The following is a 72,089-nucleotide window of genomic DNA, read 5'->3' as shown; positions in this document are numbered from 1 at the left end:
TTTTAAGCTCTTTTTTTAATTTGCGTTTAAAAATGTTTTCATAAAAACTTATAAAATAAATATAGCCAACTTGAATTTTATATTAAAATGCTGCTCGTTTTCCAACAACAAGATAGTAATTTACGTTATGCAAATTTTTCTTCTTTATAAAATATTTGCCTATTTATAATAATGCGTAAATTAAAATCAATCGTTTATCGTGTCAGCTATTCATTTTTAAATCGTAATAAAAGAAATATGTTGTGTCCTTCCCGCCAATTTGAATAAAAGACAACATTTGAAATTTTATTTTTTTTTTAATATATATTGAGAACGAATACAATATTTGTCGATACAACTTGCTTTTTCAATATTGTCGACAAATATTCGCAAGAACAAAAAAAATCAACATCGTCTCCAATGAGGCTTAAAACAGAATGTAATAGAAATTTTATGGTCTGTTGTCGCTCGCTACTAAATGGAGGGAAAGACTTGATATTGTGTTTATAAACTTAGGCTTTGTTTGCTTATTGTCATTGCATCTGGTAAAACCATAAGACTGTCCACAAAAGCATTCCAAATTGTTTAAAGTTTGCATGTCAGCTCTTTTGTTTTAAGTTTAACCGAATTCTCACACTTCTCACCCAGACATCAAAAGTGAAGCACATAATTTAATTTTAAAGTGCATTTATGTCATTTTCGATTGAACATTCAGAAGTTTCCATCTTCTCAAATCAAAAGCGTGTGAGATATATGAAAAAATTACATTTTGCTCTCACCTTGCGAGACAAACCCGGACTTTATTTTTTTTTTGCCCTGAACTCTGCATATTACAGCTCAATGTATCTACAATTCAACCATTTAAAATTAAAAAAAAAGATGTTGTTTCCATGAATAACTTGAACCCAGCATATCAAATCGATCCATGTGTGTAGATGCAGATATTTCAAAAAAAAAATGTGTAACAACAAGACAAAAAAAAAAAAACAGACATCTTACAAAACAGGTCAAAATTTTTGCTCGCTATAGCTTAAGTTCCTTATACAAAAGACCGACAAACCAAAGGCAACCATTTTTTTTTTTCTACAATATCTTAAATGATGGTAGAGCTAACCTAGATGAAACAAAAACAAAAAATTCGGGTGAGAACGTCTTGAAAACCTGTCAGCATTTTGATGAAGGTTACTCTAAAGCCGACACCTACCCACCAACCCTCGCTGTGTTATCGAGTATGTGGATGTAAATGCTAGGGTATTTTAAATACCTTAAAGCAGACATTGGGATTATTATTATTTTTTTTTTTTTTTTGTTTTTTTGCTTCAATTCAAACAAATCTAAAGAAAATGGCTGCTCTGTTGCAATGAAAACCCAAAAACTAATACCAACCATATAGCTAGAAGATATTTTGAAAGTTTTTTCTTCCATGATGATGAATGTTAGTTTTTAGGGGGAACAAAGGAATGTGTTGCTCTCTGCCTGTTAGGGGAGAAATAGAATTCAAATAATTCATGATTCACCCCATATAGACGTAAAGACAGTCTGTTTCTATTTCATTCATCAAAATTCAGAAATCATGTGTGAAAGGTATAGTGGAAGGGGTTATTGTGTGTTATTAGCAATGCATTCCTGACTATATAGGATTGAATTCGTTTGCCTTTGTTATAATAAATGGACTTTGGTCAAGTTGAAAGGGGGCTGTATATATATTATGTGGATTAGCTGAGATCCTTTTAATTACTACCCCAGGCATCAGCACTTTGTCACAAGTTTGGAAAGACAGACACTTTGAGTGGGGTCTAAGGCTTTGGTGTCTTATAGAAAGATACCTGCCTATGTTCCCCCAAGGGAACAACTTTAAATGGAGTTGAAAGGGTCTTTTACGAGTGGATAGACCAAATCAATAGTCATTCATCGAAGTGTTAATGAATGTCCTTAGGAAAACGAATAATAAATTAATAAGACATGCTTTCGAAGAGAAAACGAAAGTTTAATTATACCAATATTAAAGCCGGGTAATGTGTAGGAATTAAAAAGGTTTTCTGTATCAAGAAGACCGTTATTTATTTTACTTAGTTATGAATGATGTATCCATATCATTTTACTTCTATAATAATTCGATATGATACTAACCAGTAACCATTGAACCTTTTTCTTTCCTTTTTCCTTTCTGAATTCAACTAAAAATAAATTTGTAAAACAAAGCATTTTAAAGATAAATTTATATTTTATTACTTAAAATTAAAAAAAAGGTAGGTACAAATTGTTGAATTTTTTTTTCACCAAATGTATATGGGTCAAAATCATGGAGGTGGAAAATTTGATGTCCAGGCATTTTTTTAAATCAAAATAACATTTATTTAAAGTTTTTTTCTCATTTACCAATTAAAATAGTAGGCACGCATCTACAAATATATTTGTTTCCGTTAGAAAAGTTTAAATTTCTTTTTTATTGCATCTTATATACCCAAAAACAGCGTTCCCGAACATGTCCATAACTCAAAAACTGATATTCAAATGACTTAAAAACACATTAAAGTCAATTATTTTTAAGTATTTCTTTTCTAAATACTACATATACACAATACTTTTTATAAATTGGTACATCTCTTACAAAAAAATTAAGTTTTGTTATTTTTTATACATTAATAAAAGTTGTCCCAAGAAAAATGGCGCATAAAACCAACATTTCTTAATGTATCAATATTTTAATCATCTAACGTACAAATTGTGCTGCTAGCAGTTTTTAAATTTGATTTTATATAGATTTATCATTCCACCCTTATTTTTATGGATAAATATATAAAATGTATGTAAGAAGCTAGTTTTAGTTTCATTTTTAAGTAGCGTACATCAATTAACCGTCATTTCGGGAACGCTTGTTTTGGGGTATAGTTAGATTGAAATTTTTGGTGATATTATTATCAAAAATCGAGGCCACTGCAATATAATCTCAAAAATATTTTGTTTAACTTGTGACATAAAAAATAAAAATAAATTAAAGTCAAAACGTCATTTCCGGGAACGTCATTTCCGGGAACGCTCTTAGAATCTGAATAAATAATGCAGTCTAACACTCATAATTTTGTATTTTTTGGGTATTTTTACTCAGTAATCTATCTAAGTATGGCTGTTATATAAACTTTTATCAAAAAAGTTACAAGAAAACAAAAGAAAAAATTGCTTATGGCCTAAGTGTTTCATGAACCGACAAATTATGGCTAAAGCGAACATTGGAGCATGAAATTTTTATCATAAAACAAAGTTGATTTTTTAAGAATTCGGTCATCGAAATTTCCCACCTCCATGCTTTTGACCCATATAGTTTTTCAAAAAAGTTTATTTAAAGATAGGAATAAACTTTTGGCTTGTTAAAATGTGTAGGTGTTGGCTTTCTGTTCAAATATTTTTTTTTTTTATGTTGGAAGTGAATTTTTTTAGAAAATTGTTTCTACCGCTAAAACGATGGAAAAAATCGTAATTTAAATTTTTAAAAGCAATAGATACTACAAAAGCTGCAATTTCGAACTCAAAGACAAAGAATGTTAAAATATTTTTGATGACCGACGACGTTTGTAAAAAAGATCATCAAAAAATTACTGAGTTAATTTTTTTTATTAAAATAAATGAAAAAAAAAATACAAGAAAATGGTAAAATAAAAATTTTTAACAGCCAACAGGTATGGAACTACCTATTGGCTCTCAAAGATTTCTATCTACCATCTACTATTTTACCATTTTCTTGTATTTTTTTTTTTTTTTTGCTTGCCAATTTCATTTAAGTATATAGGGGAAGTGGGGGCAAGACCGCCTATGAGGGCAAGACGGTTTTCGTACTATGTTTGTAAAAAAAGTCAAATTGGCAAAACTTGCAATATAAAATAGGTGCCCTTTTGTATGATCGATCACGTCTGTGAGTTTTAGCAATTTCGGTTAAGACCCCGAAGAGTTAAGGTAAATTTTGTGATTTTCATCAAATTGTTATCGTTCATGTGAAAAGTCAGTTGTATTTTTGACACTGAAATAATTAAAAATTTTAACTTTCCCTTTTTTTATAATAGAAAGTGAATATTAAAAAGTATTTTCCGCGAAAGAAGGAGTCATAAAGATAAATTAAAAAAAAAAATAATACAGAACATCAAATATGATATGACTGGGGCAAGACCGCCCATGGGCGAAATTGGAAGCTCTGGTAGCTTAAACAAAGTGAAAAAAGAAGTTCACCGTTTAATCTTCCAAAAATCTAAGCAACAGGCGCCAAACAATACTGTAATGGATGATTCTGATGAAGAGGACTTTGCAGATTGTATTTGTACCTTCTATCTGCAACTGTTTTCTAGATCCAATCCAAAGTACTGTTGGATTAAGTGCAAAATGTGTAAAAAATGGTACCAAAAAGCTTGTGCTGGAGTGAGAACTAATGAAAATATAGCATAATTGGTTATTATTACAAATAGGCTGCATTTAAAACAATAGAAACGGTCTTTCTACCAACATAATTTGATAGGGCGGTCTTACCCCCATGTGGGGGCAAGACGGTTTTTTGTTTGATGTTTTTTCAAAACGTATTATCTTTTGTTCAGTATTTTTTTTATTTTTTTTTTATAATAATGAGAGTTTCTGCAAAAAACATTAAACTTAATGAATAAAAACTTTATTCTACTTAAAAGATGTTTTTTATTGGTTTTTAAGTCAGTCAAACACTAAGTGGGCGGTCTTGCCCCCACTTTCCCTAGAAATATCGGGTGCGTTTTGTTTCGTTTTTTTTTAATTAATCGATTCCGGTTTTTTCGTTTTTTACACAATTAGTTATATTTGATGAGTTCGCAATTCTTTATTTGGTTTTTCGTTTACACTATTTCGATCACTTACCCCACTATAACTTCGACTAGTGTTCTCTTGTTTTAATTTGTGTCGCATTTGCATTAAAAGTTGTTGTTTTTAAGATAAGTTTAATTTTTTGTGTTTAATTTCACTGTCAAATATGTACATACAACGACTCACTACTTATTTAATCTTAACGGTCAGTTTTTAAGCACTGATTCAGTTCAAAATGTGAACGAAAGTGCTCCTTATCGTACTTTCTGCCACCTATCGGGATATAGAATAACTAAAAATTTAAAAAAGTAGTTTGGTTCTGGGATCCATTAGTGTATGGGAAAATAAAGCAAAGTTACAAACCATGCAGGTGTTTGACTAGGATATTTATGGTTTTGGGACAAAATTTTATATAAAGACGATTCACAATAATTGGGACAAGCTTTATGTTAAAAAAAATATAATCACAATATTAATGCACTTTATTTTTATTTATAAATAAATTTACTAAATTGAATAGAAAGTCATTTTATACTTAAGTTACAAATTGTTTAAACATAAACATTTTCAGAAAAAAAGATATTTATTTAGGGACATAAATAACGTCGGATGCTAACACGTTAGATCGATCAAAAAAATAACATACAAAAATGGTTGAAGTTTTTTTATTTAAATAAGAATTATCTATATAAATTTTATTAGGATTACATGAATTTATTAATCAACAAGTTATTCAGCGTAGATTTTGAGACAAGAAATAATAAAAACTTACATTTTGTTGTTTGTTTTTTTCGGGTGAAGTTTCATTTTTCTTACCATGCTGATTGCTTTTCGACTGAAAACCGAAAAAATCATTAAATCCACTGATTTCTGTTCCAGATAACACTGGTCAACAAAATTTAACTATTTTTTTGCCACAAGAACCAAAGTATACTTTTCTAGTAGTTTTTGGGAAGCTGAATCCGAATCTGAAGTCAGACAAATTTGATTGGCCTCCGTTTTTGAAATATTACTGTTATAAAATGATAAAATGAAAATAAAATGAAAATAAAATGAAATTTCATTTTAACTGTTTTCGAGGTTCTGTTTTTATGTGGGGTAATTCATTGAAAACAAATTTGTAACGGTTATTATAAGAACAGATATTCTTCTTTCAAAAACTTTTTAAATTTTCCCGATATATGTACATATCTTTTATTGCTCGAGATATCTTAAATTTCAGTTAATAAGCCAAAGAGAAACTAAACTTAATCAAAAGTTTAAGTCACTGGTCACAGAATTTTTGCCACAAGAGCGAAAATATACTTTTCGGAAGGTTTTTGGGTTGTTAAACTCGAATCCGCAGTCAGAAAAATTCTATTAGCCTCCGTTCTTGAAATATAACCCTTTTTAAGAAAAAACCTTTTTTCTGCATTTTATAACGGTAATATTTCAAGAACGAAGGCTTATAGAATTTTTCTGACTGCGGATTCGAATTCAGCAACCAAAAAACCTTCAGAAAACGAAAAGTATATTTTGGTTCTTGTGACGAAAAAAGTTTAATTTGGTTGGCCAGTGCTGTTTCTGAGTCAAATAAATATCTCGGGCAGCAAAAGAGATATCGGAAAGATTTAAACATTTTTTTGAAAGAATAAGACCAGTTCTTATAGGCACCGTAACAAATTTATTCATAATGAATTGCGCCACATACAAACATAACCTCGAAAACAGCCAAAATGAGGTTTTTTGGCATTTTTAACGGTAATATTTCAAAAACGGAGGTCAATCTGACCTCAGATTCGAGTTCAGCACATCCAAAACTACTAGAAAAGTATATTTTGGTTCTTCTGGCAAAAATCTTGTTGACCAGTGTAATTTCTGTTCTACCAAAAGAATTATATTTCTATCCAGCACCGTTTCTCAATAAAATCTTTGTGCCAAATATTATTTTTGGCATGCCAAAAGGGGCAACAGAGTGTCAAAATAAAAAAAAATTGCATTAACTACAACATGCCTAATCAAATAAATTGCACGACTGGGGTCGCACGTACTTGCTCTTATGCTTAAAGTAACTATAAAGTTAAAGCTTTTTATTCAAGAAATTTAAAATTTGATATTTTGAAGATATTTCATAAGTAGGTAGTATAAAAAACTTAAATCTGTTTTTATAATTAATAAAACTCCATTTTAAATTATCTTAAAAAAAAAAACAAATATGCCATTTTATTTCTTCTATAAAAAGGTATTTTTAGAAAAAAAATTTCGAAAATTGTAGGAGCCGTTTTTTAAAAAAATAATTTTTTATGTATAAAAATTTTTTAACATTTTTCAAAAAAAAAGTTGGTATGCCATTTTGAAGAAATAAATAATTTACACATAAAAACTAAATTTCAAAATTTTTCATTAATCCGTTTTCAAAAAATTGTTTTTTCAAAAAAAAATTTTGAAATATTTTTTAAAAATCCAAAAATGTGTCTTTACTTACACACGTTTGTATAAAAATTTTCATTTAAATCGGGTTAATGTTGTACGAGATATTCAGAAACGAAAAAAACCGTTCTATGACAGGTACCATTAATAACGGTACAAAAAATATTTTTTTTATTTTAAAAGTTGGCTCTTATGTGTAGTACTACACACAAAAATTTAAATCAAAATCGTTAGAGCCGTTTTTGAAAAAAATTAACTTTTCTATTTTCGTTATATGGCAAGTACCGTTAGTTTTGGTCATAAAAAAAAAATTTCAATTTCCCCTCTAGGGAATCACCAAAAACTGCTAACTACCAAGTTTGAAGAAAATCACTTCACTCGTTTAGGCTGCAGCTCCAGATAGAGACAGACACACAGACAGACAGACAGACAGACAGACAGACAGACAGACAGACAGAATTGCCGGACCCACTTTTTTGGCATTCTCCATCATCGTAATGTCATGTAAAATTGTTATCTCGAGTTCGATTTTTTTTACGAATCCTAAACTTGCCCTATAGTACCTATATCGCAAGTAAAAACCTGAAAAGGACATTTTGGTTAGGTACTGAGTAACTAAAATACATATACATGTTTGTATTCGTTTATTTTTTATTTTTGTTATATGTATTTTAACAATAAGTAGAATTTATCAGGCTGAAGAAATAATTTTAATTTTTGATTCTTCTTTGCAAAATTTTGTTTTTCTGTTTGTTTATTAACACTGACGACAAGTAGATTAGGATTTTGTTCAATTTTATTGATTATATGGTCGAAGTTGTAACTCATATTATTTGCACGTTGCCCACGTGCACTGTGGCGTGTACTTGTTCTTTTTTGTGTAGGTTTTTTTAGGTCAAGCTAGAAAATTAAGGCATAATGACACATTGTTTTGAAGTATTAGTATTCAATGATACCAGGAAACTTCAAAAATTTAAATGCATTAATAAACTTTCAAAAATAATTAAATATACAACAAAGTATTTTTTGTTTTTTTTTTTTTTTCAGGTAAATCTCGTTAACCGAAGAACAAATTTTATTTATAGTTTATTGACCGATATTACTTTTCATTTCACAGAATATTGTCCATTGAATTGAAAAACAAAAACATGTAACAATTTTTTTTTTGCATAACATTAAAAAAAAAAAATCATGTGTGCGATTCACACGTGGTAGAAGTGAAACCTTAAAAAATCATTTTTCTTGCAAAAAAAAATTGTCTTAGCTCAAAGTCAAAATATATATAGGTATCGATCAGGTGTATGAGACATCTACAAAAAGAGCTAGAATTTTTTAAACTCGATGAAATTTCACCCAAAAAGCAAAAAAAACATTTATTTTTATGTTCTCATGCTATTACATCATTTTTTTTGTTTGACAACCTATAAAAAATTTTATACCATGTGAAAGCTTATTGTTTCACCTTGTATAAAAGATGTCTACAAGAGAAGTTAGAATTTTTTAAAGTCAACCACGTCGAATTTCCAGACTGAGATTACGGTACTTTATACACTGGCAGCTGGTCATCGCCAACAGATCTCCACAGGTGTTTTGAGGTATTTTTAAATTTTTTTCAATTTAAGATTGTGTAACTTGTAGAGCACGTAACGTTATGTGTGATATATCAAATAAAAGGTTATGTTATTAACATGCGTATTAAAGTTAAACCAAACTTGTATGTGCATCACTAGATCAAAAGATATAACGTGTGTTGGAAAAGAACATCTTTTTACCGTTATCTCCGAATTTTGAATATGAAATTAATTGAGGTTTTGTACAATTATAATTTATTTTATTAACTATCTACAGTACAAATTTCATTAATCTATCTATTAAAACAAAAAAGTTATAACAAGTTGAAGTCGTGTCGCGTTTTCGTTTCATATTGTTTCAAATCACTACGATACTAAAGAAGTTTTCACTTCAAAAATCTGAACTAATAGCCCAAGTAACAATTTAGCTTTCATAAGGGTCAATGCAAGCTATTTTTTGGCTTTCATAACAAGAAGGACAGGTGCAAATCATTTTGGCGCATTTTACCGAAATTGCATAGGACTTTCCTCCACAGGTAATCCACAAGCTAATAGCTTGTGACAAACAGCTTAAAATGGCCTTACGGAGGTCTTCCTGCAGAGGGTTTATCTAATGCACAAACCGGATTACCTGCGCAGGATGTTATAATAAGGACTTATAGAAGTTGTTGTAGGTGTTGTAGAAAATGTTGAATTTATGCATAAAAAAAATGAATTAATTGAATTTTATTTCATTTGTTTTTATTTTCTTTTGATTTTTTCTGTTTTGCATTTTCTACATATTATTTTATTTATTTTAATTTTTTCCTATTTTGTTTCTTTTCCTTTTTTCGAAATTCCACTGCTTTTTCTGTTGTTCTGAAATGAGAATATTATTTTAATTGAAAAAGAACACATTTTTTTATTTTCATCACATGGCCCGGCCAGGAATCAATTCCACGTACCTCTGCATACCAAGCCAGCACCTTACCAGTAGACCATGCTCGAATATTAAAGATGAGTGGAAAATTGGGAGCTAATTGAAACCTCACATTGAAATGCAATGTTTTTTTCTAATGCGTTACAAACATTGCATACCTGCAGGATAAAAACTTTGCATACTTACAGGTGAAAACATTGCATACTTACAAGAACCTCTTGGAACAGGTCTTATAGAGGCCTTCTGTCACTTGAAAATACAAGGCTTCTTTAGAACGGTTCAAACAGGTCTTATAAAGGTCTTCTTTAACTGATATTTACAAGGCTTCTTCTTAACACTTCTAGATAGCCTTAAGGAGACCTCCTTTCTTTCCTAAATGGATGACTTGCGTAAATAAGCCTTAAACTAAGCGTTAACAAACTATAGCTTGTCGAATCGAACAAAATTTTTTAAACCTTTTAAATAATCAATGTGAATCAATAAAATTCACAAGTGAAAAAGAATTGGATCAAAAACTGGCCTTTTTAGACTTGGAACTGACGAGAAAGTTGGACAAAATTGATGTGGCAATATACCATAAGCCAACTAGTACAAAAAGAATAATAACTAGCGATTCTTATTGCCCTATTCAACATAAACACGCGTCGTTTCATTCCATGGCACATCGTATTGTCAATCTTCCACTATCTATAGTAAATTTAAAAAAAAGAATATGAGTACATACTTGATGTAGCTAGTTTAAATGGTTATTTCAAGACTCTTGTGGATTCCATTATAAAAAAGCATTCATTAAAAGTTTACCAAAATGAAAAATCAACTTTGTTTAAGCAAAATTGTTTGGATTGCTCGAATGAAATGAAAAGAGAAGTTTTTAATTATGTCCCAGAAATAATGTACAAATTTAAAAACCGTTTAAATCAACATAACATTTCACCAGTGTTCTCTAATAGCCAAAAATTAAAAACCATTTTTGCATCTACAAAAGATAAAGTTGACAAAGAACAAAAATCGGGAATTTACGCTATTGAATGTGGAGTTTGCAAACGACGTTACATTGGACAAACAAAAAGAAACTTGAATTTAAGATTTAAAGAACATTGCAATTGCATCAAAAAGAAACAACTAAAACAATCGGCTTTTGCCGATCATGTAATTGCGGAAGGTCATGGTTCTGATGAGAAAGAGCACATCATAACATTAATTAAAAATGAAAACAACTTTAATAGACTTGATGCTTATGAAAGCTATTTCATCGAAAAAGAAAACAACAATTTGAATGTGGATGGAGGAGACATTCAATCACCTTTGTTCTCTCTTGTATAGTTTTTACTTACAAAAAATCTAACTGTTTCTTCTTCGCTCTGGATTTACCAAAACCAATAATTCTTTTTGTCAATTGAGCTAGTGCTGATGATGAACGCCACCGAAGCGTTCGAAATGCATTCACGTGTAAGTCGTTTATAATTAATGTTTAAAATTTTTTTTTTTTGTTCGTTAATTTGACTTAATTGTTTGTGTGAAACAATAAGGTGTTTTTTTATAATTTTTGTTCGCAAAATGAAGTACAACTTTTGCCGATACCTTCGTCTTATTTATTTATAATAGTTCAAACTTGATACCATGGATGAATACATTATTTCCTCTATATCCATATTATCGAGTTAAATCATGACGTGTCTGCCTTTTAAAGGACTAGAAAACATTCTGTTCATCATTGACTGTTAAAGGTGTATTGTATTGGACCTGAGGTGTGACACGACAGGCGAAGATTAGTTTCCAAAGTAAGAGGTTTACATATAGTATGACAAAGAATCTGTAAAACAATTCTTATAATCATTCCCTTAATCTGAAAGAAATTCTTGAAGAATGTTAAATTATTCTAAATGTTTTCTTAAGTTTGTGTCTCGTTAAGTTCAATGAAACAGGAGTGAGTAATAAGAGATTGTATTTTTATTGTGACTTGCTGGTGTGGAATTAAATAAATATTCATGTACCTTCTTACTAAACTTGCATATTTTATTATGGTGACACTTATAAAAGTTTTATAGCTTAACAAATACATGTACATTATTATTGTCTTCTCCGTAAACAAGAGACTGAAAAACTGAAAAAAAAACTTGGTTCCATATTCTCCTGTGTTTCAAGACTGATATCTTCCATATAAATGTTAGTGTACCACAGGTCTGCATTTTTTCCTTCAATCTATTTCTAGCATTCTCAAAAAATCTCAAGAATAAAATCCAATAAATGATTTCACGGGCGTCAAGAACATCTACATCAGCTTCATTTCGTGCCCAGCATCAAGATTCTTTGTATGTGTAGCTTCATCGAAAATGTTTTTTTCTTTAATCGCATTAGTCGGTGTCAACATATCTTTTAAATAAAAAAACATAAAACAGTTATTACAAAGATTATTTAATATTATTATTTTCTAAATTTTCGACTCCTTCTATCTTTATCTTGTCAAACAACCCAAAAGAAATAATTAAATCTTATCCTTATACCCATCCATTTTCCTGCTACATCCGTTCACATATTAAAGCTCAAAATATAAACGTAATTTGTTTTTAAGGCTTGCCATCTATTCAATTTGAAACAAACGAAACATCATACTCACAGTAACAACTCACCTCATTTACACCATACCACCCATTATACTCATACATATACACTTTTTGTGTATTATCTGTATGCGTATAAGCATATCAGTCCTTCCTATATCCTTTTAGTCTGTGCCTTAGTGATGACATGGAAATCCTTTTTCTTCCTTATTTACATTTATCCTTTTTTAAAAATTTTCTCCTTGATGATGATGCTGCAATGCTGTTGTGTTGGTTTTGTTGTCCTCTGCAAGCAAGCATTATAAATAATTAATTTTTCTTATTATGAAAAGATTTTTTGTTTCCTTTTTCTACAGTAACATAGATAAGATATCCTTAGAACTTATTTTTTCGGTATTTTTCTTGTGTTTTTATTTTGATTTACTTTTTTTTTTTAATAAATATGAATAAGAAAAAAATATACATACATTCAATTAAGTTTAATTAAATAAAATTAATAAAGACAATGTTGATTACTTCTACCCTGTGAGATACCTGTAGAGACGAGCTTCTGATAAGCAAAAATTCATCTGCGAATGCAAAATAAACAAAAGCCCGGAACTACAGGGTAGGTCACGGGAGCGCTTTTACGATGTCACACACAATTTTTTACTCAATATAAGTTTATGATATATTTTTCATGCAATAAATTTTTTAAATATTTTTTATTCATTTAAAATTAGTAGTAAATTTAATAAAACTTAGCTTTAGTATGAATGTGACACCACGAACTTGCTTTTAGATTTTAGGTTGCTTACATTTTTTAAAATTTGGTAAAGTTGCAAAATTATATATAAACAAAAATTAAATAATTTAAAATTCGTTCTTCAAAGGATATAATAAAGATTGTTATAGCCCTTAAAAAACAAATTTTTAATGAATTTTTTTTTAATTTAATAAAGTTGGTATGCAATTTTGTTATAATTTTATTATTAATCAACATCTTAAACTACAATATTAATTTTTTTTAGTTTTTAATTTTAAGAAATAAATTTCAATTTTCTGTTTCTAATTCAAAATTTTATTTTTTTGAAAATCGTTTGTGTATATTATATAAATGTTATTTTTTTGTTTTATTAAAAAAAATTATTTTTTTTCTACTTTCAATTGTAGATTCTCAAAATTACACTGGTCTGCAAAATTTAACTTTTTTTTTCTCCTTCAAATAATTTTTTGATATTATGAAATATTAGACTTTCTTGAATCTAAATCTGTTTTCAGAAAAATTCTATCAGGTACCATTTTTGTAAAAATGATTTTTGAAAAATGTGGGTAAATTGCTAAAAAATCAACCTTTTAGATTTATTTGAACTAGTGCAAAATTAAAACTATTTGTAGCATTGAGCTCAAATTTGGAGGACTTATTCCTCGTAATATGGTCTATCGATTGACAAAAATATGTCCTTTTACATTAATGTTTACTAATATTTTAAAATACTGATTTATAAAAAAAGCAGAAATATCGAAATCCTTTACTTTTTAGTAAATCCAACATGAACAAAAACACCTTAATTAAGGACAATGTAAAATATCAACGCCCATTATATTTAAAAAGTCAAATATGTAAAGAAAACCATAATAAAATACATTAAACAAAATTTGTACGTGTTTTGTAATTTTATATACTATTTATCTATTTAGAAATATCTTACTTGTAATAAACCATTCGATAAACTGCCTTGTAAAGCTTCAGATTTGTTTCTCCTAGAAACAAAAGTATACTTTTCTTATAGTTTTTGATGTGCTGAGTTAGAATCCAAAGTCAAAAAAATTCTATCACGTGAGGATTTTAAGATATTCGCATTAAAGTATCACAAAATCAAGTTTTTTCTTAGAAAATCCCAATAAAAACTACTATATCTCACAAACCAGGGCTGACCGAAATTTTTTGAGTTCGGATTCAAAATCAGCATACTAAAGTCCATTAGAAAAGTATATTTTTGTTCTAGGGAGAAAGATATATTCATTTTTAGAGATCAGTTTTTTTATGATAAGATATGCCAAACCTACTAAACTTACTTAAATTAAGATATCTCGGAGAAGAAAAGAGATATTGAGTAGACTGAAACTGAATTTGAAAGAAAAAAACAAGTTCTTTCATAAACCGTAACAATTTTAATTGAAAAACATTACATTATGCCAAAATATTTCTTCGAAAACAGCAAAAAAATGGGTTTTTGAGATTTTCTAACGGGAATATCTAAAAAACGTGACGTGCTAGATTAATTCTGACTTCGGATTCGGAATCAGCATACAAAAATCCTTTAGAAAAGTATAGTTTTATTTAAAGGAGGATTTCCTTGCAGACCAGTGTTATTATACAAAAAATTCAAAATTTAAAAAATCGTAAAAAACCAAAATATAGTAAACTTTCCCGCACAATTTTTTGTGGTTAAGTTTACCATCTAAATCTGGTAAATTTGGAAAAGTTTTGATGTTTAATTTTAACAGTAAAAAACAGTAAAATGACTGCAAGAGGTGGGAATAAATGGCTATGTGAAGTTATGCTATGTTATGTGAAGAAATGCAAATTTTTTTCTCCAACCTACTTGGTTTGATTTCCCAAAGCTAGCCCAGGAAAGCCCTAAATTTGTTTTCGTTAGCCCACCCTTATAATGAAGTTCATTTTTTCACCTCAAAAACCACCACAAAAAAATAATTTTTTTGTTCAGTGTTCAATGTGGAAAAAATTATTTTTTTCCTGTGAAAATGTCGTTAGTTTAAAACCCTGGTTTGTTTGCTCAAGGTTAGCACAGGATAGCCAAACTTTTATTTTGTCTTAGTTTAAAAATTATAGAAGCTATATTTTTTCACCTTAAAAAGCCACAAAAAAAATATTTTTGTTTTTTGTGTAAAAATTGTTGATATATCACTGTTGTTCGTTTTCAAAAGGTTAGCCCATGCTAAACCACCCTTTGTTTTCGTCATCCCAACTTTTGTTGGTTACGCCAACTAGTTTCATTAATTTTCTTAGATTTACTTTTACTTTTTCCAAATTATAAATTAAAAAGGTCACTGTGGTGTATGCGTACTATTTTTTATTTTTTATTTTTTCCGAAAAATCAATGAAATTAGTTGGCCTTTGTCACCAACTAAAGTTGGTATGTCGAAAAAAAGAAAGCCTAGGCTAACCTTTGAACTGCTATGGCCCTTGGGCAGTGCCAATTTAGGTCCCCTTTTTCTCTTTAATTTTTTGTTTTTAACTTTTTTCAAAAGTATGCAATTTATCAGTTTAAGTTACTTCGTTCATAATATGTCTTTAAAACAAAATGATCGTAGAAAACCTTAAGACTTTTAAGAAAACCAGCGGCGGAAATTTGCTCTTAAACCAAGTTGAACATTTTAATAACAAACGGAATAACTTTCTGTGGAGAATGATTTTGAATTTCTATTAAATAAGTATAACCACAAGCTAAATAAATTGAAATAAGTCCAACTTTATTTATTTTTCTTTGGCAAGCTTTTATAAAAAAATTAATTTTAAGGAATAGTTACATAATCCTGATTTTTAAGAAATTTTATATCGAAAAAATATTAAAGAAGACAACGTTTCCCACTTGATTTCATATACAGGTTGATTCTTGATGATAGAGCATGTAAGTTTGGCCTTACAAAAAGATATAACATCCCATTGCAGGTGTAACCCTTGATTTTTAAGTTTTTTTTTTTTTTTAATTTTTAGAAAATTGCCCCTCTTGGCTAAACAGGGGCGAATATACCGCCGCAATTTTTTTCTTGTCTTGATACAACCTACATGGTCTACGTTTTAGGCACATTCTTCTAGAATTTTTAGAAAAAAAAAATTTTAATTCGTTATTTTGCATGTATACACATTTTCCAATATTCTTAAAACACTATTTTGATCTGATTTTGAAAAAAAAAGAAAACCTTATAAAAATAAAATTTTTCTGTACTTAACTGAAGAGTCATTCCATATGAAATCAACAAATTGGAGCCAAAATGTGTGCGGCATGATTTTTAATTTTAATAAAAAAAATTGAGGACAATCTTTGAGGTACAAGAAACAATAAACCACCACTATTTATTTTTTTGACTGTTTAGTTTCTGACCAATACCCATCCGAAGTCGAAAATTCGATCAATTTCACACTGGTGCATAACGGTTGTAGCTTTTTACTTATAATAGGCATTGAAATGGTTGATACTTTTTTTGATAGGGTAGTGTATGTGTATTTCATGTAAAAATATAAAACTAATCCAGAGCAATTTGAAACAAAATGGTTGCCATCTGAAATATTCAAAATTTGTCTTCAATTTTACGATTTTCACCTGCGCCCTGCGTTAATACGGTTACAAATTCAGGATTAATTTTTTTTTGAATTTAAGTATGAACCCTTGCAATACCACGAAATAATTATCAATGCCCTAGAATAATGTCTTCTAAGAAAAAACAAAATTTGAAAATGCATGTTTTTGAAAAATGCTCAACTTTGGACTCAAAAAAACCGATGTGGTTCCAAAAATTAAAATTTGATATTTTCAGTAAATATAGTATAAATCTTTGTGAATCGTGGTGACTAAGTGTCATTTTGTTATTTTCAGTTTTTTAGGTAATATGATTTTTTTAAAGTAGTACTTTACAAAATAAAATAAAATAGTTAATAGTCCAGTCAAAAAAGGGTTTAACCTTGAAATGAAATTTTGTTTACTCAATATCTTCGTTTTGCCATTCTATAACTTACCTCAAAAGTCTAGAAAAAACTCATGTCCCAAGCAGCGATTTTCAAGGGCAAATCGTGAAATGGAGATTTTCAAAACTAGCGATAATAGACAATGGTTTTATATACACATATGATACATGACTCCGAGGTATTTTTTAATGGTGATTCCAAAAAATCTAAAATCAAAGCAATCTGGCGTCTTTCAAAAAAGTTATACTTCTTTTTCATCAGTCAACCCATATTATTTTTTTTAATCTGCACCTATTTTAGTTTAATCTGGAAAAGTAGGACTTGCGGACATGAGATTTTTGACATAAGTTATAGAATATCCAAACAAAGATAGAAACCAAAAAAATACCCTATTAGCACTTTTTCAAAGATAGTACAGGATGTTTTTTAGTGCATGTCCTAAAATGTTCGACTTTCTAAAAAAATAGAATTTTTTCATAGATGTATATGTTTTTTCATTGTATTGTTTTGATTCTTAATGATAATGGATATGTAAACCTTCATTCAAAATTTGGTTACCCTGCCATAGCTTTTAAAGGTTTTTAGGTAGTAAGTTTGCACCTGTTATAATAATATGTGTTGACAGATGAAAAAGAGGTATAACTTTTTTGAAAGACGTCAGATTGCTTTGATTTTAGATTTTTTGGAATCACCATTAAAAATACCTCGGAGTCATGTATCATATGTGTATATAAAACCATTGTCTATTATCGCTAGTTTTGAAAATCTCCATTTCACGATTTGCCCTTGAAAATCGCTGCTTGGGACATGAGTTTTTTCTAGACTTTTGAGGTAAGTTATAGAATGGCAAAACGAAGATATTGAGTAAACAAAATTTCATTTCAAGGTTAAACCCTTTTTTGACTGGACTATTAACTATTTTATTTTATTTTGTAAAGTACTACTTTAAAAAAATCATATTACCTAAAAAACTGAAAATAACAAAATGACACTTAGTCACCACGATTCACAAAGATTTATACTATATTTACTGAAAATATCAAATTTTAATTTTTGGAACCACATCGGTTTTTTTGAGTCCAAAGTTGAGCATTTTTCAAAAACATGCATTTTCAAATTTTGTTTTTTCTTAGAAGACATTATTCTAGGGCATTGATAATTATTTCGTGGTATTGCAAGGGTTCATACTTAAATTCAAAAAAAAAATTAATCCTGAATTTGTAACCGTATTAACGCAGGGCGCAGGTGAAAATCGTAAAATTGAAGACAAATTTTGAATATTTCAGATGGCAACCATTTTGTTTCAAATTGCTCTGGATTAGTTTTATATTTTTACATGAAATACACATACACTACCCTATCAAAAAAAGTATCAACCATTTCAATGCCTATTATAAGTAAAAAGCTACAACCGTTATGCACCAGTGTGAAATTGATCGAATTTTCGACTTCGGATGGGTATTGGTCAGAAACTAAACAGTCAAAAAAATAAATAGTGGTGGTTTATTGTTTCTAGTACCTCAAAGATTGTCCTCAATTTTTTTTATTAAAATTAAAAATCATGCCGCACACCATATTTGTTGATTTCATATGGAATGACTCTGAAGTAAGTTCTCTTGCAAAAATTGATTGCTGGATAACTTTTTATATTAAAGTCTGAAAAGTTCTAAGCAAGTACGTGCGACCCATTTTATTTTTTTTTTAATTTTATTTGATATTCCAAGGAAATTAAAAAATAAAAACACTTTCAGTATTATATAGAGCTTATAAGATTTATGTTAAAACATAAAAAAACTTTTCAGTTTATATACAACTTGAATTTAACGTATTGCAGATAATCAAATTTTTGCACCCAAAGACCCGTATAGTTGTTTTGGTTCTCGCTCCTATACAAAAAAAAAAAAAAAATACCAAAACACTCATCCCGAATAGCACAGCAGATGTGTTCAAGTTCGCAGTAGTGCATTCTACCGTAGGCCATTAAAACGATTTATGAGCTCTACGAAGAAAATTTTCAGTAAAATTGAACTTAAATATATATATTTACATTTGTATTTATGTATATGTATCTATGTATATTTATATACAATTGTATGTTTGTAGGTTGAATAAGAAAACAACATTTTGTAGCAGTTGTTCTGGGTCTTGTTAATCCGCCTGGTTTCGACCACAAATTCACCACAATGCCAAATACATGGTATCGCGAATTTCCGCCAAGCGCAAATATAACTGTTTAGCTAAATTTATGTTTGTTTTCGCCAAGAGACACTCTGTGAATCTGTGTTTCCTTTTACTATACCTACTACTAACAGAACAGAGTTCCAAAAATGTTTGTGTCCTTCAAATAAAGCCGCATCCTCCTATCATTTCCCATCAGGACGATGCTAAAAATACTTGTTTACTTGGGTTACTATAGCTAGCTAGTAGGTATATATTGGTTTTGGTTGGTTTCAATTGAAACATCGTTTTTTGGTAAAATTTATGTGGTAAGTCCTGATGGTCTGTGTATTCGACCAAAACAACATGAAAAAGAGTTATTGATCGTAAACCTCATTATGCAGAGTATTTATGGAAACATTTCTCTTGTCAAATTTGAATAAAATTATAAACATTATTCACTTCAATTTGCGATTTTATAATGTTTTGATGTTTATTCTAACATTAATTTATGTATTATTCCAAAATAGGCCAAGGCCTTAAAGGCCTTCTGTAATCATAAGGACTAACAAATCACCGAAAATATTTTTTGTTCCTGAATTGGTTGTCACTTTACTTTTGATAGGCGATGATTTACTCTTGACAGGATTAAAAGGTGTTTCCTTGGGCGAAGTATTGTTGAAATGTTTGAAATGTAGATACAAGTTTTTAGGGATGAATTTTATTTCAATGTATGTGTGGGTTTTTTAAAGGGGAGATATCGTAGTCATAGAAAAAAAAAGGAGAAATTGAGGGGAATAGAAAAATACCTATACTTACCCTAAAAACACTGGAATAAAATGAAAAAAGAACACCAACACAATTTTGAATTGAAATGTTTATCTTTGTCAATTTTGTTCCTCCTTACCTACAAAAGAAATTACCTTCGTTTAAGATAGAACAGAATGGTTATTATATGTATATAAATATCCTTGGCAAGTTGTGTTATTAATGTAGGTATATCTGTTTATCTATAAATACGTTATCGGTTGTCACATGTGCATACCATCGTTGAAAACAATAAACACAAGAATTATTGATTAAGTGTGTGTCAAAATGTCAAACGAATATAAATTAATATCATTCAATAGGACAATTCACTTTGATTTCTATCAGCCAGCAGCGCAAAGAATTTTGAGGATCTGAATATTATTATTAGCTATTATTATACCTATTTAAGATTTGTTATTTATTTAGGTATTTCAATATCAAATTCCTTTTTATTATTATGTCGTTTTCGATTGGCCGTCCGGAAGCGTCCGGAATCATTCAGAAGCCTTCTGAAAGCGTTTTATTCAAAAAAACATGACAGCTAAAACGCTTCTCAGAAGTAAAATTCTCTTCTCGATTTCAAATCAGAATCGACTCAAAATTACTTATACATAGAAAATAAATGTCAAACAAAATTTTCTCGTACAAAATTAAAATTTTTTTATTTGATTATTCACTAACACCGATACAAACTTTCAGAATTGAGTGGAAACGATTCAAACTGTTTTATTGGATTTCAGAATGAGTGAATCCTTGAGTAAAACCAATGGAAAACGACATTAGACTTAAGCCGGATATTGCTCGTGAACAATAAGTGCTATCAAAAAACTCAAGGACATACAAATCGTTAAAAAATGTATTTGAAAATATAATTATTTAAATACAGGGTGTCCTAAAAGTTAACGTCGAAACGAAAACGGTAGATAGGGTAGGTGGTGACAGTTATCAGAAAAATAATTAAAAAAAATCTCAGCAATATATTTTGTGAGTTATGGGCATTTGAAAAAAAGTAGAAAAACTGGTCACCCTGTGACGGTTTTTCATGTGCCGTGACTACAAATCTTAATTTTTCTTATTTTTTTCTTTTGTTACGGAACCTTGAATAACTCTGCTACCAAATGCATTCAAAAATTTTAACTCAGCTGCATCAGTTTTAAGGTAAATATTACTTTTTTGCCCAACTAAGTACTAACAAATTTTACATGACTCAATTCAATTGAATGAACCGTAGTGTAAAAAAATGCACTACGACGTTTCGGCAAGTTACCTTAAAAGTTGGTGTGTTCAATTCTCTTTTCAAAATGGTATAACATTGTTGAGAATATTCCATAAATAACCGAGATAAAATTTATTTTCTTAAGAAATCCGACTTTTTTCTTCTTCTTCTTCCTTTTTCTCGGCGCTGTTATGATCTCGATGTCGAGGGGATCATAACTATCCCACGTAACTGCTTCACACTAGTGATCCGCCTGTGGGGTTCGCCGGGTTGACCTCAGAAATCGGGGCCAAGCCTCCCGGTTTTGTATTGTTCCATTTCTAAGGCCAACTGAATGCTGGTGGTTTTGCATTTGCTTGTACCAGGAGTTTTTAGGCCTACCTTTCTTTCTATTTCGTGTTGGAACGTTGTATGATATTGCTTTTTTGACGGGGTTCTCAGGATCTCTCCTTTGAACATGGCAATACCAACTGAGTCGGTCGTGTTCAATTTTTTGGGAGATGGTGTTTTTAACATGAAGGCTTCCTCGGATCTTCGTACTTCTAATTCTATCAAGCTTTGTTACTCCTGCTGTCATACGAAGCATCTTCATCTCAGCTGCCGTTAACTTACTCTCATACTTTTTGTACATTGTCCAACATTGTGAACCGTATGTGAGTGCTGGACGCACAACTGCGGTGTAGAGTCTTCCTTTCAGCTTAGGGGGCATTTTTCGATCACAGAAGATGGCAGAATTTCCCCGCCACTTCATCCACCCTACGCTTACGCGATGATTGATATCGTCATCACAAGTACCTAGACCCCAGATATTTAAACTTTTCACACTTGGGAAGCACTACACCATTCAAATAAATGTCAGGAATAGGCCTGTGTGGATCAGAAAATGGGCAGCATAGGTATTCTGTCTTTTTCGCGCTTATGCGGTACCCACTACCTTCTAGAACATCCACCCATACATCAAGTGCTCGTTGCAGGGATATCGGGTCTTCACTTATGATGGCTCCATCGTCAGCAAAGAATAACTGATGCACTTTTGGGTCCGTCACTTTGCCTTCAAGCAGGTAATCAAGAACGGTAATAAAGAGCAGAGGACTCAAGACGCTTCCCTGGTGTACACCTACTGTGATTTCGAATTCTTCGGTGACTCCAGCTGCACATCTTACTTTAGTTACTGCTCCATCATACATGTCCATAATTATCCGCACATAGGTTTCCGGAACTCCTCGTTGTCTGAGGGCCACCCATATCAGATCTCGTGGTTGTCGATCGAATGCTTTTTCAAAATCAACCAATACCACATGCAAATCCTCCAAGGAATCTCGATGTTTTTCCATAATGATTCTTATACTCTGGATTGCATCTGTGGTTGATTTACCCGCAACAAACCCGCACTGGTCATCAGATAGCCTTATTATTTTTCGCAGTCGGCTACCCAAGACTCGCTCAACGATCTTCATGGTGTGTGACATCAGCTTAATCGAACGGTAATTATCACAGCTTCAAGTATCACCCTTTCCTTTGTATATTGGAAGAAGGTAACTTTCCCTCCATTGATTAGGCATTCGATCACCTCGTATAAGCTTGGAAACAAGAACCATGAGCCATCTAGACCCGATGTCTCCCATCTTTTTCCAAAACTCTGAGGGTATTTCGTCTGGCCCAACAGCTTTTCCCTTTTTGGAGTATTTTACAGCCTCACTAACTTCTTCGACTGTGACATCGGATACTTCGCTTAAGTTAGGTGAAGCTATTGTAAAGTGTAGCCTTGGAAATTGTTCATTTAGAAGTTCGTCACAGTACTGTCGCCACCTGTGGAGGATTTCGTCGTTTTCCACAAGTAGTTGGCCTTGAGCATTGTTAATAAACTTCGGCGAACAGATCTCCTGAGCATTTCTTCTTCTTTGAGCGGCTATTTTGAAAATCCGACTTTTTTACTAGGTAATTTTTCCATATTATTTAAGTTTTTGTATTCTGAAAGGTTCTGTTATATTTAAATATAACATGTTCTTGTAGATGTGACTAGAATCTTTGTGAAACTGGAACAAATGGTGTAAAATCAGTGTTTTTGAAAATTTGAAGTCTATGAAGTTTACGTTCGTTACAAAAAGTTTTAAAAGTTTGAATGTCATTTTTTTAAAGGTAATACATATAGGTACATACATATGTAATAATAAAAATCTATTGAAAACTGATGATGTTGGAATTTTTGCAATTGCAAAATACGAAAAACCCGACGGCAGATTATTTTTACAAAATTATGATATATCGTCGGCATATAACCGACGAATCTGCAATTTTGGACATTTTCACTTTAAGGCGTCATTTAACTTGTTATAGGTCTCTCCTTTCACTGCGTCGACCCCAATCCTCCATCTGTTGCCTAACAGCCTTGACTATCAATGTCTATTGCACGAGTTTCCATAAGTTTTCAAAATTTAGGTGTCGTTTTTTCAAAACTCCAATTTTGCAGATTCGTGCTTTGTATGATATCTCCGCTTTGCCTACGATATCTCCGCTAATAGTTAGAATATTTCCCGAATTTGTTCACTATTAGTATTTTAACTTTTAGGACTTTGTATGATGTGGAAACAAAATATATTAAAACACCTCAAAAGTTACCGGAATTTACTGAAAATCGAACGGAAAAATGCACCTCTTCTGTTGTTTCCGTTCTTAACAATATTTTCCTACAAAAGCGGCTTAATTAGCCAATTTTTTCAAAAAAAAAACTTTTTAGATTGAAAAAATTAGCTAATTTTTTGCTTTAATAAAATTTCAGCATACTTCAAACATACAAAACGTACAATGGTCGGAATAAGTATTTTGACAAAAATGAGCATTTTTTCTAACTGATGACAATAATCTGTAACGGTTATTTAATAAGTAGGTATATTATGATGAATCTCATGATGGTCAATGTCAGTCATATAGTTGGTATTAAGCTCCGAGGCTGCATTTTTTGTACGAAAAGTGCTAATTTCTGAGGGAAAGAACTATTCGACAAACGTTCTTTTTCAATATTGGTAAGGTAAGGTAATGTATTTTACGTGTTTTAAGCACGTATAAAACTGACAGACTTGTGAAGGCTCCAATGTATAAAAAAAGTGGGCAAAACGGCGGAACTTAACATTGAAATTAGTGCATCTTCTGTTGCAAGTCATAATTTCGGTATGTCTGTTGAAAATCTGTGGAAATAAATATAATAATACTATGCAAAATTTACCACGAATGGACAAAAAATGAAAAAAATGCACTGAAAAACAGACGCATTTTGAGGAATTCACTTTAAATCTCGGATTGACTCCAAAAAGTCTGGATTTGGAAATGCCATTCTTTAATCAAAAAACTTTGTTAGCAAAAAACCCTTCGCATTGAGCTCGAAGAAGACAATTTTGCCATTTTGTCGTCTTAGTATTGAAGTGGCGTATACGCCATTTTTACATTTTTGGGAAATCGCTTTTAAATGTTCGGAAGATTATTGCGAAAGAACTAACCGCTGGCATTTTTTGATTTTTTCGTATGATATATGTACATATAGTTAAAATGTATCTTTTATATACATTTTATTGGGCATCTGATATTCGTTTAGTTTAGTTATCAAAATATTTAAATTTTTGTCCAAAATGAATTTGCCGTATACGCCATGAAAATCAGAAGTTTCTTTTATTCATACACGTACATACGTCAAAAAAAAATAAACGATGTAAGACGTAAGTCAAAACAATTCTCAAAATGTTCGTAAATTGCATGAAAAATTTGACGGAAATGTAAAAAAATGGGTTTTTGGAATATCTCTGGAACGAAAAAGATAGAAAAAAATGGATAACAGATTTGAAAAGAGCAACCACGCAATTTGGCATATATTTCAATACTAGGGCGACAATATATATGGGAAGATAATACAGTATTTACCTCATAAAACAAAAATTGAAAAAGAATTGAATTCCCAAAGTGACATGTTGCTGTGCTTTTCGCTTCTGGAACAAACTTGACCAAATGTTTACGGAGCTTTAACAGTTCCTTTGCGTTTCACGGATCATTGAGATAGAAATTTGTGGGAATGTGGTCCATAAAACTTTGTTTTTGAATGAAAGAAACATACCAATATGTTCCTTTGAGAATTTAGTTTTCTTCAACTGTATTTTCTTCCCATAATTATGGCAAAATTGTCTGCTTCGAGCTCAATGCGAAGGGACCTCAACTCCAAAAATTTTATAAAGCGTTTCGCCCAGGTACGACAGTGGGCTCATCAGTTAGATCTGTCGTACCCTTACTAAGACGCCTTATTTTGGTCGATGTTTACCGACACTATATAAAACTCACAGCATGAATATACTGTGAATTATAATATTCTAAGAGAATTTGTTTAAATTCAGACACTTAGAAAATGTATGCCCGTGGAGTTGAACTTATATTGAATTATATTCAATCACTCCACTTAAAATAAAAATAATTTTAATAATTTTTTATTATTTTTGTTATTTTTTTCTTCGTTATCAATGCGAAGGGTACTTTTGCTAACAAATTTTTTGATGAAAGAATGGCATTTCCAAATCCAGGCTTTTTGGAGTCAATCCGCGATTTAAGATTCCTCAAAATGCTAAGCGGGAGACTTGAGCCAAAAATCTGTTCAAACTCATTTGGTGTGTGGCAAAAATCCTTTGGGTGCTCACAAGGTTTATGAGACTAATTATATGAAGCAGATAAATGTATCTTTACGAAGATGTATCCAACATTTAGAAAGTTTTTATGAACAATTTAACAAAAAGTGGCTCAAGTCTCCCGCACACTCCCCCTAGAGCTTGACCACTCAACCGGGGGAGAGTGAAGGTATTTTGGTCCTGGTGGTAAATAGCTTTCTTTTTTCAAGTCCATTGAGAATGTTTGGACAGATCCCCTACATCTTTATAGGCTACGCAACTGCTTTCACCCCAAAAAGTTTCAGTCCTTCGTTCAAATGTACTATGTAGCTATGCATATATGAAAGATAAGATTGTGCCACTCTCTGGTGTTCCTTTTTTGGCTTATTTGGTTACTTGGCAAGTAAACCCTAAAAGGCTAAAAATTGTTGGTATTGCCTTTATTTAAGCTACCAACAAAAACTTTCTTACCATGTATTTCCAAAGTTTTAAAATCTTTATCTCAATTTAGTTACAAAAGTGCTTTTTTCACACTGAACTAAGACTTCTTTCACTGCATTCCAAATTGATTCTTAATTTTAAGAGGAACCCCGCCTTTTCTATTTTGGGTGTTTTTTTCCCCTGTTACTGCTAACTTCTTCAAAGTCCTCCAAATTTTAATGTCGTTAAAGTATTGAGTGGTAATACGACAAAATCTGCTGAACAAAGTATATTGTGATATACTTTGACTATCCAGTTTTTGGCTGATGAGTTTTGGGTACAATCTAAATCTTTAATCTTCAAATTGGTTTTGAAAATAGATAAAATTCCTTCCATGAATATTCACAACTAAATATTTGTTCATACGAGAATTTATTTTATCGCATATCTATCATTTATTTAAAATTGTCAAAGTCCCATCTATCTCACTAAATAACTTTTATCTTTTTATTGATTGTTACTAATTTTCATACTAAAACAGATATGCAACACACTAAAACATTTATGTTAACGAATTTTGCTGTCGAACACAATACCTTCTACAAAAACACAAACAATAAAAAAAAAAGGATGTCCAGCATTTCAACAATAAGCTATAAACTTCAACTTTATCAGGGGAAAATTTTAGAAAACACAAAGCAGTAAAACTGAAATGAAATTCGTCTATGATGATGGGTGTTGTCTCTATTCTATACCATGAATACGAAGATCCTGTTGTATCTACTCGTAGGTACAGATGTATATTATCATTTTTACTTTTTATCCTTGTCAGGAGCTAACAAAAAAATCTCTGGAGTTGATGCTAACATCGTTTCCAGAATTCAAACCAACCCGACAGGCCACCCATCCAGTTTCCAGTTTATGAAAGAGAAAATGCATACATCCGGTTCCGCCCGACCCGTCGGCCATGGCCACCATTGCATAATGAGGTAATGGAAATAGAAGAGAAGAAAAAAAAAAAAATAAAAACAACGAAAATTATATGCAAATTTTATATTTCCTTGGAGATTTCTTTCAAGGATAATGAAGAATGCAGGAAAATAGGAAAGCAACACAACGACAGCAATAGGGTGAAATAATTTTAACCACATCAGGGAGAGCAGGACGATGGCATGTAAAGAGATGAAGGACCATGACTCTTACAAGCGGAGAAAGGAAAACAGTTGAATCTCCCTTGGGCGGACAGTGATACAGTATAAAAATGTTTTTCCTCTTCAGGGAGTCGTCTGTCACAAAAAGAATTTTATTTTTAAATTGAAGATTTTTTTTACTCTCGATCAAATTTTGTGTGTGTTTAAAGATTTTTTTGATAGAAACTGATTAAAATAAATTTAGGTATATACTAAATTAATATTGTTTGCAAAATAGTATATGTAAGATATGAAAAAATCAATTTTTCGGTCGCAGTGTTCTTTAGGCCCCCAAAGTTTATCCTTATTTTTTCTAAAAATGGCCAAAGGCAATTAAAGGGTGGTGGAAAATGTTTATCTTGTAGGGAAAATTTAAAAAAAAAAATTAACACTTTTTGGGGCCAAGTTAACACAGATAACTTTTACTTGGCCACGCAGTCGCAAACAACTGGGCATACGGTATTATACACAGAATCGTACTTTCAGCTGCTGGTTACCCGAGGAAAAATTGGTTGGTACTTCTTCTTTAAATTCTTGTATATTTTTGTTAACCTTAGTCAACATTTTTTAGATCTCCCTTCGGTCAGTTTTTATTTCAATTTTTAGTTTGATAGGTGCTCATCGACTTCCTGTTCCATGTATCATTGAGGAAATGTTTGAAAATTACTTTTTTTGGTTTTTTTTTTGCCAGTGAATGTACCCTTGAGTTACTTTTTGAACAAAATCTTGTATTTAAAAAAGCGTTCGAGTTACAAAATAAGGGTTTGCGCCAAAAATTATGTTTTGAAAAGCTACATTCAGGTACTGACCAATAAAAATGTAAATTGTAAAATATAAAAAAAAAAACAGACACGTCAGTTCATGAGATGAGGGACGATACGTCATTTGATGTTTTTATAAAGAGGATTTTTTGAAATTCTGTATTGGGGTCGAAATTCTGTATGTGCCAAAATTCGGATTCCAAAATTCTGTATTCCAAAATTCTGTATTCCTAAATTCTTTAAATGATAAGAGAAAAATTGTTTTGATAATGAAAAAAAGCAGAATAGAACAATTTTTCTTTTATCATTTACAGAATTTTGGAGTACAGATTTTTGGTATTTTCTTTGCAGAAAATGTTGAAGTAAAGTGCCTCCCCAATTAATTTGCATAGGTATGACTTACAGCTATCGGATTGAATTTGAATGACATACCTTGAATACCAAAATACTAGTAATATTTAGCCAAGAATATTCATACATATTTCACCATTTTGATTTGTTGTTATTTTTTATTTGTTTTTGTCTTTTTTTGTAAGGTCTGAAACGAAACTTAAATATTTATGTATGTAGAACATAATCTCTTATTCCCTAATTTTTCCTCAGCGAAAACTGTCACATGAGGTTTTATGTAGAACATAAATCCTTAACTGGCGTTTTACCAAACGGCTCTTATACACTGTTATACTTAATTTATGATTTCCAGAATTTTGAAAACAGAATTTTGGATTTACAGAATTTTGAAATACAGAATAATAGAAAATCAGAATAATGGAATACAGAATTAAGTTTATACAAAATTTTTTTATTGAAATACAGAATTTAGGAATACAAAATAAGGACCCGTTCCCGTTTTTTCTCTTAAAAAATTTCTAAAATTTTTCAAAAGAAATGTTGGTAGGTATGCCAAAATATTTGTAAATACATAATCTGAAACAAAATTTAAAAAAAATTAATTCTCCTCTAACACACGTAGCTCGAGGTGCATACGGACAGACAAACAGACTTTATTGACATTCTTTATGCATTACGAATCCAAAACTTGTCCCATAGCACGGTGGTCTTGAAAACGCGGCAGGTTTTATAAAAATGGACCCCAAAAGTAATGATGCAGATTTGTTCGAAATGATCTCAGGCTTGCAAATTTGTTAATTTCAAAATCGTACCTGATCCCTTTTTTGAGTTACAGGCATTTTAAATATATACACGGAGGGCATTTGGGAAAAAAATTTAAAATAAAATTTTTGCATCTATTTTTAAGGATTTAACTAAGAACTAAATAGAACATTCAATTTTGAAAAAAACTTGTACCTTGTACCTATTTTTTTTTTTTAAATTTTGACTTTGAAATTAAATTTCTCAAAAACTATTTACTCAATCAACTTCAAATAATCATCAAATTCAAGGTGTATATTTTAGCTTTCCAAAAAGATATAGGACATTATAATGTGCTTTTGTTTAATTTTTTTTTCCCAAATGCCCCCCCACGTGTATATATGTTAAATGCCTGTAAATCAAAAAAGGGATCAGGTACGATTTTGAAATTTACAAATTTGCAGTCTTGAGATCATTTCGAACAAATCTGCATCATTACTTTTGGGGTCCATTTTTATAAAACCTGCCGCGTTTTCAAGACCACCGTGATAGAATCTATATCGCAGGTAAAATATATTTTATTTACCAAGGTTTTTCCTTGGACGTAGAAAATATACCATTACAACTTAGATTAAATGATTGATTGCCTTTTAGAAAAATGTTCATCCAAAATGAGAGTTAACACTGTGTTATGATTTTGATTCAGTTTTAAGGATAATTACAAACGAACATTGAATGCTCTACAAGACTACAAGCATCACCGAAGAGAACAAAAATGTTTCTAATAGGTTTCCCAGATAAAGTAAAAAAAATATATTCCTACATATTGTGTATCGAACTGTTACATGTTACCAGATGGACAAGAGTATTGATGAATTTCTATTAACATTGTATATTATGAATGTATGGCGTCCATCTCTAAAATATGTTAACATTACATTCTATCATTCATTGAAAGACAACTAATTAATTTAGTATTTAGTTGTAGGTTCAAAGTAAAACAAAACAAAACAAAAACATAGGTGAAGACATTCAATAGTTCTTTAAAAATCATAACATTAGATTTTAGAAATTTACTGAAATATTAACTTTTCGCCGGCCTAAAATTTTGAACCATTAAAAAGCAGTTTGTATGAACGTGACGTACTATTGAATAATTACAACTAGAAATAGAAACCCTGCAAAACGGCCGCAATGATTTCTGGTAGTGAAGTACTTAGGTTTGTGAATTAAATAAATTATTAAAAAAATCAAGGCTTAAAAAATGGTTAGTTAAGTCGCAAACCAATAATAAAAGACATCTTTCCGGTGTTAATGGCGCCTGAGTAATCTGCGGTTTCACTTACAATATCTTCAAAGCTAAGAATTTATGATAAAACCAACAAAAAATAAATCATAAAATGAGTTAATTTTTTAAATGTTGGCAACTCTACTATCTAACCAAGTAAAAACATTTATACAATTTGTGGAGCAAAAATTAAAAAAAAGTTTTTACGGACTTTTAAATTATCTATACCTACCTTAAGAGGAAACATTTCTATAAATGTTGTATCTATATGGATATCTGCATGTGAACCGGAGTGTGCATTATTTGAGGAAGAAAATTTTTAATTAAAACTTCTTGAACGTCGCAGTTTATAACAACGATTAAGTCAGTATGGGAGCCAAACTTATGACGGTATGATTCCAACTCAAATGGCGATAAAGACCAAAGTTTGAGTTTCGAATAAAATAATGACATCAAAAGCAAAACAGAACCAAAAAAAAAAAAAAAAAAAATGAAAATGAAAACGAACTTTTCCTAAATTAGTTAATATACAAAAAAGTTTTCTCCTTCTATAGCTCGAACTCAAACTCCAAGACGAGTTTATAGCAATTAATATTCTTAAAGTTATTTTAAAATCTCTCATTTCACTTTATGATCCTTAAATCAATTAGCCTTAAAGAGATAATCCTTAAAAGAAACATTGCATTTGCTTCGAAATTCGCATGTTTGAATTTATATATAGATATATTAACGAAAATTATATGAATCGTCCTCGTCGGGCGGCTGGTGTATGTTTGTGTGCATTTTCCGCACATCATGTCATTTTCTCTGTCTGTGTTCAAAATTTTTTGGTACAATGCCAACAAAATTTCCAACAGAATTACTACACAGTAAAATGTGATAAGGGATTTTGGGTCGAAGGCAATATTTTATGTGTTCAACATCTGGGTGGTTTGGTTTGGAAGTTTGAAGTGTTGCTATAGAAATGTCAGGAACAAATTTTTTTGAGATATGAATGGTGAATGGCTGTGGATTGGGAAGCTTTTATCTTAACCAACAATATGGACTGCTAATGGGCAAAAACGCAAAAAAAAAAACATAAAAATTGGCATCGAAATCGGTTCGATTCGGTTTATTGATTATTTTTTTGTTTGCTTCGTGGCCGATTGGTTTTTTTGGCTCATTTTGGTAAACGTGCAGAGAAGTTGTAGGAGTAACGTAGGCATGCTATGACCCTTGCAATGTGTTTTTGTTTTTAATTTGGCAAAAGAAAATTCATTCACTTACCTTTCTATAGATGCCTATACCACCTATATCTATGCAATTAAAATTTGGTGCAATGGTAGAAAGGTTAATCTGGGATGATTCCAGAAACGTGCTTTGAAATTGTTTGGCCTTTCAAGTGAAAATAAAATAAAAACAAAATGTGCTAATATTTATGAAAACAACGTGAGACAAGGGCAAAACACGACTGGGCAGAGTATAGTTTACCTACACTCTTGAGTCACCCTCACCAGTACTCGTATATAACCCTTGCTATATTAGGGGAAGTCGGGGCACAGAGGACCTTTTTTTATAAAAAGTTCAAGACTTCGGTAAAAAGTTAAAAGTGATATCAGGTGTAAAATTGAACGATATATTAAATAAAATGCACAACTGCAGGTCGCACGTACTTGCTCTTTTAGTTCACAGTATCTTTATCTTAAATATCTACATATTGGAAATTTAAGATTTTGTTTAGTGTCGAGAAAAAAAAAATCATAAAAAAAAAATCGAAAGTTTAAAAATTAAATTAGAAATTTTTTTTTTTCAAAAATGTTTTTAAAAATATTTTTTTTTTTACATTATATATGTACTTCAAAATGATGTCTGTAAATTTTTAATAAAATTGACTTATGCTTTGATGAAATATATGAACTTAAAAAATATGTCAATTTTTGAAAAAACGGCAACGCCATATTTCCGTTCTCGGCATTTTTTGCGAAAAACTAAAAACGCAGTTTTGTTAGAATCAATAAGTCTATTACGTATACCAAATTTAATCAAAATCTTTAGAGCCGTTTTCGAGAAAATTGCAATACCTCGAAAACGTTATATGGGAGATATGCGGTAAAAAGGAGATATTAAAAAAAAATTAAAAAACGGGTCTAGGGAATAACGTAAAAAGCATCTGTGCCCTAGCTCGATGTACGGATGGACGCACAGACGCACACAGGTACAGAGAATCAATAGCACTTTGTGTGCTTGTTTAAGTTTTACAAGAAAAATGTTAACCCCTTGTAGCCCCGTGTGACAAATATGTAACAAACCAACAAAGCTCCCACAAAAGTTGTACAAACTATATTCTTCTTCTTTTAAAACTTATGCCTAACATAATTTTTAAATATTGCTAGTCGAAAAAGTATACCATAATTTCCATAATTAACGGCACCAATAGTTTTTAATTGAAAGTTAATGTTGAAATTTCGACTTTTTTGAAAAAGAGCTTAAAGTAACGGTTTTTTTTTTTGATTTTACGAAAGTGCCTAAAAATAAATATTAGATAGTTTTTTGTTTGAATTTTTGCTACAAAAATAAATTATTTTAAGTTATTTTTTACTCCTTAAATTTCGAAATAACTACTAGGGGAAAGCTGGGCATAATGGGCCCCTTAAGGTAAAAACATACCAAAAACATGTTAATTATGTTCAAAACAATTTAATTTATTAAATGAACATTAATTACATAAATTAAGGAGATATAAAATAAATAAACTTAAAAATTCTTCAATTTGTACTAAATTTTAAAAAACGGTTTAATGGGCACAGGTTAGAAACGGTGGGTATTGGGTTAATTATGCTACTGAAACGTCTGCAAATGTTACTTGATTCATCATCTACATCCTCCTAGAAGGCACAAGAGCAATAGGCCCACTTTCCGTAGGCTTTGCATGGCACCCATCCTTCTGTTGATTCGGAAAACAAATGTCCACAATAAAGACATTTTTCATCTCTTTCGCTTTCCGAAAATTCTACTAACCTCTTCTTTTTTATTTTTGCGACGAGCTTTTTTCTTTCTTTGAGGCAGATTTGAAGTTTGGAGTTTCAGCCTCAAGTGGACCCATGCCCATTATGCCCCGGCCATTATGCCCCATGTCTTATTTTATTAAAAAGTTGTCTATATTTTTTTTGTCAAGTAACTTAATAAATGAAATAACTAGATAAGATAAAATAAATAAACTTACTATATGCTTAAATGAGAAAAATTAAACTTAAAATGCATTCATAGTCTAAAAAGATGCATTTTACTTTGACTCAGAAATACATCAACTCAGCTGAAAAGCTATTTTTATTCACTACGAACCACAGATATCATTTTCACTCAGTAAGGAGATTCCCCCGTATTTCCACAGATAATTTGAAAAGGACAGATGCAAAATTGGAGTTGGCACTCTATTCAAACAAGAAATACGAGGGTGGGGCATTATACCCCAGGGGCCCGATATGCTCCGCTTTCCCCTACGTAAATAATGAAGATATTGAATTTAAAAAAAATACGTGTTGTCTTACTATAGTTAAATGCAAGTCGATTGATATTATTAATTTTAAAATTTACGATTTTTCGTTACAAGGGGTTAATATGTTAATTGTTAAGAAAATTTACAGCAAGGATGTCTTCGAACACCAGACTTATTGCACTTTTGTGCAGTATGAGCAAGAAACTCGAGGATCTAATACCTAACGTTATACTTAGAGGACTGAAATCATTTTTCAGTGACAGCTCCTGCTCCTGCTCCATAATGCCAGAGAGGATACAGTGCGAATTAAAGGAAAAAACATTTCGTATCTGGTCCACGGTCAGAGGCGTACGTTCAGCTGCTGGGGCCCAGGGGCAAGACTTAATTTTGGGGCCTATTTTCTCATTATTTTTATTTTTAAGCTAGAACTACATCGAAACACAAAGTCAAAAAAAGTATAAAAAGTAAACAAAAGTACAAAATAACAAAAACCATTTTATTGATGTGACATTTAAAAATTAAAATTATTTGAAAAATTAGAAACTTTTTTGTACTTTTTTCACTTTGTGTTTCTATGTATGTAACGGGCTTTAAGAAAATGAAAGTTTCTTTTCATTTTTGTAAACCTGAATTTCGAAGCTCCTATCACCTATCGGTCGGTTTTTAGTTCAATTCGAAGTTTAATAAGTGTACTTTCGGTATAGGTACGTGTACCAATAGAGAAAAGTTCAAAAATAACTTTCTTAAATTTTTTTTGCCACTGATTTATAGCTTTGACCTACTTTTTTAAACAAAATGGTAAACTTAAAATTTTTGAAAAACCACACTATTTACATAAATAAAAATAATAGTTTTCATAAAAAAATCAATTTTGTGGGAGATACTCCCTTAAAAATATTGTCTTTTGATAAATGATAAATGTACGTACTAAAAGAGCAAAAGCTTCTTATCTGAAATAGTGAAATTAAAGCAACCCTAAAATTTTGACGTTTTCAGATTCCAATTTTATCAACCCTTACAAGAGATATCGTACTTACAAATTTCAACACACAACAAAATGACTCAAAAACTTGTTTTTAAATGCATTTCATGCCTAACAAGAAAATTTGATCTTTCATTTGCTTTCCACGTGCTTAAAGTGTTGTACAAAAATGTAGGTAAATACATACATTTGAAATAATAAGGAGAAAGCAACAAGCTGTTTTTTGATAAGGAAATGTTAGCTTACTCAAATAAGTTACTGTTAATTTATATTTATTTTATTTGTATTTATATTTTTTATATTTTAATTTGTAATTATTTTTATTTTTATTTGTTATTCATATATACATATTGTTTCGCTTGAATTAAGTCAGATAAATAAATTCACTTATGTGAGTGTACAAATTTTTCAACTAACAGTTTTCGAACAAAGATGGATCAAAAAAAAGGAATGTCGAGAAAAAATCAGGACAGGTTCGAAACGTATATACATCTGGCAGCCCTTGTATAGATGTTCAGAAACTACGACTTAGATTCACGAATTATAGGTACCAGAAACTGCGAGCGGTTTACCATGATTTGGTTCTATCAAGAAATAATTTTTTTTGAAGTAGAAAACATTTTTCATAGTTATAATGAGAAGATCAATTTTCCAAAAAAAGAGGTATTGATACACGAAAAACATGAAAAAGCTATTTGTTTACCATTTTTTCAGATGTAGGATTTATTCTCATTGAAACTTTTTGCATTGAATTTTTAATAACAAGTTGAAGGTCTAGAGAGAATGTCTATTTGACTGGTATACAAGATTATAACACAAAAGGTCAACCACATGCACGAAATAACCCGCTATGCCGAAATGGCATGATCCAATAGGGTTAATCGAATAGCCGAGCGGTAATTGGTAAACGATAGATGATTATGATCCAAAACCAGATGGTTTTATTGTAAAGTAATGCCATTACAGATCACGACAACTGATGGAATAAATGAAATAATTTTTTAACAGTAGGTAAAAGTGCGGTATAACTGAAAATCGGGTATTCAACGCCTTAAACCACATTATCTACTAAGAACATCTTTCTCAATTGTGCTTTAAATCGATCTAGCAAGCTAGTGTGAACAAAAGTCCATGAAGTCCGTTGAAATTGTTTTTGAATCAAATATTTTATCGAATTCGGGAAATGAGTTTTGATCTTTAAATCTCTTCTATGGTAATTAATTAATTATAATTGATATTGCGAATCAAAACCCGCGCAGCTTGGAAAATGTACACTTTTTTGTAAGACACTTCTTTTTTTTTTTGTTAAAAAAATTCGATTGTAAGGACAGGTAAAGTATTATATTAAATTCCAAGAAAATAATTCATATATTTTACCACAGGCACAATTCCAAAAATAAATATATTTTTTTTATAAATTTATTTAAATTTTTTCAATAAAAAAAAAATATTGTTAATTAAAAATAGTTTTTTTATAGATTTTCGATAGGTACAGTGTTTTGAAATGCACTTAAGAACACACTACCTTACCACTTTTTTTTCACTTAAAAACGAAAAAAACTGATTTTAAATCATGTTAGGTACAGTTTCCATTATAATCCTTCAAATATTATAATTAAATCCTTCCCACACTTACTCAGATATTTAAATTGAAAAAAAAAAAAAAAAAATCACTAATAAAAAATGGCGACAACCAAAATCAACGGCAAAAATGACAACAATGACGAACTTCACTTAACCAGATACTGAGATTCATTTTTGGTCCATGGGCATCATATCCCAGCAGCAATACGTACCTACTATTAAGCTCCAATGCTAAAGTTCACACACCACCAACAACAAAAACAAAGTAAGTATACGCGTTGTTGTGTATGTGGGAAATCAAAAAGGAAGCATTCGTTAGGTTAGATTAGGTCCAAGTAAAAATGATATTCCATACAGTAGTAGGTCCAGGCCAGGAATATATATAGGGGAAGCTGAAACCAAATATTGATATTCCCCAAGCTATCACAATTCATCCCCTTATAATATTCCTGCGCACGCAATCGTTTTTCCATCTTTACAATAAAAGGTTTGGAAAAAATATATTTTCGCCGGATGCTGTGTTACTGCTTCAAGAGTGAAAACAAAACACTTTAACATGGGGAAACTGTGTATATGCTGGCTGTATTGCTCCCAAAATACCATTGCAATATGCAAATTAGCTGTCTAACTTCTGAAGAAGAATATTGGACACGTACCTTTAATCTTTATACCGGTTCTTTCCTTAAAGAGTCTTTTGTCTTCAATATTTTTGATTTGCATATGTATAAAAATTTATTGTCTGGATGATTCTTGATTCCATCAACATAACAAAAGGTCATGCTAGTAGGGAGGGTGGCTAGCTGATGTACCTATTTTATAATGTTTAACGAAACACGTGTAATTTGGCGGCCATTTTGAATTTATGCACTCATATTGTGACACAAGGACGATGATGATGGGGTAAGAAGGACTATGCACAAACAAAGGTTTCAATGCTTCCTTTAATACAGTTTTTTTTTTTTTTTTTTGTATAAAATGCTGAAATTTAAGGACGAAAAGGGGATGAAAATTCATATTCAACCCTGTTCCTGTGTGCTGGTGATGGCAGTGTCAGTGGATTATGCACTTCCAGGTTGTGACAGGGGAAAATTTAATCAATATTAAACTGTATGTCCTTTGCTCTGGTGGATAGTCCCTGTAGAGCTTAAGGATTTTGGGGGTGGATTGACGATAGTGCGGGAATGAAAACACATGAGATCAGTGTGTGTGTGTGTATGGAATTTAGTTATCTCTAGGAAAAGTGTGTGTTTTTCTTTTGGAAACTCTATAAACATCCTCAATATTTTTGTTGGATAAGTTTTATTTTTTTTTTTATTTATTTATATTTTTTTTTGTCAATTTTCTTTGGCGGAAAATTGTGCAGACAGAACACATTCAAGCCAAAATAAAAAGGAAAACGATGATGACGCGATGAGTTGGGAAACTATAGGAACAATAAAATGGAAATGAAAATAGGAAATACGTTTCGAAACTTATACGAGTATATTGTCCTCCATGTTGCATGGTGTTTTGGAGTTTTTGGTTGTTGTGGCTGCGTTTTCGATACACACGTATACCTTCCTTAACATGTAGTATACTCAGTATATTCATAGCTATAGCTATATAAGGTAAAGAATATTTGACCTCTGTCATCAACTCTATTTGGCAAACGATGCTATACAACACCTGAGCGTAAGTGGTTATCTGGTTTGGGAGTGGATAAATGTGTTACAGGCAACATGCCTGTTCAAATGAAATTGGGTTGGGTATCAACTTACGTAGGTATATACTGTACGTTGTGTGGTACCATACACGAATTGAAGAGACTTTTGTTGTCAAATGCGAATTTTTTGTTGTTTTTTTTTTAACATGTCATGAGTTTGTGTATACCTTAAGGATTTGTTTTCAAGAAGGTAACAAGGAAGTCTTTTTATCGACACTAAAGGATGTGTTAACAACCGGATCAATGGACCATTTTTGCAAAGGTGTATAATGATGATCAAAAATTCATGGATATCTATAGGAATATGATTTAAAATATAAGAATTGAGAGTTTATTTTTTTCAAAATCCTGACATTCAGGTATTGACTTTTATTCGAAAATTTGAATGGAAATAGTGACTTGACAAAATTCTTCTTCCATGTTATTTAATATTTTTTCCCGACTTTGCTCATTCTGGTTAGTTCATTTAACCATGAAATAACTGACTGAATTTGGTGTGATGAACAGCAAAACAATATTTACTCCATAAAGTGTTACTTTTTTGTTAAAAAGAACTAAATTTTTTCGTTTAAATTCATTATCATTTGTGATAGGTTTATGCAACTGATCTTTAACAATACCCACACGGAGAAAAAAAGGGCACCTGAAATTAAGATGATGTCTACCTTAAATCCCACCACCTTAAAACAATAGGATTTTCTCTTAAAATGAGTTGAATCCACTTAAATTTTAAGGTGAACTTCATTTCATTTTTATATGAATTCTCAACTTAAAAAAACATACTAAAAATAAAAATTTCAAAATTTTCATCAGACTTCAGCTTTAATTGCAGTTTATCAGTTTGTCTAATCTCTAGCTAATGATAACACACTCGCCAAGTCACCCAACAGCTGTAAAGTTTCGATCCCCAGTATTTTTTCCACATAAAAATAAGATTATTTTCCTCTTAAATTAAGTGGATTTCTTTTTAAATCTGCTCATTCAAGAAATTAAGAAGATTTGTCCGTTTAATTTAAGACTGAAGTCATCTTGGAAAAAAAAACATGCACAAATCTGCTTAATTTAATGTGAAATGTTTTTCAACGTGTAGATATCTCACTAAAATTTTGAATTGGTTTACAATTTGTTTAAAAAAATAGACACATTATATGAAATCAGAGTCAAAAGATAATAGTGGTCTGCAAATGATAAATTTATTTCAGACACTAAGTTATTTTTCATAACTTTTTGATCTGGTTTTAAAAAAATTCAATATCACTTAGCTATACCTACACTGTTTTAATTGATTTTAAACAAATATGTATCATTGATTTTTAAAACAAAGTAGGTACTTTAAAACTCGATTAAGGTATTTGGTAGCAGAAAAATATAACTTTTAGGCTAAATTTTTCGTACCAAATTCGAGATTTTTCTGTTCAAGAAGAATGTAAAGAAGATTTTTTTGCACAGAAAAAAATTGTTTGTTTTAGGTTAAAGAAACTGAGACTTTCAAAATATTCTGCAAGGTAATCATATTAATCCTTCCGAAATAGCAGACTTTTGCACCTATTAAGTAAATACTAACACTGTTCTAACTTCTTTTTTCACAATTCCGTCCTGCATTTTTATTGTATGGATAAACGAGTCTGTACTTCAAAATTATTGAATTGTAAAGAAAAAACTACATAATCTCCAAGATGAACCCTTATATCTTTAGGTTCACTCGACGCTATTAATTTTCAAGTTTTCCATTCAATATTGTTATTATTCATTTGTACCTACATTGTATCAAATAGATGCGGTTTAAAAGAAAATCCCGATCAATCAAGGAATTTGAAGGTTTGGGTAAAATACAAATACTAGTTTCGTTTAACCAACAATTATGTATGTGATAGTTTTGCATGAAATTCAACATTTTTGCAAGCTTGGTTCAAGTCGGTTATCAGTCAATTTTCAACAGATTTTCATTAACAAAAAAAAAATTGAACGGAAAGAGTTTTTGGTATGTTTGTTAGGATATAAACCAGATGTACAAAAATATTTTTCAGTTCTTTAGCTTATTAATTGTAAAAGGTACATATTGTGGAAATATTTTCTAGCAACTATTGGAAGTTCGTCCTACAAAGTAGATAATGCAAAGGATAGTGCCAAAAAATATAGGTAAATGAAAAAAAAAAAAAAACAGCATCGATTAAAATAAGACATGACTTGAAAGGCTATCAATCGTAGATGACAAATATGAAATCTTTTAAACAACAAAAAAACTACTACTTGCTATCAGTGGCGTATCCAGAAAAAAATCTGGAGGGGGCTTAAAAATTTTCGATTTCATTCACCCTATAAAATATTTAATAGGGTAAACTTACTTTTTATTCATCTTTGATCAAGAGAAAAGCGCTGTGCTGCGGTACTAAAAGTGGTATTAGCCCCGTTCCATTGGAGGTGGTAGTCTACTAATAGTAGATGTTTTAGTTAATCTAGTACTATCATCTACTCATGCTCTTCTTCACGAGTAGATACGATTTTTATTGAATTCGTTGAAAGTGCGTTCCATTGAAAACCGCTAGTAAACTACTAGGAGTACTTTGCCACCTGCCAAAGGAACAGGGCTATAGTAGCATTTTACTGCTCTTCTCGACAGATTCGTACTACTGAATTGAAATCACTTTTCAATTTGAAATTCTTTTTTATGTTCAATCCGAAATATATATTTTTTTGCAATATGTTGCTTTTTTAATAGAAATCAGAAGCGTAAACTGAAATTTGCTTAAAGAAACAATTAGTTATGTTGACCACTAAGATTTTGAGATACCAAACTTTCTATTTCAATATCTTTGAGAAAAGACGATAAAATACGGCGTTTTGAGATGAAATCAGCTAAATAATAACATGATCTTGGTGGCCCCCCCCTCCATACGCCACTGCTTGCTATGAAGATTCTTGGTCTGAAATTGTGTAGTCTTGATTTTTGTGGACGTAGGGTGATAACATAAGGTATTATAGGTACAGGTACATAGTCTATTATGTGCATTTTGCCAAAAAAAAAACAAACAGCACAATTTTCCAAGATGGCTTGCTTTATCGTTAAATTTGGAAATAAATTGTTGAACCAAATTAATAAAAAAAAACAATGCTAAAGTGAATAAAATGGTGAAAAAACAGTACTTTGAAATTCATGAGTTCGCTATAAAAAAAACTAAATTTTTTATAAATCGTTAGAAAGCTAAATTATTCTTTTTTAATAAGGTAAAATAAAATCGATTGAAGATTTAAGATTTAGTTTATTTAATAAAAACTACTACTTATAAAACAACTCAGTATCCCAAAAATGTTTTATTTTTTGTTTTCAGTTTTTTTCTACACTAAGTTTTCGTTCACCGTCGTAAAGTAAATCTTTCAACCAAAAAAATACTTTATTGAAATTTTCAAAAATCAAATTTTTTTCATAAATTTTTTGGGTTGATAATTTCTTAAAATCCTGAAAAATTAAAATAAATTAAATTTTCTCTGCCAATATATTTTGTGTATTAAATAATTAAGTACAACTTGTTCCCTATTTTCTCTCAGCAAAAACTGTCAGAAAAGGTTTTATGTTAGAGAATAGAGTTTAAGTTATGTTTCGTTTGATCAAACGGTTCTAAGACCTGGGTCGCGTGGCAAGGGCAACCCATTGTCTTGACAGGATATCACCAGCCAACTTATGTACAAACTATGATTTTAGAAATTACCTTTAGAAAAGTATAACTTCTAACTGGTTAAGTGATGTGGGGAGGTCTTCCTTAAGCGTTTTATTAATATCTCACATATCAAGTACCTACCACTTTTGGGGTTTTCATGGTTTCTACCAGAAATTAAAAACCCGCCGAAATGATGGAATGGCAATATGTACACAATTGAGTGGCTGAAATATAAAACAAAATAGCGCCAGTTTCTTTCAGTGTCTATACTTTAAACATTAGGTAAACAAAAAACTAAACCGATAAAATTGTATAGTTGAATCTTAATTGTCATCAGTTTTGTCTATACGTTATTTAAAACTAAAAAGATTAATTAATCAAAAGCTGTTTCCTCTCCCACTTGACTTCTTTCAGAACTTCCTCTTGTCGTCTCACTTATCATTCAACAACTTTGATAAGTCCTTTAAATAGGTACGAACCATTTTAAAATTAATTAATCTTCAATAAAAAGTCCTTTTCAACCATTTTTTTGTTTTTGTTTTTAATGTCAAAACATAAAATCTTTATTTTAATTAATATTCATTTATCATCACTCGCCATAAAACATTTATTTTTTTTTTTTCTTAATTCATTCTCTTTTTCTCTTAAAAATGTACTTATTACAAAACAAAAAATTGACAAAAAAATCACCAGTAGCATTAATTAAACTTAAACCTTCGGAACTGGAATCACCGGCTGAAACAAATTCAATCTCGCATCCGCATGTCCCAATTTATTGGTAGCATTACAAAAATAATCACCATAGTCTCGTTCGTTTGTCGACAAAATGCGCAAGACCGAATTTGTGGTCTCATGTGCAGTAGCCATATTTGTAATACGATAATTTCCACCCGACTGTAATTGAGTACCATCTTTGAACCAAAAAACTAAAGGTGGTGGATAGCCTTGGACAGAACATTCCATTTCAGCAGCATGTGTCTTCATTTGGGCTACTTTTGGACGAGCCACTGAAATCTGGGGACGAAATTCAACTTCGACACGAACAATACGTTCATTTGGTACACCAACTCCGTTATCAGCGATGCAATAGTAACCACCTCGGTCCAAACGATGTGCCTTGCGGATGTGTAAAGTAGCACCTCGATGGAAGGTTCCTCCAGCTGGCATAATGGAGTTATCTTCCCGCTTCCAAGAAAGATTCGGCTTTGGGAAGCCATCAGCATAACAAGTCACCTCGATATTTTCACCCTCTTTCACACTAACACTCTTGGGAGTTTTCTCTTCCGAAACGATGGGTGGATGTTTCACAGAAAGCTTTAAGCTCTTTGTCACTTTGTCAATAGCTGATACAATCACTTGACATTCATACGAACCCATATCGGATGCTTCGATTTTGGCAATTTTGAAGGAATAAGTCGAACTTGCATCAGTTTTTATCTCCTTGATTGAATACCTTGGATCGGACAAGCTCAGAACTCCGCGAATCGACAGAACCACACCTCCACCGGTTCCAAGATCGTTGGTACTCTTGCTCCAGCCAACAGCATAACCTTCGACATTTTCGACAGTGCAATTGAATTCGACAGCTTCTCCCACACTGACCACCTGGTCTTCGGTAATGCTCGAAATCACAGGTGACTTTGACGAAACTCGCAATACTGCCGCGAAAATGAGCAGCAACTTGAAGTAAAACATTCCGACGTAAAAAAAAACAAAGCTTGTTTCTTATGAACGAATCTTGACTGACTGAACGTTTCTAAATGAAAATTTCGGTTCGGTATCTGGTTGAGGGTAGCGGCAACAATTTTTTTTTTATTTTGTTTGCTGCAATCAAAATTAATCGGAAGTACGACTGAGCAGGAGAATATGGACTTGAATCTTAAATTCTGAGGTCATTCCATTCCATTCAAATGTTGTTGTGTAGCCTGCCTCACTCGTATATGCTAATCTCAGTCTTCTGGTGATATGGACGCGATACTTGTGTTTATAAGAAGTAGAGATTTTTGAGAATGCAGTGGACGGACAAGCCGAGAACGACGACGAAACGGCGGCGTTTGTCGGCGACAACGATGATGATTGTGGTTATCAATGTTTGTACATATGAGATATCTATAAAGTCCCGTTGTGTATGGTCTTTACTTGATGATAAGACGCAAGGAGGAACCTCACACAAAAAAAAAATAAAAAGTAAAAGCAATGACGGATGATTAAATTATGACAATGCGTCACTTTGGAGGCGACTTGAACACAGAGAAGAACGCCGGAAACCGATGGCAATGAAAGATTTTGGGGGCCCGAAAAATATTATGTTCCCACAGTTTCATGAACTTGGAGTAGGGGGCAACTTATAAGTTCTTTGTTTATTTTTATTTTATTTTATTTTTTTGATAATCAAGGTCCGAGGGGATGATAAGATGAAGAGAATTGCTGATCACTGAAAATTTGAAAAAATCAAAAAGATGTGCACTCGAACCTAACCACGACCGAACTAAGAGCTCAGAGCTCGCACTGATAAAAGATTTTAATTCTAACGACTTTTGTGTATTTGTTGGTGTTGGGTTTTTTTTTTTGTTATTGTGGAACACATACTAGCTCGCAGTCTGTTGTTCACCTTATCCACAGGGAACATTTTAGATTCAAGCCAAGCACGCAAACCAGAGGGGTAGGTAGGTATAGAACGAAGGGTGTGTATTCTCATTGGATGATTGATGACCTCTGGCTAGGGAACAATTGTTGTTTAAATGGATGTGAGACGCGTTTGAAAAAAGTAGGTAGGTAGGTAGGTATGTACCATGCCTATGACGGTATATGGCCTTGGCCTTATCCTTTCTTGTACTCACATTATAAGATGAGTGTATTCTGGATTTTTATATGAGTTTTATTGTTCTTACGTTTATATGGGTATAGGTATAGAATAAAGTGTTTCATAATTTAAAATAAGACCTTGACTTTGAGTGATGAGATTAGATAGGGTTACCAGGTTTTTTTTAAAGTAATATAAAGTCAAAGAATTGAGCAAGTTAATACTATTATTGATTGTATTCGGAAAATCCTATTTACACTGAAAAAAATTTACAGTGAAAATTATGATGTGATCGAACATCGATTTTTAAACCTGTTTTAATTAATAATAAAATATATATTTATTTTATTTGTTTTTTATGTTGAACTTTTTAATTATTTTATTTATTACCTTTTTTGTTTTGCTTCTTTTAAGTTCATTTTAAATTAAAACGCATCTTTTTATTTTAGAATATTTATTTATTTTTGTCCTATATATTTCGAGGTCTTAATTGCCTCATCTTCAGGGTCTAAAAAATAATTACAATGCGTTTTAATAAATTATATTAACAAATAATTTGAATTAAAAAACAAATTACCAATAAATTAAAATTATTAAAAAAGATGAACCATTGTCTAAAAAGTTTTTTCGACATTTAAAACAATTGAAAAATCAAAAATTAATTTCAATTAAAATAAAATAAATTGCACGACTGGGGTCGCACGTACTTGCTCTTATGCTTAAAGTAACTATAATGTTAAAGCTTTTTATTCAAGAAATTTAAAATTCGATATTGTGAAGAAATTTCATAAGTAGTATAAAAAAATTAAATCTGTTTTTATAATTAATAAAACTCCGATTTAAAATATCTTAAAAAAAAAAACAAATATGCCATTTTATTTCTCGTATAAAAAGGTATTTTTAGAAAAAAAATTTTGAAAATTGTAGGAGCCGTTTTTTAAAAAAATAATTTTTTATATATAAAATTTTTTTAACATTTTTCAAAAAAAAAGTTGGTATGCCATTTTGAAGAAATAATTAATTTACACATAAAAACTAAATTTCAAAATTTTTCATTGATCCGTTTTCAAAAAATTGATTTTTCAAAAAAAAATTTTGAAATATTTTTTAAAAAACCAAAAATGCGTTTTTTGAAAATTTTCTAAAATTTTAATATTATCTTTACTTACACACTTTTGTATAAAAATTTTCATTTAAATCGGGTTAATTTTGTACGAGATATTCAGAAACGAAAAAAACCGTTCTATGACAGGTACCGTTAATAACGGTACAAAAAATATTTTTTTTATTTAAAAAGTTGGCCCTTATGTGTAGTATTACACACAAAAATTTTAATCAAAATCGTTAGAGCCGTTTTTGAAAAAAATTAACTTTTCTATTTCCGTTATATGACAGGTACCGTTAGTTTTGGTCATAAAAAAAAAATTTCAATTTCCCCTCTAGGGAATCGCCAAAAACTGCTAACTACCAAGTTTGAAGAAAATCATTTCACTCGTTTAGGCTGCAGCTCCAGATAGAGACAGACGGACAGACAGACAGACAGACAGACAGACAGACAGACAGACAGACAGACAGACAGACAGACAGAATTGCCGGACCCACTTTTTTGGCATTCTCCATCATCGTAATGTCATGTAAAATTGTTATCTCGAGTTCGATTTTTTTTACGAATCCTAAACTTGCCCTATAGTACCTATATCGCAAGTAAAAAAATTCTTTAAAGTAGGTATTGTTCAAAAATTATGATAGAAATTTAGAATTTAGTTACTTTGAACATTTATATTAACTATAGGATTATAATAAGTGTTTGTATACTCTACAAGATAAGGATAAGTTAAATACCACTACCGTTGCTGGAAGTATAGGAAGGTAGAAACTGTGATTAGCTAAAAAAAAAATCTCGAAATGAAAAATTGGCGATCAAATTTCTTCCAAGTAAAAAATAGTCAGCGAGAAGACCCCTATATGACCCCATTAGACGTTATCACTTGAAATCATATCAACAGTCAACAAAGTGGAAGTTTTTTTCAAGTACTTCACAAGAAATCTTGGTTATCAAAAACAACACTGGGCACTCATTTATTTCGGTTTGGTGACACGAAACCACTACCAATATATGCCAACTACTTATGCTAAGTGTGAGCAGCAGCACCAGACTCTCATTTAATCGGTAATTGAGGAAACATTTCAGCGGGAGAGTAGCTATACGATTTTGATGACTTTTTTTGTAGAAAGGTTCTATACTATCATTTCACCGCTATCCCAGAATTTTGAATATGAAATTAAACACAAATATAATTTATTTAATTACCTATCTACTGTACAAATTTCATTCATCTATCTCTTAAAACAAAAAAGTTATAATCAATTGAGTTTTCATGTCACTTTTTCGTTTCATCTTGTTTCAAATCACTATGATACTCAAGAAGTTTTCACTTTAAAAAGTAGCTAAAAAAATATTTTTTTGTTTCCCCTAAAACGGCAGGTTCATATTTCAACTATCCGAATTTTTGAAAAAAAAACTAAAAATGCAGTTTTGCTTAGACCATGCCGTACACCAAATTCAATCGAAATCGTTAAAGCCGTTTTCGAGAAAATTGAAATATCTTTAAAAAATATTTTGGATGTACAAGTTCCACGCAAGAAGTTTGATTGATATCTCAATAAGGTTGCACCGTTAAAAATTCTGGAGTATTTTTAAATACTTTTTGGGTTACATATAGGTATAAACCAGAAATGTATTAAAATTTAATACATGACAAATATTAAAATTTTTTGGTTAACACAAAATGTATTAAAATTTAATATAGTTGTATTAAAAAATAATACAGTTTATACAATAATTTAATACCAAATATATTATATTTCAAGTATTGCATATTAAAATATAATCTTTTTATATTTATTTCTAATAAGAATATACAAAAATATTTCAATTCAATACCAAATGTATTTAAAGTTAATAAAATGTACCTATTTACCTATTCTTTTCCAAAATTCATTACTGAAAATAAATATTAATCATAAATAATATAATAATGGTGATATTATTGTTTCTATTTTACCTGTTTCACAAACTGTCGCATGTAAAATCTTGCTGCCGATCAAAATTCATCTGCAATGTATGCATTTTGCTTCGAAACTACACAAAGCGCCTTCAAATTAGTACAAATTTACAATTTTCGATTTTAATTTTTTTTTAAAGGTACCTCAAACAATGGATTTTTTTTTTTAAATGGCTGCTGCTGTCGTTTGATTAAAATTTAATATTCTTGTATTACAATTTAATACTTTTTATATTAGTTTTTAATAGATTTGTATTATATTTTAATACAATTATATTAAAATGTTTTACAATTATATTAAAATGTAATACAAAAATGTTAAAATCTAATACAGCGGTATTAAAATTCAATACAAGATTAGAATTTAACCCGTGGAGGTTATTTTCTAATAATTTTTGTATTACAAATAATAAACTTAATACTTTAATATTGAACCTTAATACAAAAAAGACTAAAAATAATTTTAATATTTTGGAAGTAGTAAAATGTAATATTTTTAATAAAAGAGCTGTATTAAAAATACTCCAGAATTTTTAACCGTGTGCATCACGCAAAAAATGTTTATATATAAAATGTAGAACTTGGAAAAATTCTTTTTCGTTAGCCGAATTATTGCAAAAAAAAATAGGAAAAAAAATTTGATAAATTTTCTCAAATTGGTGGAAAACGCCCATAGGAATTCCTGGTCAAAAACTTCAAGCTTAGCTTTTCTAAGCACCCTCTACGTCATATAAAAAATTTAGCTTTTTTGGTTCATTTTCATTTCCAAATGCTTAATGACTAGACTAAAAATCCACGACTGGTCTACGAACATACTCTTTTAGTTCAAATAACCTTTATGCTAGATAACCATAAATTCAAACTCTAGGTTATGTTTTAAGAAAAAAATAAAAAAAAATTGAAAAATAACTAAACCTAAATCGACGTACAGTTGGACGCACGGGCGTGTGGTGACGGACTTTTTTGAACTTCGAAGCCAAAAAAATTTTTTTCTAATCTGTTGAAGCTGTCAAAAGCCTTATCATTTTGTCAAAGTCAATGAACAGTGATCGATATTCAAAATTCAATGCACCTCTAAAGTGCTGACTGCTCAATTATGATCCTCAACGTTGTGAACTCTTTTATTGATTAAAATATCCTAATTGTTCGGATGTGGATTTCAGCAGCAGGTTAGTATTAGATCATTTAATTAAAGTTTTGACCTACTTTCCATGTATAAAGGAATTAGAAATCGTGCAGAATTAAATGGTCCATAAATCTTCTATAGGTAGTAATGAAATCTATTGTAGGTACATTTGCTGAAAACTCTTTAAATGCGCAGTGAGTGTTTATTATGTTTCAAAAGTTTGCGGAATAAGTTCTTATTTACAATTTTCCAACAGTAATTGGGATATAGATATTGGTATCCATATCGAGCAACTTAGCAAGAGTATTGTAATTTCCATTTATTCCGGTTTCGTCAGCATCTAGAGAGTAAGATTAAGTCAAAAATACATAGATACTCGTACAATGTGATTCGATATCATAAGTACATTTTAAAACTATACTTACTACTCTGTGATGGGAATCCTGGCGGGAAGAACATATTAGGTGGAAAATATACAGGGGGTCTTGGTAATTGTGTTTCCAGAGGTGGTAGTTTTACAGGAGGAGATGGTGGTGGGGGTGGTGGTGATGGAATTGGCGGTGGAAGATATACAGGAGGATTTGGTTTTGGATTATATTTAAATTTATAATCGTCATCATTTTCATCAGAATGGTGTTTGCGGTGATCGTATTCCTCACTACTATCATCATATTTGTGATGCTTATGCTTACGCAAAAAATGTTTTAAAAGATGAGTTGGTACCGCTTCTGCATTAACTTCTTCATTAAATTGAATGAAAACTGGAAAAAGGAAAATTGAATTTTAAAAATTTTATTGTAGCAAAAAACAAAATTGAACCACCTAATAAATTGACAAGTAGAAAAAACCAATTCACCACAAACGATTTCATATTTTTTTAAATAACCTCGTATGCATATGAGGTTTCAATGAGATTATACCACCTATTTATATCAACCAAATAAATAGCAAAGTGTTTATTTACAAACGAAAAAACAAACTAATTTTACTTTTACGAGCTCGTGAAAGCCCAATAAGTTTTTTGTTTCAATTATTTCATATATGCATTCTGGTTTTTGTTAATGCAGATATCAGTAATTTTTTAAGTTGTAAATTATAAGCTAACTGAAATGCCAATCTCGAAACTGAAATTGGAAAAAACTATGAATATTTAAATTTTGCTCGTTTTATACCTACCGGGGAGTGGGAGATTTATTTGTATCGTTATGATTAGTTCGTTGTGGTATTGTCACACTATGACTGACTGATTTCAAACATAATTTATTATCTGTGGTAATATGTTCAATGTTGATTTAATGATGAAAAAACTAACATGAAATATCTTTAAATTAAAATTGAAACAACTTAAGAATTTTTTGTATATTTTTGTCGGACTTCAGCTTTTGTAGCATTTTATCACTTCAATTTCCAACAGTGAGATAACACAGTGGTAAAGCATTCGCCTAGTGACCTAAGGTTCGATTCCCAACGGCTACCAATTTTTTCTTTTTTTTTTTTAATAAATTGATGCTTTTTTTCAAAGTTGAAACAACTTTGATTTAAAAATGTTTTATAACTGCAAACCACTTAAAACTAACGATGTTATACTTTGATTTTAAAATTTTCGTCTTCAATGCAAAATCATTCCGAAGAATAGTTGAATGAACCTGGTTTTCGTTGATTTTAAGTTGTTTTTTCCCTCAGTGTAGTTAAATACAGATTCAATTTGTTTTTAGCATGTCTTTTTTCTGTGTGTATAGTAAAGTTGTTAATTCGTCTTCCTAACCGAACAATGTTCTTCCTTTTTCTATTTCCATCTTCGGCAGCCCTCCTGATATAAATCTGGATCCATTTTTCGTCTTAATGAGTCTTCTTCTTTTATATGTTTGCCTAAACAAAAAATAATTAAAATTTGACCTAGTGTATATTTAAATTTTAAATAAATTGTATCACTGACTACACCTTGATTATAAAATACTCATTCTCAAATAAGTAATTTTCTATTTAATATCCTTCTAAAACCCACACTTACCATAGTAATATCAATTGCCAATAAATCAAGTTTTTGTCTATCGATGATACATTTCTAGTATGTATGTAAGCAAAAGATATGTTATGTACCTACATTATGTATGTAGGTGCAATGACAAACCATAATACGGTTAACAATAATTTCATACCATATTCTCTAATATCGATACACCTTCCATCGTATAAATTAACTATACTTTGTGTCTGTCTCAATATCTACATCATGGTACATTGCTTATATTAGAAAAAATATACATATATACAATGATCTACATCATCAGTTATATGTATGTATGTGAACATATTATTATAGTTCTGTCTATATTTTCGTTGCAAACCTAAATAATCCAGTAAACGAATCAAGCAACCCTACAAAACAACAAAATTGCATTCAGTCAGCCGGGCAAACTATTCAACCCTAAAGAAACAGGAAACTGGGTAATAAATTACAAAATTTGACATTTTAAGTCGCATTGAGCGAAGAGATTCGTTTCATTTCGATTGTTTGAAAAACGTTACGAAAACGATACTTATACGGATTATGGATTTCTATTTGAAAATGTTCTTATTACTTTTTACTTTCGATTAAACAATGCACCGTAGACCTAAGAGGAATGTTGGAAATGTGATTGCCATAATTAAATCACACCACACGATTTATTATCAATAACAATTTAAAAGAAGATGATTTGACAATCTAGAAAACTCTGAAAAATAAAAAAAAAAAAATAGGACATGAGAAGAAGAAGAGATTAAGTGCTATTAATTTCAAATATTTTTGTACACATTAGAAACAAAAAAAAAAAAATAAAAAGTAATCAAAATTATTAAAAAATCTTGGTAAGAAGTGACCTTGGATAGACCAACGCCCTCCCCCCACTCCTATTGTAAAAAATGCATAAATTGTGTATAGTGCCTTCCATGTGAAAACTTAAATAATCACAAATATTAATTATTTTAATAACTAAACTTAATATCTAACAAATTAATTCGAAAAATATTTCGATAGACTATAAAATTGTCACAAATAACAATTTTTAAATATTTAATACTATAAATAGTTCAAAAATGACTATTTTTTTTTTTCTCATTCAGAGATTCATTCATACATACCTACCTATGAAAATATTATTTTAAAAAATTTGCATTTTTACCCTCTTTCTAGGCTTGAATTCCATTTTCTTACACACTAAGCATCAATCTTTTAATTCTACTATCAACTTTAGTTCGCATTGGTCAATGTTTATTTTTCATTGTCTAAAATCAACTCTACTTTCCCGATTATAAAATATAATTCACAATAATTTTTATTTTTATTTTCACCCAAATGGTTTGTGAATTGAATATTCACCTCAAGTGTTTTGGTGTAATATTTTGGTTTGGGTACCAGCTTCTAGCATTAATAGTTCATACATAGATGGCGCAACAATTTTGTGTAATGTAAAAATTTCAGTTATTTTTAAATTTAAATTTTTAATAACAAAGAACAATTCTGTGACAATAAGACAGAGTAGCTTAAGTCAAAAAAAAAAAATTTGAAAACCAGTCAACTCTTATCTGCATTTACTCATTACATATGAGTTTTAATTTAAAAACAAAATTACAAAAAATTAGCTAATTCACACTAAAATGTATAGAGACAAAAATTTCAGTTCAATTAAAATTAAGAACCTTAAAAAAATAACATTGAAAATTAAATTTTCAAAAATTCCTTAAGTCGACATAATCTACTCTGTAATATTGCCACAGAATTAAAAACCAGGAAAAATTCGGCTTTTATGTCACTTATCCTTGTTGAATTTCATCCATGGAATACATCAGCTATTGATAGTAACCTTGTTGTTTCAGTACCTATATAGTCCAGTCATTATTATACATTTGGAAATGCAAAATGACCGAGAAAGCTAAATTTTCAATATGTTGTAGGGGATGCTTAAAAAGGCTTAACTTGAAGTTTTCGACCAAGATTTCCTATGAGCTTTTTCCGCAATAACTTTTTTGACAATAACTCGGCTATCCTTCGAGATACGAAAATTTTACTAGGTGCTTTTTTGTAGCTTTTACCGTGTTCTACAATTCATGCATACACATTTTTTGCGTATCATGATAGGGCTGTAAAAGTAAAGACAAAATGAGTACCCGCATGTATACGTTACTTTTGATACTAGTACCCGCATCAATAATATCGTTAGGTCCTTTCGTATGCTTCGTATTTTTCGTATATTTCGTATGTTTCGTGTGTTTCGTATGTTTCGTTATTTTCGTTACTTTCGCATGCTTTGTACGTTTCGTACTTTTCGTATTTTAAGTATGTTTCGTACGTTGGTATAAAGGTAAAAAATTAAAAAAAAAAAAAACAATTTGTATAATCTAAGCTACATTTAAAAGCCATAAACATTAATTTAAGTTGCGGCGTTCTCATGTTATAAGAGTTTGAATTTTTTTTCGATTTTTTTTTTAATCAAACGTGGAAACTTTTTTTTATTTTTTTCTATTTTTTCGACAAGACTTTGGTAATTTTTAGTTCTATCCGTTCAGTAATCTTATCACAATTCTTTAGAGACCTTTATTTAAAAGTACATCGCGCAGATGTCGGAATATTAACTCTTCAATACAACCATGTCGAACAATTTTTCATTTTTTTTTCTATTGACAGTGACTTTCAAACCTCGTTTTCTCGGCTTTTATTTTAGTTGAAAATTTTGCACTAAAAATTAACAAATTTTTTCAAAAATCAAAACACTTTTGTACATTCTTAAGCTACATTTCAAGACCATTAACAAAAAGGTCATAAACACATTGGTTGCGGTTGCGGCATGGGTATATTTCAGCCACATAGAGAAAATACCAGCACGTCTCTTTTTATATTTCTGTATAAATTATTATCGATAACTCAACTATACCTTGGCACTATTGTTTTTATCGAGACAAATGTAAACTCCAGATAAATATCTGGAGTTAGCATTCCGACTACGGTAACTATATCGATACGAGATGCTAAATTCGACAAATTGAGGGTATCACTTCGTTTCGTATCTCATATATCGGATGATTTAGTATTGAAATTGGAATGGGGTCGTTACTCGTATGTTTCGTATCTCATATGTTTTGTTACTTCAGTACCCAGTAACGAAACATACGAGTAACGATACTGTTTAGAAAGTAACGTTTCGTTACTCGTTACTGAAGTAAATACCCGCATTTTAGTAACGAATACATACGATTTGCTACAGCTCTAATCATGAACCGTTTTCGAGATATCGACAAAAAAAAGTCAAAAATTTCCGATATGCGATTTGTTTTTTGGACATTATCTATTTTTTGGTGATGAATATCCAAAAAAATATTAAAATCAAATTTGTAGACCCTGTTCAGAATTACAATTTCGTATTTTTCTTTTTTTTTTTTACATTAAACAAAACATGAATGATTGTTTTTTTCAAAACCGAAAGAGTGGTTTGCTTGGCGGTTGGTGCGGGCTAAACAACTTTGCGGGCGGCTAGAGGTCGTAATTTTTGTCAAAAAAAAAATAAAAATACGAAATTGTAGGTCTAAACAGGGTCTACAAATTTGATTTAATATTTTTTTGGATATTCATCACCAAAAACTAGAGAATGACAAATAACAAATCGCATATCGTAAATTTTTGAATTTTTTGATCGATATCTCGAAAACGGTTCATGATACGCAAAAAATGTGTAAGCATGAATTGTAGAACATGGTAAAAGCTACAAAAAAGCACCTTGTAAAATTTTCGTATCTCGAAGGATAGCCGAGTTATTGTCAAAAAAGTTATTGCGGAAAAAGCTCATAGGAAATCTTGGTCGAAAACTTCAAGTTAAGCTTTTTTAAGCATCTCCTACAACATATCCAAAATTTAGCTTTCTCGGTCATTTTGCATTTCTAAGCCATTTTTTCCGACATAATGACTGGCCTAATAGGAAGACCATGCGTAGTAGGGTGGAGCTATTTTATTTTTGTTCATTTTCGAATTAGCATAGTAGTACAAATTTGCGCTATTTATAAACAAACAAAACTGTAGATATACTTAAAATTTTTAAATAATTTCATTTTATGGTGGGGCACCATAAAAGTGAACATAGAAGGGAAACATATTTTTTAGATGATTCAAACTCAGTTAAATATGAATGTAAAAGAAAATTTATATTGAACTTTAATTTTCTACATTTAATTTAAAGGTCAAAAAGTCCAATTTTTAAGCATTCAGAGTGCACCATTAAATGAAATTATTTAAAAATTTTAAGTATACAGTTATGTTCGTTTATAAATAGAGCAACTTTTTACTACTATGCTTATTCGAAAATAAAATCGCTCCACCTTAATGCGTAGTTTTGATTGTTGGCAGAGTTGTTTATGGTTATGGTCAAATGAACATCTTTATAGCTTTAGGACTAGAGTATAGAATTCAGCATTATCAAAATCAAAGTTGAAAAAATCATTGGCCTTTAGTACCTAATAGACCCGAATCCAGCAAAACTCGATTTTAACAGAAAAATGAATAGTGATAAAACATAAATCTAACTTCTAAACTAAGAATTGGCTAAGAAACAGTTCACCCATAAGGGGTTTTAAATGTATTGGCCTTCCATTAAAATTTTAAAATTTAAGAAAATAAAAAAATTACATTGGAAATAAATTTTTTAACGCAAGTAGAAAAAAAAATTGCCACTTGAGCTGTTATTGTAAGTCAAAATATTTTGCATTAATAAAAATATTCAATAATGCATTAAATACTTAGGTACCTACCTATTAAAAAAAATATCTTAACTATTTGGCGTAACATTATCTTTAATATTTTAATTAAAATACCTGACGAACCTAGGAATGGCCAAATAGTCAAAGTTGTTAGAATAAGAAAATACTAATATTTTGCAGGAAATATTAACAAAATTTGCATTAATTTTTTTTAAATTTTTATTTACAATAACATTTTTTTAGTCCATAATAATTTTAGTTGCAATTAAATGCCTAGGTATTTTTTTAATATGTTTTTATTTAAATTTGACCTAATTTTACAGCCTGTTGTTAATACCTAACATTTTGTTTTTCCAAAAATTACTTATTTCTTGTAACTAAAATTACTTGGTTTATATTCTCATTATTAGTTCAATTTGTTCTATTATTTAACATCTTCAACCGGTCAAGCAATACAGTCTGAATGACTCAATTTTACATACGAGCATTCTCGCTCTTTCCCTTTAACAACTTGCTATGAGATATTTCAAACACACCTTACTTAAGAAATTCTCCTAATAAGTTACTCTCTCATTGCAACAGATTAGCGGAATAATTAATATAAAAAATTCAACATCTTAAAAAACAGTAAAATAAAACCACGAAAAAGAGTGCAAATGTCAAAACGAAAAATTATTGCGCGCAAGCTGACGAAGAAGATAATATTTTATCTTGATTTACAATTTTCCACAATTAAAAAAATTATATTATAAAATTATAATGCAAGCAGTGTGAACTAAAATCAATAAAATAATATAGTAAAAGTTGTCTAAAAAAAAAATTGTTCCTGCAAATGCAATTGGAAAAATAAAAACAATTAAATTTTTTTTTTGTAAAACAAATGGCGGAAGAACCATGTGTGACTTATTTGAACCTGGATTCAATCAAACACCCGCCGATGACGAGGATATACGACAGTCGATACATAGTAATTTAATTTAGTGCAATATTTAATTATTTGGTTAATTTTCTTGTGTTGTTTTTTTAGTCATTGGACGAACAATATCCACCAAGGGTGAGAGAGACGAGGCTTGGTAAGACATTGGACAAAAATATTACACCAAGTTAAATCTTGAATGCTAATTGCATGCTTTTTCTAATTAAATATTTATGCTATGCTATAAAATAAGTCAATTGTTGTACATAATGTCCATTTTGGGTTGCACCAAAAATACCTTTTCATAGAATGCGCGATATTAATTATAACATTGTTTGGTACAAAAAATTAACATTAAGTGCATTATATTTATTATATTTTTTCAATTCAATAGATTTCAGCCCCTACATCTATTGCATATTTTTTTTTTTTCTAAAATGTAAACCATTAGCATTAGGGTATTTTTTTTTTTTTTTAATTTTAAATGACAATTGAAAATATGAAAGTGATATAAGTTGTCGCAAATAGGTATGCTTAAAAATATACAATTTTATTTTTCATACTTTTAAGAATTTTTTTGAATTTTCGAAGGTAATGGGAAACTTTTTGTTGTAAAATATTTATTCACATTTTGCTAATTTGAACAAAATTTTTGTTTTGCAATTTTTTATTTTAGTTTAATTAAATTTGTCTATATCAATTTTTAGCAAGCATGAGTATTCGACAGTACAGGAATTCATTTACATTTATTATTATTAAAATTAACATTTCAACAACATTTAGTTTCTAATAACCAAAATCAGTATACAACAACAAAAAAAGCCTAAGATTATAAAAACAAAATGACCACATTTTGCATTGAAATTTATTTTTTACTTCCTCTATATGACTAGGATCGGTTTCGAGTCAAATAACTTTTTAACTCTTTTGAACCCAAGCTATGAAAATCAATATTAAAAAATGTTTTTTCAGTATTATCGTGTCAAAAACACCACAACTAAGAAATATGAATAGCAAAAAGTTATTTTCCTAAATAATAAATAGCAAAACTAATGTGTTACTCTCATGTTACATGTAAGTAACATGTACTGCTTATAACAACCAAAAAAAGTCGAAAATAACTTTTTATGGAACAATAATGTGTGCTACTTCTTCTAATCAAAAAAACAAAACAGTTTCTGGATTAGCACTTTTATAATTTTTGTTTTCAAAATTATGAGCATATACAGTAGACTGATCCAAAAACCATTAATAAGATAAAAAATTCTAAACACAAATACACAATCTTTCCCATACAAATCGTATGGGAAATAGAAATTTGCGATGCGGCGGTACTTAATGTTAACATTAAGGGCTGAAATTTTTACAGTATTTTTTTTTCGTCATTTCCAACAATACTTTCGGTAATGCTTTGAACAATTTTTTTTTTTGAATCAATACAGGCTGCATAAAAAATAGTTTTTTTGCAAAAAAAAAAAATGTGAATTTCAGTCCCTTTTTCGATAAAAAAAAAATTAAAAGTATAATATTTGACTAAATTTTTGTAATAATTTAGTAACTATGCATTATTATATTTCAATTAAGCCATCGAAATTAAAAATTATTAATTGGAATATTTTTTACGAATTTTTAAAAATATGTTACATGAGAGTAACGCTGGGACCGAAAGGGATAACTTCACCTTAACCAACATTTTTGAATTAGATATTGCAATTGTTTTCGAAAATTATTTTAACAATTTTGATAAGAAAAATTCAAAAGATATTTTTGAAAAAGGATCTATCCTTTAATAATTATAATTTTTTCTAGAAATCATTATAAACGATAAGTCGCATAGAACCTTTTTTTAAATTTTGACTCTAAAACAAATAATCGTTTCTAATTAATTTTTTTTTTTTTTTAATTTTTGTATAAATTTAATATAGCTAAATCGAAAAAAAAGTTCATTAAAATTCATACATTTTGAATCATTACAATTTTGGAAACCTACATAAAATCAAGAAGTAAAAAAAAAAATTGTTACACTCATAAAACTTGGCAAAAAGTTTGAACCAAGGACAAAAAAAGTCTATAAAAAAAAGTTGGGTGGAAGGTTGTTTGTTTCGCGGACAAGAGGGACAAGGTGAAATTCAAAAATATACTGAAAAAAATTGTTTGTCGAATATCATCATATGACACATGTTTTCAAGGTTTTTTTTTATGCTGAATCTAATGACATAAAAATAATGTTAATACGATTGCTCTAAGAAAAGGGTGCTTTATTTTTGACCTCAACAGGTAAAATATAACCGAAACCTATGTGAAAAACATTCTACACTGAAAAAATTCGGGATGAAGGTTTTAGATAATGCAAGGACAAAGGATTCATAAGGTTTTTAAAAATATTTTTGGTGAAAGGGTGAAAAAGTTTTGTTTGGTATAAGAATTAAAAAACCATAAAGTGTAATAAAAATTTCTTGAGTTAAAGGGTGTTTTTTTTTTAAGATATGATAAAATTCGAAATTAGTACCACAAAAACTGGGAAAAAATTGTTACACCAATGAAAATTGGTACAAATGTTTGATTTATAACAGAAACCAAGAATCTAAGTAGTCTATAAAAATATTTTTGATGAAAGGGTGTTTTTTTTTTTTGGGAAATAAGGGAAATCCGCGATAAGTCCGATAAAATCAATGGTATAGAAGTTACCCTTACGAAATTTATTAAAAATGTTGTCTTTCCCATTGGAATTACGAATAAAGTAAAACTATACATTTTTTTCATGTGAAAGGGCGTTTTTTTTAGGTGTAGAGAAAATATGAGTATATTTGGAAAAGTGTGAAAAAAAAGCCAATGATTCGTGTAGAATGACTAAGAAGTATAAACGTTTAATTTTTCATCCAAACCAAAAATAAAATGAATCATTGGCTTTTTGGGACCAATTACAGAATTTACTGTCTCTTCGAAAAAAAAACACCCTTTGACCTAAATTTTTTTTGAAAACTCTTTATTCTGCTATTGCCATTTTTTGAGATTTAGTGACTTAACTTTTGAATATAGGTAAATCACAACCAAATTTTCAAAAAATTAATTTTTTAATACAAAAAAATTGAGTTTTTTTGAATTTTGAAACTCATTTTTACCAAACTAAATTAATTTTTCGCAACTATTTCATTTACTAATGTAAAAGTGAATTAATTGTAAGAAACAAAACTCTATTATAGACAAGGATAGCAAAATATTGGTTCAAGCTTCAAGGTAGGAGTTTTTCGAATTTTTATAAGAAGTGCGATTTAAATTCGAAAAATTTATATTACTTTATGATATTTTGACATTTTTCTTATATGAGAGAATTTTAGGTTAATAAAAAAATATCATGAAAATAAAAATCAAATCCAATCTTATTTGCAGATAAATCATCCAACAGCCTTGTTATGCGAAGACCTCGCAGAAGTAGAACCGTTTTCACACCCGATCAAGTAGCTGAGCTTAAGTACCATTTCATGCAATGCAATTATATCAGATTCGAAAAAGCTGAACAAATAGCTGCAAAATTTTCGATGCCTGTTGGTCCAGTGAAAGTGTGGTTTAAAAATCAACGCCGCAAGCTTAAAATCAAAGAAAACGAAAATCATATTCTTGGAATTGGAGACACTACTATTGAACCACCTAATTACACCCGGCACGACCTTATTCTGCCGACTCTAACTCCTAGACCACTTACACCTCTATCAACACCATCACCATCGATATCACCCATAGAAATAAAGTTTTCATACGATCCCATGTATCTGAACTCAACAGCTTACAATGTTAAACAAGAACCATCTTATAATTTCAAACACGAAACAGCTTACCAGTGGTTACAAAATCTGCCAGCTTTAACACCTTCTCAATTGGTTTACAACTCAGCGAGTCCGCATCATGTCCCCCAAATGCCATCATTCCATGATACAGTGATTAATTTCAATCGCTTGCCCTATTACACCCTACCTTCACCAGCCTCAACAACAAGCGGAGATGGCAACCATATAACAACAAATTCTGACACTTCAGACTATTTTTCGCAAATGTCACCAAATTCCGAAATAACCGAACCACTAACACCGATCAGTAATCATGGCGAAACCGAATCAGTCTTCAACGGCATTCTAGATAGCTTGAAGACTCCAGAAACAGAGCCTCTTATTGAAACTGTTTTCGAAGAATTGACAAATGCTCCGGAGCAAACAAAAATCAAAAGCGAACCCTACATCGACCCGATAAGTTCGGAACACGCAAATGCTTTAGAAATTGTTTAGAAAAAAAAAAGAAGAACTTTAAAAGTTTAAATTGTTTTGATAAAATATTGTTTATTGTTTTTAATTTCAATAATTAGATGTCTAATTTCAATACAATTATTGTAATTTTTCTTAGATATAAGTTTAGTCATAGGTTAAGTTTAAAATATTTTTGTAAAACATCGACAAGAGTGACTATGTTTCAAAGTTTTCCGTGATTCATATCAGGCCCGATTGAACCACGCAAAACTTTGAGACATGCGGGCCAAGTTCACTATCAATGTTTTAATATTAATATTTTGCCTTTATTATTATTATTTTTTTTTTTTAAATATCCATCTTTCAATAAGAAAATCAAATTGTTTTCCAAAAACACTAATATGTTCATATAAAGGATTTTGAAAAATTCAAGTTTTCTTCCGAAACGTGTAGATATGTTATGCTTTCCTTTAATTCAAATAAATTGAATTAATATGGGAAAGTTTAACATTTAAACTTAAAATACAAAATTCTATTAGCCAGAATAATATCAAAGTTTGTTATAATTTTTATCAAACTTATTGTTTACTTATTTTGTCTATGGCAACATTATGAAAGTTTTCTTATTGAGATTTTAGATATTATTTCCTACATAATATTTTTTAAGAGCTTAAATTTATTATTATTTAAATTAAAATAATTGTTCTTAGGTGTAAGATTTTCGAAATTAGACATCTCTAAATCTTTAAAAAATAAATTAACGAAAATGATTTGATTATTTGTTTTTTTTTTTTTTTTTGTACACTATTTTGATTAAACGGTTGAGATTAAATTAAAATAATATAAAGTGAAAAGTAAATATAGGACAGTGGTATAAGGTTTTATGTAAATTTTTGAGCAGGATTTCTTAACTTAACTTTTTTTGCGATATTAAAAAAAATTGTAGCACATAAGATCATAGTACTTTTGAAATAAAAACAATATATTTTAAGCGTTATTAACGGTAAATGCCTTTGAACTATTTTCTTGATTTCTTACTTTCCCGTAAACGACGTACCCAATTTAAATTAAAACTATTGTAAGAAAGCTTTTAAATAAGTAATCTTTATTTTTAATTTAAATTCAAAAATATGTACCTATAATTTTTTTTAAATGATTTCAATTTGTTAATTTTTTTGTTTTGAAAATTCAATGGATTAGGTATTGATTTTTTTTTAAACTTAGTTTTAATAGTTTTTACTATTTTATTTTTTTTAAACGACTCTTACAATTAAAAAAAAAAAACAAGAAGGTATAAAGGGATTTTTTTACATTATAATAAAATAATGTATAGAAAACAGAATTTGCTAATTAATTAAAATAAAAATTGATTGATTGATGTTCAAACTTTCTAGGAAAGTGTTTTCGGTATAAAATTGATTGTTTATGAATTACATAATACGCAAAAATCAACATTTTCAAAAGTTATGTTTTGTAAATAAAGACTTTTTTAAGCGATCAGTAGAAGCAAAAGGAAGAAGGAAGAAAAGTGTCAAAATATTTTTTGTATAAAATTGTGTGTTCTACAACACAAGTTTATGTTATACTTTTCGATAGCACCTACCATTTGGAAAATATAATAAAAAAAATCGATATTTTGGATATTTTGTATGAATAACGATTTGGCATGGATATAATTTTTTAAGGACTTTTCAGGAGTATTTAATACACTCAAACTTTCTCAAAAAACGCTTCTTATGACTTATTCATAAGTGAATTAAATGGGTTGGGGTCAAAATTCTGCCGGGGTCAAAATTCTATTTACAAAATTCTGCTTTCAAAATTCTGCTTTTCAAAATTCTGTTTTTCAAAATTCTGCTTTTCATAATTCTGCTTTTCAAAATTCTGCAAAAAATAAAAAAAGGCTTGGAAAATGTTAAAAAGCTCGCGCTTTTAAACATTTTCCAAACCCTTTTTTAATTTTTTGCAGAATTCTGTAAAATCATCTTTTTGAAAAATTATCTGCTTATTTGATTACTTACCTACATAATTTGTCATTTTTTAAATGCGAATTAATTTCTGTTTTATAAATGAATAAATTTTAAAATATTAAGAAAAGGTTTTTAATATTAAACATTTCCGAAAATAACTAAAAATTTATTAATTTATCAAATAAAGATGAATATTCAAAAATTTGAATAAGAAAAGGAATATACAACATCGGTTCCAATTAGTATACATATTTTATTTGAAAGAAAGTCAGTATATGCATTTCAAAAAATATTTGCGACACTTAAATAAAAAAATTTAGGAAAGTACCAATATTGAATTACATTAATGAGGTGTATTTTTCTTTAGCCAGCGCATATGCTATAAAAAAAAAAAAAACAGAATTAGCAGAATTTTTTTGTTCAAATATAATGCTGGCAGAATTTTGAAAAGCAGAATTTTAAAAAGCAGAGTTTTGAAAAACAGAATAGAAAAAAGCAGAATTTTGAAAAACAGAATTTTCGCTGAAAAAGCAGAATTTTGAAGCCAGAATTTTGACCCGATCCCGAATTAAATACCAGAATATTGAGAAAAATATAAGACATTTATTTTTTGGTTTCTTATTTTTATCTTAAAAAAAAATTGGATTTTTATGAATATCGTAGTAAATTATTTATATTTTGTTGTTTTTTTCAATGACCTTATTTTCATTTAAAAAATTCGATGAAATTTGTTTGCTTTGGAAATTTCAATAAATATTTGTTTTAGTTGGAACCTTTACTTTAAAATAATATAGAAAAACTCAGTAGATATAACAATACATACATACCCGTCAGTCATCGTCCTTTTTCATTTTTAACTATTTCATTCATCTCATAGTAGGAAGTTACAGGACATACCACATACATAGCAGTAATAATTTCATTTGTTCGTGTTTTTTTTATTTTTTGTCCAGTTGTAAAGAATTTCTTGATCAGAAGCAAAATTTAAACAGCATCGAGACAGCTATTACATATGAATGTTAAAACTCAAAAAATTAATACTCGTACAAGTCCGGATGACAAACAGAAAACAATACAACAATGACGAAGCTTACAAAACATATTATTTTCCTAATTCCCTACATGTAAAACTTATGAATAATTTTGTTCATCTTTAAAAATTTCAAGAATTTATTTCAAATAATATATTTATTAAATATTTTGCCATGAATTGGAAACCCCTAAGGTGTTTTGAAAAATCCTGTTTAAGTAGGAAACAAAAATAGCTTGTTCCTTTGTTTACATATATATGATGTTCCAATGATGAAGATGTCTTTAGAGAATGGGCAGTCTTAAAGAATCCTCAGTGTTCGTTCATATTTTCATTCACCATAATAAGACCCTTTTCAATAAGTCCATGGAAGTAACATTTTTATCCTCGGGCAGACATCATTTCATGGAAAACAAAAATTGTTTTGTTATAATTTTTGTCCAAGGTCCTTCAAGTAAACATTTCCACAAACAAAACATTCCAGCATCCGTAAACTTTCAACGTCTGTCTTGACAATATTTCATATGAAATAAGGTTCCCACTTCGAGGTTCTTGCTATGCAATCAATAAACCCATTACCCGACATCATCGTGTCCTCGTCATAGTCGGTCGGGAAGAAGGATATTCTTGAAGAAAAATATTTTTGTTTTTTCTTTCCTTCTTAAGCTTACCTATGGTTACTAGAAAACAAAGAAAAAAAAATTAAACAACAATAAAAAACTGGTAAAAAGAATCCTTTCCTGATGGAAGTACCTTTCATTGGGTTTAGGTTTAAAAGGGATTACAAGCAAAACACAACAAAATGATAAAATACAGTTGATATGGAAAATCATGTGGGTTTTTTATTCGAAATACTCTCAGGAAGCATTTACATATTTTGGTACTTCCATTTGATTTCTTTTGTTTTGTTTCTTTAACTTCCTCTTGAAGAGGATACTTGAATTTTTATTTTGTTTTTTTTTTTGTTTATTTTTTCAACTTTGATGGCTGGGGTTAATCTCAATGCATTAACATTTCTTCTGAGATGTTTTAAAATTCCGATAATCCATCAACTTCATACTTCATCTTAAAGAAAAATATAACCATAAATCAAAATCATGATTAATCTTATCGACCGCATAAATGCGTCTTAATGGAGTGTTCGGAATCAACAAGAAGTTTTGAACGTTGTGTAAAAAAAATTAAAATTAAAATTAAAATTAAAATTAAAATTAAAATTAAAATTAAAATTAAAATTAAAATTAAAATTAAAATTAAAATTAAAATTAAAATTAAAATTAAAATTAAAATTAAAATTAAAATTAAAATTAAAATTAAAATTAAAATTAAAATTAAAATTAAAATTAAAATTAAAATTAAAATTAAAATTAAAATTAAAATTAAAATTAAAATTAAAATTAAAATTAAAATTAAAATTAAAATTAAAATTAAAATTAAAATTAAAATTAAAATTAAAATTAAAATTAAAATTAAAATTAAAATTAAAATTAAAATTAAAATTAAAATTAAAATTAAAATTAAAATTAAAATTAAAATTAAAATTAAAATTAAAATTAAAATTAAAATTAAAATTAAAATTAAAATTAAAATTAAAATTAAAATTAAAATTAAAATTAAAATTAAAATTAAAATTAAAATTAAAATTAAAATTAAAATTAAAATTAAAATTAAAATTAAAATTAAAATTAAAATTAAAATTAAAATTAAAATTAAAATTAAAATTAAAATTAAAATTAAAATTAAAATTAAAATTAAAATTAAAATTAAAATTAAAATTAAAATTAAAATTAAAATTAAAATTAAAATTAAAATTAAAATTAAAATTAAAATTAAAATTAAAATTAAAATTAAAATTAAAATTAAAATTAAAATTAAAATTAAAATTAAAATTAAAATTAAAATTAAAATTAAAATTAAAATTAAAATTAAAATTAAAATTAAAATTAAAATTAAAATTAAAATTAAAATTAAAATTAAAATTAAAATTAAAATTAAAATTAAAATTAAAATTAAAATTAAAATTAAAATTAAAATTAAAATTAAAATTAAAATTAAAATTAAAATTAAAATTAAAATTAAAATTAAAATTAAAATTAAAATTAAAATTAAAATTAAAATTAAAATTAAAATTAAAATTAAAATTAAAATTAAAATTAAAATTAAAATTAAAATTAAAATTAAAATTAAAATTAAAATTAAAATTAAAATTAAAATTAAAATTAAAATTAAAATTAAAATTAAAATTAAAATTAAAATTAAAATTAAAATTAAAATTAAAATTAAAATTAAAATTAAAATATAAGCTTTTTCCCAAAGTTAAAATTTCTGTAGGAAAAACTGTATCTAAACTCAAATCACCGCTAGACTCTAAATTTTTGATTTAATTCGATGATCAAAGTCATAAAAAAACTAAAAACCCACAATCCAATGTAAATTGCAGCGCTTATACATATTAGTCAGAAAATAAACTAATTGAATAACAACAAACAGAATTTTTTGATTCACTATTTTATTCCCTCTTCAATCCAATGTCATACCATACCTCATGTCATACATCATCAAAATCTCATGTTGAATTTTTTTCACGAATGAAAAACTAGCTCTAAAGAACCACATAGCGTAAAAATTGTAGTCATCAACATGAGTTGGAAAACACTTCACATCATTCTGTATTTTGTTTAGCTTTGAATATTTTAGATGTGTGGTTGGCAGCCAATCAAGCATTTTTTTCCTAACAACGTAAAGTCCTACACAATCAAAACAGATTGAAAAGTCTACCACTTGGGAAATGGTTTTGAGTCAACAGCCTAAGGCATGAATGGCGTAAATCAACCAAACGGGTTGACTGGTCCTTTAAATAAACATTCATAGGTATCAATGGAAACATATTCCCTAGACGTGTTTTTGTAATCAACTAAATTAAATTTCAAAAAAAAAAGACATCTACCTATATCTAGAGGTTTTATTAAATGGCTCTTAATTATTCAAAGAATGTGAATATGGGTTTACAATATTTTTAATCCTTGGGGATAAAGATTCATTTTCATAGTTTTTCTAAACAGTTTGACTTAAATCCTTTTACCACAAATTGCTATGAATGAAATTTCTTTTTATCAAAGCCGATTAAGTACATTCTGGGGAAACATTTAAATTGCACAAGAATACCCATAAGGACACTGAAAAGAAAGTTCGTTTTGTTAATTATTCTGTGAATTTTTAACTTTTCATCCAAAGCTCACTAAGGACTACTTCATATTCATATTTACCCTTTTAATCGTATGGAGATTTCACAAGAGATTATACAAAAATTTTAATTCTTAAGAACTATTTCTCCATCCTACAAAACTAATAAATTTTAGTTTTGAGTTGTTGCGTTATGAAAATCTCCTCTTAAGCTGGAACCTGCAGCAACCCCAAAGGATTAACTTTTGCAAATCAGTGCTGCTGGTAAAACACAAATATGTGTATATAAAAAAAAAAAACTTTGTCCTTGTTTCTGTTTCCTATGTTTCTCATAGTTTCAAAAAGATTAACATATCCATCAAGAAAGGAGCATCATGTGCAATAAAGTTTTTTGAAGAGAATACCTCTTGTGCTTAATGAATATTCAATGAGAGTAGTTTACAAGGGATAACAGTTCATCTTTATGAATGATGGAATGAACCCAGCCGAGCTGAATCACCAAAGACAGCACAAGTTTCAAATAAAAAAAAGAAGCATTTAGTACAAATTAAATATTCAAGTCGTTCTTGCTCGTTTCCATCTCAAAAATGCTTTTGACAATTTTTGTTTTACCTATTTCCCATTTACTTGTGGGTTGTGTGTGTTTATGTGAATTTAAGGATAACTCAAATTTTATTGAGTATGAGAGTGCACAACATAAATGTATCCACTTATACTTAATTTAAAATGAGATTTAGAAGATAAATTCGTTTCAAGTTAAACTTTGTAAACAAGATTACATCATGGTCAAAACTTTGGCGTACATAATTTTCGTAAGAAGCCAGATTGGTGGATTTGTTCCGTTCTGTAGCATGTTATTTTACAAGGAGCATAATTGAAATAAATCAAGGAATTAGGAATGATTCAAAACAAGCTTATGTTGGCTTTTGGTTTAAGAAAATCGATTCCGTAATTTGTTTTCACTTTTTTCTTTGAAAGAATTGTTACTTACTTTTGTAATTTTTTTTTTCCTATTTTTCTTCTATAGTTACCAGAATAAACGTAGGGCAGAGTAAAGTAATGGCAAATCACGATGTATGTCTGTGTTTGTGTATGTAGCTGCATGGAAGGGGGCAAATAATGTATTGCATTCGCGAATTTTGAATAACTCCTGCTTAAATACGACAAAACAAGGAACACCCAAATGTGTCCCCAACATGTCACGAATGTTTCCCGAACTCGTCCCAAATGAGTCCCGAACGTGTCCCGAATGTGTCCCGATCGTGTTCTGAACATGTCCCGAATGTGTCTCGAATGTGTCCCGAATGTGTCCCGAACGTGTCCCGAATGTGTCCCGAATGTGTCCAGAACGTGTCCCGAACGTGTCCCGAATGTGTCTCGAATGTGCCCCGAACGTGTCCCGTATGTGTCCCAAATGTGTCCCGAACGTTTCACGAATGTGTCCCAAATCTGTCCCGAACGTGTCCCGAACTTGTCCCGAATGTGTCCCGACGTGTCCCGAATGTGTCCCGAAAGTATCACGAATGTCCCAAATGTGTCCCGAACGTGTCCCGAATGTGTCACGAATGTTTCCCGAACGTGTCCCGAACTTGTCCCAAATGTGTCCCGAATGTGTCCCGAACGTGTCCCGAATGTGTCCCAAATCTGTCCTAAACGTGTCCCGAACGTGTTCCGAATGTGTCCCGAACGTATCCCGAACTTGTTCCAAATGTGTCCCAAATGTGTCCCTAACGTGTCCCGAATGTGTTCCGAACCTGCGTTTATCTTTTTAACCATTTGAATATTATTGCTTTTACATTAAACATTAAACAGTATCATACCATTTTTGTTTATAAAAGAGTATCTTATATTTAATAGTTCCGAGCTGGAAACAATATTTTGATTACCGGTTTAACACTCTAAGATAAGCTGGGAGCTCGAAACTTGAAAGTATATTTTTGTTTTTGTTTTGGTTTTCTTTATTCATTATTTTTGTTTGACCTTTTTTTCCTAATGCATGTTTATACTTCTTTACTGAAAAATTTATTAAAAAAAATGGATTTTTATACTAAGCATAAATTAATAATAAAAAAGTCCATTTATTAAAAACAAAATAGACTTTACTCCTTGTATTGGAATAACTACAAAAACTGTGAGTTGCTTCCAAACTTAATCTTTCGTCTGTAACATTAACTTATAAACAATACTTTCATATTTCATTACCTTCATAATTTCCCTCTTTATATTCTTAAGGCATGCGCATTTAAAATTTCCTTTTAAATTAGGACTGTTTCCGAAATCGGAATAAATTTACTACTCAATCGTTTCAATTTCAATTTACTTTCAATTTCAAGATTTACTTCAAACATTCAGTTCACTTTTTGACATAGAGCTATTTAGTTTTGATTTAAGGTGCGTTCTGTTCATGATGAGTTAAACCTACATCTCCTTTACGAGTTCAATGACGTACCTATTGTCTAGACTTAAGTGCTGAATTTTTCCCTTAATTTTTCCGAATACAGAGAATTTGTAATTTGTTTTCGTTCTTGTTGCTTAAAGGCAAATAAGGATTGTATAATTGCCACTCTTAATTAATGATTGGGAGTTAAAGTTCAACCTGCAACTCATTTGAAATGTTTAATAATAATTTTCCCTTCTGAAATATTTCATGTTAATCTTAATACCAAATATAAATTATCTACTTTGTAACATTTCTGTGAACTTGAAGTGCCTTTATTTTTAATTGTTACAAATGAAAAGCTGTTCATTTAGTTTAACTATAAATTAATTAAACGTTAGGGGAAATTAATAGATCCAAACCACTTCTTTTTGAATTATTTAAAGAAAAGTTTTAGATGTAATTTTTATTGTATATGTGTGTTCGTAGTCATTAGTCATTGACATTTTCAGTACTAATTAACATTTATACAGTTTCACGTTTGAAAATGATAGAGATATAATGTACAGTGGTGGCAAAATAATTAGAAACGTTCTTCTTTGTTTACAAAATGTTATTTTTTTCTTACTATAAATACAAAATATTTAACAAATTTTTAGCAAACATGAGTGATGATACAATCCTTGTACCATTTTAGGAAAAAAATTTTAGAATTTATCCAACAAAAGAAAAATATTGCAAAAAATCTAAAATATAGTCCAATTTTGTGTGGAAATATAATTAGAAACACAGGAAAAATTACTAAGAAATATCCTGTTTTTGATTTTTAGCATTTACATTTGCCAAACTTGGTCAATTAATTAAACGTATAATTAATAAAAAGGACTATCACCAACTAATTTCTATTAGTTGGTTAATGTGGTTGCAGTCCTCGAAAAATACCACATGTTCCAAAAAAATAATAAAACGTCCTTAACAATATTCCTGACACACCAACCCCTTATATTTTAGAAAAAAAGGTGCAATAGAGAGGAGATCCTTAGTAAAACATCAAGCTCTTCAAATACCTCTGTTAAAAAATATTTCTAATATTTTTTTTTTCATATTAAGAACATACAAACATTTTGAAAAGAAAGAGCGTGTTTCTAATTATTTTTCCACCACTGTATGTATGTATCTACATTATAAAATTTGACCGGAATAGTCCAGTGCATTTATAATTTGACCCAGCAGTTTGTACCACCAGCATTGGCTGAATATCATTTCCCTGATTTTTCGCACTCGCGAAATTCACCTTTCGACCGCCATCTTGGATTGTAGTTTTTGTTTAATATCTCGTTTTTTATTTATCCTACATAAAACTTTTGCAGACTAGAAACGTAGGCAATTAAATTTCGCGTCTTTTATGTTAAGAACACATATTCAATATTCTGAATATTAAAAAAGTTACAAGCCAACAAAGTAAAAAAAAAACAGAAAAAAGTGACAATTTTAAAGTTTTGAGCACTTTTTATCAAAATTATGAAAAAACTTTCCGAGATAAGATTATCACAACAAAAACATTACTGTTAAAAAAAGAGCCAAGTTCTCCTATGTTGAAATTATGCTGGCACAAAAAGTACTGAGATGTAAAAGTGTACCAAGTTCTAAAGTTTGGGTTCAAATTCGTATCAATAAAATTTTGATTGTTCCCTTGACAATTTTTCTTTTAACTGCCGATTTTTAAAGTTATTTCAAAAATTGCCAAGTAAACAATCAAAATTTTATTGATACGAATTTGAACCCAAACTTTAGAACTTGGTACACTTTTACATCTCAGTACTTTTTGTGCCAGCATAATTTCAACATAGGAGAACTTGGCTCTTTTTTTAACAGTAATGTTTTTGTTGTGATTTCACTCCTTTTTGCAAGGTATGGCTGTAGAATTGAAAATCTATATATTTGATGAAAATTCAGTGAAAATGGGCGGTTACCACGCCCCCTGGCTAAAGTTCTCAAATTTTAATTTTTTTCCTTTTTATAAACTACTAGCTCTACCATTCTACCAAATTTCAAGATTCTACGATAATCAGAAGTGCTCTATAATATTTGATGAAAATTCAGCGGAAATGGGAGGATGCCACGCCCCCTGAATTGAAAATCTCAAATTTTCGATTTTTCCCTTTGTATACACCACAAGTCCTATCACCGTGTAAAATTTCAAGTTTCTACGTTAACGGGAAGTTCTCCATAATTTTGATGATCTGTCAGTGAGTGAGTGAGTGAGTCAGTCAGTCAGTTACGGTTTTTGCGATTTTTGAAGCCCTATATCTCAGAAACTACTCATCAAAAGAGGCTGAAATTTTATGAGGAGTTTGGTTTCGACCAGATCAACAAATGTAGCGAGTTTGAAATTTCTAGCATCTTTGGTGTGGAAGTTAGAGGGGGGTCGAAAATGGCCTGAGTTGTTTCCTGTAAATAAGGGTGTAGTGCCAAAGTTGCTAGAGAACTTGGCTGGGCACTACCGTGCCCCTTGATTCACCTTAAAATTCTCTACAACTCTGCTATGCAACTTTCTTTTCTATCGCTATAAATACAAAAGTTATTAATACTTTTTTTTTGTTAAAAATGCTCTTTTTTGTTTGTGTTTTTTATCTTTACTTTTTTCTTAATTTTTTTTTTTTTAGCAAATCTTGTATTTTAAATGATCAGTGAGTATTTTATAGCTTTATGTTCTTCTTCTTCTTCTTCTATAGCTT

The 72,089-nt window shown here is 29.6% G+C and overlaps 3 protein-coding genes and 1 long non-coding RNA gene across 5 annotated transcripts; 2 read left to right on the top strand and 2 right to left on the bottom strand.

The window, feature by feature from the left end:
- The first annotated feature begins 26,734 nt into the window (after window positions 1-26,734).
- LOC129914663 (uncharacterized) lies at window positions 26,735-35,103 on the top strand. 2 transcript variants are annotated; one of them, XR_008772226.1, is made up of 3 exons: window positions 26,735-27,176; window positions 27,267-27,440; window positions 34,990-35,103. It is a non-coding gene; the product is annotated as an uncharacterized LOC129914663 (long non-coding RNA). The 2 variants fall into 2 exon arrangements; XR_008772227.1 differs by having other exon boundaries at window positions 27,255-27,440.
- A 7,407-nt stretch (window positions 35,104-42,510) lies between these two features.
- LOC129916139 (protein amalgam) lies at window positions 42,511-44,336 on the bottom strand. Its single transcript, XM_055995932.1, has one exon. The coding sequence runs from the start codon at window positions 43,610-43,612 to the stop codon at window positions 42,626-42,628; it is 987 nt and encodes a 328-aa protein (XP_055851907.1). The 5' UTR covers window positions 43,613-44,336; the 3' UTR covers window positions 42,511-42,625.
- Window positions 44,337-49,139: 4,803 nt separating this feature from the next.
- On the bottom strand, window positions 49,140-52,492 carry LOC129915031 (WW domain-binding protein 11-like). Its single transcript, XM_055994486.1, has 3 exons — window positions 52,489-52,492; window positions 49,337-49,672; window positions 49,140-49,251 (listed from the first exon to the last, which is right to left on the bottom strand). Exons 1-3 carry the CDS (start codon window positions 52,490-52,492, stop codon window positions 49,151-49,153), a joined length of 441 nt encoding a protein of 146 aa, XP_055850461.1. The 3' UTR covers window positions 49,140-49,150.
- Window positions 52,493-56,648: 4,156 nt separating this feature from the next.
- On the top strand, window positions 56,649-61,569 carry LOC129914446 (homeobox protein ceh-62-like). Its single transcript, XM_055993707.1, has 2 exons — window positions 56,649-56,710; window positions 59,944-61,569. Exon 2 carries the CDS (start codon window positions 59,967-59,969, stop codon window positions 60,831-60,833), a length of 867 nt encoding a protein of 288 aa, XP_055849682.1. The 5' UTR covers window positions 56,649-56,710; window positions 59,944-59,966; the 3' UTR covers window positions 60,834-61,569.
- Window positions 61,570-72,089: the final 10,520 nt, after the last annotated feature.

This window comes from Episyrphus balteatus, chromosome 3 (genome assembly GCF_945859705.1).
Source record: "Episyrphus balteatus chromosome 3, idEpiBalt1.1, whole genome shotgun sequence".
Classification (NCBI taxonomy): Eukaryota; Metazoa; Arthropoda; class Insecta; order Diptera; family Syrphidae; genus Episyrphus; species Episyrphus balteatus.
Note: the sequence above shows the minus strand (reverse complement) of the source record. Positions and strands in the feature narration are given on the sequence as shown.

Coding starts and splice junctions, on each gene's coding strand:
- LOC129916139 (XM_055995932.1), bottom strand. CDS start 43,612: ATGTTTTACTTCAAGTTGCTGCTCATTTTCGCGGCAGTATTGCGAGTT.
- LOC129915031 (XM_055994486.1), bottom strand. Junction 49,252..49,336: donor AGGATTCCCATCACAGAGTA/GTAAGTATAGTT, acceptor CTTACTCTCTAG/ATGCTGACGAAACCGGAATA.
- LOC129914446 (XM_055993707.1), top strand. CDS start 59,967: ATGCGAAGACCTCGCAGAAGTAGAACCGTTTTCACACCCGATCAAGTA.